At 46.0% G+C, this 72,089-nt stretch overlaps 3 protein-coding genes across 3 annotated transcripts; all 3 read right to left on the reverse strand.

The window, feature by feature from the left end:
* Positions 1-19,594: 19,594 nt before the first annotated feature.
* LOC123406376 (BTB/POZ and MATH domain-containing protein 1-like) lies at positions 19,595-20,762 on the reverse strand. Its single transcript, XM_045099885.1, has one exon. The coding sequence runs from the start codon at positions 20,760-20,762 to the stop codon at positions 19,692-19,694; it is 1,071 nt and encodes a 356-aa protein (XP_044955820.1). The 3' UTR covers positions 19,595-19,691.
* Positions 20,763-26,220: 5,458 nt separating this feature from the next.
* LOC123405825 (BTB/POZ and MATH domain-containing protein 2-like) lies at positions 26,221-27,306 on the reverse strand. Its single transcript, XM_045099367.1, has one exon. The coding sequence runs from the start codon at positions 27,304-27,306 to the stop codon at positions 26,221-26,223; it is 1,086 nt and encodes a 361-aa protein (XP_044955302.1).
* A 4,080-nt stretch (positions 27,307-31,386) lies between these two features.
* LOC123404312 (calcineurin subunit B-like) lies at positions 31,387-34,187 on the reverse strand. Its single transcript, XM_045098239.1, has 6 exons — positions 33,939-34,187; positions 33,685-33,809; positions 32,764-32,860; positions 32,515-32,624; positions 31,937-32,011; positions 31,387-31,713 (listed from the first exon to the last, which is right to left on the reverse strand). Exons 1-6 carry the CDS (start codon positions 34,006-34,008, stop codon positions 31,663-31,665), a joined length of 528 nt encoding a protein of 175 aa, XP_044954174.1. The 5' UTR covers positions 34,009-34,187; the 3' UTR covers positions 31,387-31,662.
* Between the last annotated feature and the right edge of the window lie 37,902 nt (positions 34,188-72,089).

A 72,089-nucleotide genomic window follows, 5' to 3' on the forward strand; every position in this document is an offset into this window, starting at 1 on the left:
GGAGCATTTACCTGTGATGTGTGCCCATGTATTGGTAGAGACGAGTCATGTCGTGGAAGTGTCGGCATAGTATTACGACCCTCTGCCCACCGCATGGACGACGACGGCGCCCCACTCGGTCTAGCTGACCTCGGTTCCGGAATGTTGTACGCTGCAGTGACAACGTCGTTCTCTGTACCGCATCTCGTAATCCTTGTGCTCACGAATTCGCTAATTTTTTTAAACCACGACCTGCGTTTAGGATCAATTCCCTCGGCTCGCATTCCTTCACTCGCCATCGCTTGTACTTGGGTGCAAATATCAATCTGAAAAAAATCGTTGTTCGTTGGTTAAATTGTTCATGAAATGATGGACCTGAATAGCAAGATGTTGATTATTACCGCGGAGTCACGATAGTAAGCTGATGATGTGTCCATCCGTCTCTGCAACTGTTCCATATGCGTTGGATGTGCTGGCATCGTAGGTGGTTCACTCGTCAGTCTAGTACGCGTGCTCATGCGATACCAATTATAGTACGCTTCTGTCGTAGTTGCATCGTACGTTCTGCATAAATAAATTAACATTACTAAATTGACATCACATTCTGTATTTTATAAGCACATAATTAAATTAACATTAGTAAAATTACCGTTGCTGAGGCACTATATTTTGTAGAGCTTCATTATTCCACTGATTTATCCATTCAATGTTTTCTGTATTCCAGTCCACACCAGATCTGCCCATATTGCTCATCCTGTAATTATAGATAACAAAAAAAAATTCAAGAATAGTTGATGGAATATCTATTTAGCTAGGTCACATCTTACTTACTTATGAGTTTCTTCGTCGATACATCTTGGAACCGGTGGTGGAATATCTTGATATAGACCGAACTGTCTCATGACACGGTCAGGATTATACGGTTCCACAAACCATAGATAGAGTAAATTGCAGCGAGTCATCCAAAAGGCACTATCTCTCACGCATTCCACTGGCATGTGTTGCGAACCAAATACCATATCAATGTGCGCCTCAGTCCACGGGTTCCATGTTATTAGTGAGTCGTTAAGAAGCTCGAACTGATCATGGTATATGGGGTAACAATTTTTTGCAATTTTAGTAGACCAGTTTTTTCGACCCAGCATCCACCGAGTGGACATAGTTACAACACCCTCATCATAGTTGTACGGGGTTGCGGGTTCTACTATCTGCGGTCGTCCTACAGGTAAGTATTCCCAGGACCACAACTGTAGAAACTCGTAGGAGACACAAAGTAATGGAGCTTTAGATGTGAATGCCGTTTTTTGAGTGGCATCACACAACCCTCGGTATGTGTGAGAAAGCAAAGCAGAACCAAAGCTATATGGTGGATTTTGGGGTAAAGGTTCGTCTACTATCTTTGCGGCAAAATAGATGAGACCAGGCAAAACTACATCCCCGTGAGAATAAGGAAACATCACACCGAAGAGCCACAACAAATATGCAAACAAGTGTCTCTTCGTTGTCTCAGGATCAGCATGGGTAGATAAAATTTCGAAGTTAATACGAAGCCAGCTGTGTGGGACACCTTGAGGCGGACCAGAACGATCTGATATGGGCATTTCGAGCCTCAGACGGGCAGAGACATCTGCTGGCCAATTAGGAGAAACTCGTGGATGTACCACTGGCACACCTCTAATTGATAAAGCTGTGATCATTGACACATCTTTTAGAGTAGGTGCAAGCTCTCCACATCGAAAGTGAAATGTGTGGGTCTCCGGTCTCCATCTATCAACGAGGGATGTCAAAAGGGATGGGTCGGCAGTAAAACTACCTCGACGAGCTGCGATGTTCGCAAAATGTAGGAGTCCATAAGCCTCAAGGTGTTCAAGGAACCGATTCTCTATTGACCAGGGCGTCTTTACAGTTCGAAGCCGGAAGGTCTGAGGAGGATTTTCATGATTTGGATTTATGAAAAGCTGGCAACGGTGGTGGTTGTCGTGATAACCATTCAAAAGCTGGGGCATTTCAGCCATAACCTGCAATCACGATGAAAAAAATTAAATATTCCGAATATTACATCACGATTAAATTAAAATACATGTTCCGAATATTACATCACGATTAAATTAAAATACATGTTCCGAATATTACATCACGATTAAATTAAAATACATGTTCCGAATATTACATCACGATTAAATTAAAATACATGTTCCGAATATTACATCACGATTAAATTAAAATACATGTTCCGAATATTACATCACGATTAAATTATGAATACATAGCATGATTACATATCACGCAGTGTTGTTGTTACGATACGGACAGTCCCTACGCGGGTGACCAGCACACCTACATACGCGGCATCGCCTTGGTTCTCCCAACTGGCTGTGGTCCATGTCATTGCGATGACGCCTAGACTGACGCCGTCCCTTGCTGGTTCGCATCAATGCGGGATCTGGAACCCATGTGGTGCCTTCTGGCCATAATTGCTTGTAGTTCGTATCAATGCCCCATGCCCAAAACTCACCGTTTCAAGTGTTGTACAAATTGTGCATGTTGAAGTATGGTGATACGTACGGCTCGACACTAATTTGTTGATCTGCAGTTGCCCGCAATACGTGACTACAAGGATATCCCAGAAGCTTGGGCTTGTTGCAAGTGCACTCACACGAGGTTGCGCCAAGCGTCACAGCTTGTTTTTTTGCTCCCCTGTGGTGACCCTTCATAAACTTTGCTCGCACACTAACTTCCCATTTATTCCTAAGTGCATCTACCTGCCTGCACCCATGTCTTTGCGACTTCTTTGCTTTGTCATCAAGATGTCTTTGCATCTTCTCACACCAGGTCTTGTTCAAATCAACTAGCGCCTTGGCAACGGTGACTCTATCTGCAAAGTATGACACAGTCCGGTTCCAAGTTTCATCAATTAGTGCTGTGATAGGTAGTGCCCTCACCCCTTTAAGAACACCATTGTACACCTCGGACATGTTGCTTGTCATTATACCGTATCTAGCGCCAGTGTCATGAGACTGCGCCCACTTGTACAAATTGAGACAATTCTCATTAATCCACTGGCTCAAATTTATTGCTCTTCGACGACCCCTCCGGTCTTCTCTCGCCTGGAGGGATGCGCGCTCGATCTGACCATTGATACCTGCCCAGATAGCACTCATTTTTGCTGTAGTTTTCTGCATGCACATCCTCTTGAATAGCTTGAACCAATCTTTGTTTTTGAATTTCGAATAAAAATTAGCTGCCAAATGCCTCATGCACCACCTTGTCTCCAGATCGGGCCACCCCCAATCTGGATCTTATGAAGCCTTAATTATCTCAAGCGCGCTTAATAGTCCGGTGTTGCGATCAGAGATGATGCAAACCCCTTCCCGGTCTTTGATGACACCCATCTTCAGGCAACACAGGAACCATAGCCAACTATGTTTGTTTTCGCTCTCCACTAGTGCATAGGCAATAGGAAGAAGTTGATTGTTTGCATCAGCTGCCATCGCCACTAAGAGTGTGCCCTTGTACTTTCCTGTGAGAAATGTACCATCAATTGATACAACCGGACGACAATGCTTGAATGCTTGTATAGTCTGGGCGAATGCCCAGAATAAGCAATCCAGGATTTGCTCGTCCGGGTTCAATGGATTTGGACGTTCTTTCCGGAAAACTTGAGTCCCCCTATTAGCAACTGAAATCTGATGCAGCATTCTAGGGGCAAAAGAGTACGCCTCCTCATAGGTTCCATACAACCTCTGAAATATATTTTCCTTTGCATGACGAGCCTTGCTATAGCTGACAGGGAAACCAATCAGATCAGATGCAGTTGCACGCAAAGCCCTAATACTAATATTAAGACTTTGCTGCACAATGGTTTGCATCACCTGTGACACATATTCTGCAGTCACGTTGCGGTGCTCTGAAAGAGTGCCGGTTTGCTCACAACCATGTTGCTCTATTTTTGTGACATGCCATGGCTGACATACCCCAGGCTTCTGGCGAGCAATAACTCTTCCGCGGCAACCCGCTTCGCGATGGATGCATATGAGCTTCAACTCCTTTTTATCAGACTGCTTCACTCTATGTTGCCTGTGTATAGCAATTGCATAGCTATGTATTGCTTGTTTAGCAGATTTCTTATCTGGGAAAATCTGTCCAACGGCCAGACTCCCCGCGTCTAGGCCAGCAACAGAGTGAAATTCATTGGTGATGCTCATAACCTGTAAAAACTCTGGGTTGATTGCTGCAGCGACCGCATTCTCAGGAGGAACAACTTCATCATCATCTGATTCCGAAGACGCAGAAGAATGACCATCATCGTCATCATCTAGCGCCTCCGGCAATCCCTCGACATGTTCGCTCATGTCAACGACCGCAGACCAATATCCCGTGTCATACACTTGATGGCCACCTGTTGGTTCCGTTGGGCCGGCGTCGGGGGCTACAGTTATGGCCATATGTTCGCCACCGCTTGGTTCCGATGGGCCGGCGTCGGGGGCTACAGTTGCGGCCAACTCGGCCTCACCGGCACCGCTATTGCACTCGGCGACATCACTGACAGAAATGAACTCCACATAAACCATGGGTTGTCCATACATGGAGTTATTGGGATTGCTTGCAAAACCCATGTACGACGCCCATGCTCTTTCACCGGTAACCCGTCGCAAAACCCAACGATTTCCTCCCTTAACCACGAAAGCCTCCAGGGTCATTTTTTTTCCATTCATCGCTGAACCAAACACCGATCGGATGCACCTTCTAACTGCCACATACTCTACATTAACCATGTCTTTCACTACAACCGTAGTCATCCCGCACCTAGACACATCCACACCAGAAGGACCCTCACGTACGATGTGCCCATAAAACACTAACAAATTTTCCATAGTACCTAACGAGCAGCCATATTTACATCGTTAGTCCATTAAAAATCATATTTTTAGATTTACATTGTAATAACAACATCCATTACTTATCTTTTTTACATTGTAATCACCCTATGCGACGACGACCAGCTGGCCTTGCCCGACGACCGGAGGGTGACAATCGATCAGGGGGTCTATGTTCACGAAGACCACGACCGTACTGTCCCTCGTGTTCCTGTGTCTGCGACTCATGCATAGGTGGTGGAGTCTGAAATCCATATTGAGATGATGATTCTAAATTGTAGGTGAATGGTTGTGACTCAGAATTGATGTAAGATGGACCAATAACGTCCTGCCCGAAAAAATCATTTATCATTCCTCGGAGCGTGCATTGAGTATCATGGGTTTCTGTGAGTATTTCTTTCTGTACGCCACGCTGGGTATGTTCATCTCCCCATGATGGATCATTAATTTCCTGGTCTACGAAAAAATGTTTTTAAAATAAATTGTGTGTAGCAAAAAGATGTGTAAATAGAAGTTATGTAATTGCTTATTATAATTGTACATACCTGACCGCTGTTGTAGCTTTGTGCTCCCTCGCTTGTCTCAGCCCAACGATTCTCCTCGGGCATCCTAATCCCTCGTGTGGGCAGATATGGCTAAGATCCTTGAATGTGTGCGCCATATGTTGTATATGCATCCTGCTCCACGAAATGAGTCTGTTCGGGTGTCGATCCTACATCTGGAGCATTTACCTGTGATGTGTGCCCATGTATTGGTAGAGACGAGTCATGTCGTGGAAGTGTCGGCATAGTATTACGACCCTCTGCCCACCGCATGGACGACGACGGCGCCCCACTCGGTCTAGCTGACCTCGGTTCCGGAATGTTGTACGCTGCAGTGACAACGTCGTTCTCTGTACCGCATCTCGTAATCCTTGTGCTCACGAATTCGCTAATTTTTTTAAACCACGACCTGCGTTTAGGATCAATTCCCTCGGCTCGCATTCCTTCACTCGCCATCGCTTGTACTTGGGTGCAAATATCAATCTGAAAAAAATCGTTGTTCGTTGGTTAAATTGTTCATGAAATGATGGACCTGAATAGCAAGATGTTGATTATTACCGCGGAGTCACGATAGTAAGCTGATGATGTGTCCATCCGTCTCTGCAACTGTTCCATATGCGTTGGATGTGCTGGCATCGTAGGTGGTTCACTCGTCAGTCTAGTACGCGTGCTCATGCGATACCAATTATAGTACGCTTCTGTCGTAGTTGCATCGTACGTTCTGCATAAATAAATTAACATTACTAAATTGACATCACATTCTGTATTTTATAAGCACATAATTAAATTAACATTAGTAAAATTACCGTTGCTGAGGCACTATATTTTGTAGAGCTTCATTATTCCACTGATTTATCCATTCAATGTTTTCTGTATTCCAGTCCACACCAGATCTGCCCATATTGCTCATCCTGTAATTATAGATAACAAAAAAAAATTCAAGAATAGTTGATGGAATATCTATTTAGCTAGGTCACATCTTACTTACTTATGAGTTTCTTCGTCGATACATCTTGGAACCGGTGGTGGAATATCTTGATATAGACCGAACTGTCTCATGACACGGTCAGGATTATACGGTTCCACAAACCATAGATAGAGTAAATTGCAGCGAGTCATCCAAAAGGCACTATCTCTCACGCATTCCACTGGCATGTGTTGCGAACCAAATACCATATCAATGTGCGCCTCAGTCCACGGGTTCCATGTTATTAGTGAGTCGTTAAGAAGCTCGAACTGATCATGGTATATGGGGTAACAATTTTTTGCAATTTTAGTAGACCAGTTTTTTCGACCCAGCATCCACCGAGTGGACATAGTTACAACACCCTCATCATAGTTGTACGGGGTTGCGGGTTCTACTATCTGCGGTCGTCCTACAGGTAAGTATTCCCAGGACCACAACTGTAGAAACTCGTAGGAGACACAAAGTAATGGAGCTTTAGATGTGAATGCCGTTTTTTGAGTGGCATCACACAACCCTCGGTATGTGTGAGAAAGCAAAGCAGAACCAAAGCTATATGGTGGATTTTGGGGTAAAGGTTCGTCTACTATCTTTGCGGCAAAATAGATGAGACCAGGCAAAACTACATCCCCGTGAGAATAAGGAAACATCACACCGAAGAGCCACAACAAATATGCAAACAAGTGTCTCTTCGTTGTCTCAGGATCAGCATGGGTAGATAAAATTTCGAAGTTAATACGAAGCCAGCTGTGTGGGACACCTTGAGGCGGACCAGAACGATCTGATATGGGCATTTCGAGCCTCAGACGGGCAGAGACATCTGCTGGCCAATTAGGAGAAACTCGTGGATGTACCACTGGCACACCTCTAATTGATAAAGCTGTGATCATTGACACATCTTTTAGAGTAGGTGCAAGCTCTCCACATCGAAAGTGAAATGTGTGGGTCTCCGGTCTCCATCTATCAACGAGGGATGTCAAAAGGGATGGGTCGGCAGTAAAACTACCTCGACGAGCTGCGATGTTCGCAAAATGTAGGAGTCCATAAGCCTCAAGGTGTTCAAGGAACCGATTCTCTATTGACCAGGGCGTCTTTACAGTTCGAAGCCGGAAGGTCTGAGGAGGATTTTCATGATTTGGATTTATGAAAAGCTGGCAACGGTGGTGGTTGTCGTGATAACCATTCAAAAGCTGGGGCATTTCAGCCATAACCTGCAATCACGATGAAAAAAATTAAATATTCCGAATATTACATCACGATTAAATTAAAATACATGTTCCGAATATTACATCACGATTAAATTAAAATACATGTTCCGAATATTACATCACGATTAAATTAAAATACATGTTCCGAATATTACATCACGATTAAATTAAAATACATGTTCCGAATATTACATCACGATTAAATTAAAATACATGTTCCGAATATTACATCACGATTAAATTATGAATACATAGCATGATTACATATCACGCAGTGTTGTTGTTACGATACGGACAGTCCCTACGCGGGTGACCAGCACACCTACATACGCGGCATCGCCTTGGTTCTCCCAACTGGCTGTGGTCCATGTCATTGCGATGACGCCTAGACTGACGCCGTCCCTTGCTGGTTCGCATCAATGCGGGATCTGGAACCCATGTGGTGCCTTCTGGCCATAATTGCTTGTAGTTCGTATCAATGCCCCATGCCCAAAACTCACCGTTTCAAGTGTTGTACAAATTGTGCATGTTGAAGTATGGTGATACGTACGGCTCGACACTAATTTGTTGATCTGCAGTTGCCCGCAATACGTGACTACAAGGATATCCCAGAAGCTTGGGCTTGTTGCAAGTGCACTCACACGAGGTTGCGCCAAGCGTCACAGCTTGTTTTTTTGCTCCCCTGTGGTGACCCTTCACAAACTTTGCTCGCACACTAACTTCCCATTTATTCCTAAGTGCATCTACCTGCCTGCACCCATGTCTTTGCGACTTCTTTGCTTTGTCATCAAGATGTCTTTGCATCTTCTCACACCAGGTCTTGTTCAAATCAACTAGCGCCTTGGCAACGGTGACTCTATCTGCAAAGTATGACACAGTCCGGTTCCAAGTTTCATCAATTAGTGCTGTGATAGGTAGTGCCCTCACCCCTTTAAGAACACCATTGTACACCTCGGACATGTTGCTTGTCATTATACCGTATCTAGCGCCAGTGTCATGAGACTGCGCCCACTTGTACAAATTGAGACAATTCTCATTAATCCACTGGCTCAAATTTATTGCTCTTCGACGACCCCTCCGGTCTTCTCTCGCCTGGAGGGATGCGCGCTCGATCTGACCATTGATACCTGCCCAGATAGCACTCATTTTTGCTGTAGTTTTCTGCATGCACATCCTCTTGAATAGCTTGAACCAATCTTTGTTTTTGAATTTCGAATAAAAATTAGCTGCCAAATGCCTCATGCACCACCTTGTCTCCAGATCGGGCCACCCCCAATCTGGATCTTATGAAGCCTTAATTATCTCAAGCGCGCTTAATAGTCCGGTGTTGCGATCAGAGATGATGCAAACCCCTTCCCGGTCTTTGATGACACCCATCTTCAGGCAACACAGGAACCATAGCCAACTATGTTTGTTTTCGCTCTCCACTAGTGCATAGGCAATAGGAAGAAGTTGATTGTTTGCATCAGCTGCCATCGCCACTAAGAGTGTGCCCTTGTACTTTCCTGTGAGAAATGTACCATCAATTGATACAACCGGACGACAATGCTTGAATGCTTGTATAGTCTGGGCGAATGCCCAGAATAAGCAATCCAGGATTTGCTCGTCCGGGTTCAATGGATTTGGACGTTCTTTCCGGAAAACTTGAGTCCCCCTATTAGCAACTGAAATCTGATGCAGCATTCTAGGGGCAAAAGAGTACGCCTCCTCATAGGTTCCATACAACCTCTGAAATATATTTTCCTTTGCATGACGAGCCTTGCTATAGCTGACAGGGAAACCAATCAGATCAGATGCAGTTGCACGCAAAGCCCTAATACTAATATTAAGACTTTGCTGCACAATGGTTTGCATCACCTGTGACACATATTCTGCAGTCACGTTGCGGTGCTCTGAAAGAGTGCCGGTTTGCTCACAACCATGTTGCTCTATTTTTGTGACATGCCATGGCTGACATACCCCAGGCTTCTGGCGAGCAATAACTCTTCCGCGGCAACCCGCTTCGCGATGGATGCATATGAGCTTCAACTCCTTTTTATCAGACTGCTTCACTCTATGTTGCCTGTGTATAGCAATTGCATAGCTATGTATTGCTTGTTTAGCAGATTTCTTATCTGGGAAAATCTGTCCAACGGCCAGACTCCCCGCGTCTAGGCCAGCAACAGAGTGAAATTCATTGGTGATGCTCATAACCTGTAAAAACTCTGGGTTGATTGCTGCAGCGACCGCATTCTCAGGAGGAACAACTTCATCATCATCTGATTCCGAAGACGCAGAAGAATGACCATCATCGTCATCATCTAGCGCCTCCGGCAATCCCTCGACATGTTCGCTCATGTCAACGACCGCAGACCAATATCCCGTGTCATACACTTGATGGCCACCTGTTGGTTCCGTTGGGCCGGCGTCGGGGGCTACAGTTATGGCCATATGTTCGCCACCGCTTGGTTCCGATGGGCCGGCGTCGGGGGCTACAGTTGCGGCCAACTCGGCCTCACCGGCACCGCTATTGCACTCGGCGACATCACTGACAGAAATGAACTCCACATAAACCATGGGTTGTCCATACATGGAGTTATTGGGATTGCTTGCAAAACCCATGTACGACGCCCATGCTCTTTCACCGGTAACCCGTCGCAAAACCCAACGATTTCCTCCCTTAACCACGAAAGCCTCCAGGGTCATTTTTTTTCCATTCATCGCTGAACCAAACACCGATCGGATGCACCTTCTAACTGCCACATACTCTACATTAACCATGTCTTTCACTACAACCGTAGTCATCCCGCACCTAGACACATCCACACCAGAAGGACCCTCACGTACGATGTGCCCATAAAACACTAACAAATTTTCCATAGTACCTAACGAGCAGCCATATTTACATCGTTAGTCCATTAAAAATCATATTTTTAGATTTACATTGTAATAACAACATCCATTACTTATCTTTTTTACATTGTAATCACCCTATGCGACGACGACCAGCTGGCCTTGCCCGACGACCGGAGGGTGACAATCGATCAGGGGGTCTATGTTCACGAAGACCACGACCGTACTGTCCCTCGTGTTCCTGTGTCTGCGACTCATGCATAGGTGGTGGAGTCTGAAATCCATATTGAGATGATGATTCTAAATTGTAGGTGAATGGTTGTGACTCAGAATTGATGTAAGATGGACCAATAACGTCCTGCCCGAAAAAATCATTTATCATTCCTCGGAGCGTGCATTGAGTATCATGGGTTTCTGTGAGTATTTCTTTCTGTACGCCACGCTGGGTATGTTCATCTCCCCATGATGGATCATTAATTTCCTGGTCTACGAAAAAATGTTTTTAAAATAAATTGTGTGTAGCAAAAAGATGTGTAAATAGAAGTTATGTAATTGCTTATTATAATTGTACATACCTGACCGCTGTTGTAGCTTTGTGCTCCCTCGCTTGTCTCAGCCCAACGATTCTCCTCGGGCATCCTAATCCCTCGTGTGGGCAGATATGGCTAAGATCCTTGAATGTGTGCGCCATATGTTGTATATGCATCCTGCTCCACGAAATGAGTCTGTTCGGGTGTCGATCCTACATCTGGAGCATTTACCTGTGATGTGTGCCCATGTATTGGTAGAGACGAGTCATGTCGTGGAAGTGTCGGCATAGTATTACGACCCTCTGCCCACCGCATGGACGACGACGGCGCCCCACTCGGTCTAGCTGACCTCGGTTCCGGAATGTTGTACGCTGCAGTGACAACGTCGTTCTCTGTACCGCATCTCGTAATCCTTGTGCTCACGAATTCGCTAATTTTTTTAAACCACGACCTGCGTTTAGGATCAATTCCCTCGGCTCGCATTCCTTCACTCGCCATCGCTTGTACTTGGGTGCAAATATCAATCTGAAAAAAATCGTTGTTCGTTGGTTAAATTGTTCATGAAATGATGGACCTGAATAGCAAGATGTTGATTATTACCGCGGAGTCACGATAGTAAGCTGATGATGTGTCCATCCGTCTCTGCAACTGTTCCATATGCGTTGGATGTGCTGGCATCGTAGGTGGTTCACTCGTCAGTCTAGTACGCGTGCTCATGCGATACCAATTATAGTACGCTTCTGTCGTAGTTGCATCGTACGTTCTGCATAAATAAATTAACATTACTAAATTGACATCACATTCTGTATTTTATAAGCACATAATTAAATTAACATTAGTAAAATTACCGTTGCTGAGGCACTATATTTTGTAGAGCTTCATTATTCCACTGATTTATCCATTCAATGTTTTCTGTATTCCAGTCCACACCAGATCTGCCCATATTGCTCATCCTGTAATTATAGATAACAAAAAAAAATTCAAGAATAGTTGATGGAATATCTATTTAGCTAGGTCACATCTTACTTACTTATGAGTTTCTTCGTCGATACATCTTGGAACCGGTGGTGGAATATCTTGATATAGACCGAACTGTCTCATGACACGGTCAGGATTATACGGTTCCACAAACCATAGATAGAGTAAATTGCAGCGAGTCATCCAAAAGGCACTATCTCTCACGCATTCCACTGGCATGTGTTGCGAACCAAATACCATATCAATGTGCGCCTCAGTCCACGGGTTCCATGTTATTAGTGAGTCGTTAAGAAGCTCGAACTGATCATGGTATATGGGGTAACAATTTTTTGCAATTTTAGTAGACCAGTTTTTTCGACCCAGCATCCACCGAGTGGACATAGTTACAACACCCTCATCATAGTTGTACGGGGTTGCGGGTTCTACTATCTGCGGTCGTCCTACAGGTAAGTATTCCCAGGACCACAACTGTAGAAACTCGTAGGAGACACAAAGTAATGGAGCTTTAGATGTGAATGCCGTTTTTTGAGTGGCATCACACAACCCTCGGTATGTGTGAGAAAGCAAAGCAGAACCAAAGCTATATGGTGGATTTTGGGGTAAAGGTTCGTCTACTATCTTTGCGGCAAAATAGATGAGACCAGGCAAAACTACATCCCCGTGAGAATAAGGAAACATCACACCGAAGAGCCACAACAAATATGCAAACAAGTGTCTCTTCGTTGTCTCAGGATCAGCATGGGTAGATAAAATTTCGAAGTTAATACGAAGCCAGCTGTGTGGGACACCTTGAGGCGGACCAGAACGATCTGATATGGGCATTTCGAGCCTCAGACGGGCAGAGACATCTGCTGGCCAATTAGGAGAAACTCGTGGATGTACCACTGGCACACCTCTAATTGATAAAGCTGTGATCATTGACACATCTTTTAGAGTAGGTGCAAGCTCTCCACATCGAAAGTGAAATGTGTGGGTCTCCGGTCTCCATCTATCAACGAGGGATGTCAAAAGGGATGGGTCGGCAGTAAAACTACCTCGACGAGCTGCGATGTTCGCAAAATGTAGGAGTCCATAAGCCTCAAGGTGTTCAAGGAACCGATTCTCTATTGACCAGGGCGTCTTTACAGTTCGAAGCCGGAAGGTCTGAGGAGGATTTTCATGATTTGGATTTATGAAAAGCTGGCAACGGTGGTGGTTGTCGTGATAACCATTCAAAAGCTGGGGCATTTCAGCCATAACCTGCAATCACGATGAAAAAAATTAAATATTCCGAATATTACATCACGATTAAATTAAAATACATGTTCCGAATATTACATCACGATTAAATTAAAATACATGTTCCGAATATTACATCACGATTAAATTAAAATACATGTTCCGAATATTACATCACGATTAAATTAAAATACATGTTCCGAATATTACATCACGATTAAATTAAAATACATGTTCCGAATATTACATCACGATTAAATTATGAATACATAGCATGATTACATATCACGCAGTGTTGTTGTTACGATACGGACAGTCCCTACGCGGGTGACCAGCACACCTACATACGCGGCATCGCCTTGGTTCTCCCAACTGGCTGTGGTCCATGTCATTGCGATGACGCCTAGACTGACGCCGTCCCTTGCTGGTTCGCATCAATGCGGGATCTGGAACCCATGTGGTGCCTTCTGGCCATAATTGCTTGTAGTTCGTATCAATGGAGCTAACATATTATTACATGTTTTTTTACAAAAATGCTAGTTACATATGCATTTCTTCGGCTCCTTTCTAAATACCAGTTGCATGCAAACACGAACAAATCATCGGTAATATATGAACATAGTCGACCTATTATCACATGAACACAAATATGAACAAAGTCTCATACCTTGATCTTCAACTTAGTAGTTCATATCGCATGACAAAATAGTTCCACAAAAGTGATAATACGCTCCCTAAGACAAAAGAAAACACATACTTAGAAACTAATCAAACAAAATAAAAACATCATGCATGCAAACACGACCAACAGAAATGGAAAGCTCTTACCTTGATCTATCTTTTCTTCAACTACAACGTCTTCAAAATAGTTCCACAAAAGTGATAATACGCTCCCTAAGACAAAAGAAAACACATACTTAGAAACTAATCAAGCAAAATAAAAACATCATGCATGCAAACACGACCAACAGAAATGGAAAGCTCTTACCTTGATCTATCTTTTCTTCAACAACAACGTCTTCAAAATAGTTCCACAAAAGTGATAATACGCTCTCTAAGACAAAAGAAAACACATACTTAGAAACTAATCAAACAAAATAAATACATCATGCATGCAAACACAACCAACAGATATGGAAAGCTCTTACCTTGATCTATCTTTTCTTCAACTACAACGTCTTCAAAATCTCACTTTAATCCGTCCTAAATCGCCACATAAACATTCATACGGAGTGAGAAAGAGAAGAGAGTGAGAAAGAGGAGTGACACGGGAGGCAATGACAGGAGAAGAGAGTGAGAGAGGAGGTAGCGACGCGGTTCGCTTATAAAGGAGTAAATTTCGCACTGTTTCGTCGGTGGAGAGCGGGAAAAAATCCCACAGTTCTGCCCGGCCGCGCGGGAAAAATTCGAGCGGGAAAGGAGCCTCGGAATCAGCGCAATCAATCATCAACAGTGCCGGCGCGCGGAAAAAAGGGCACCTGGCCGCCTGCTCCCGAGGCGGCAGGGCCCACCCGGCCTTGTCCGTTACGGACAGAACGAATCGGGAACGGATCCCGCGCTGGCCGCCAGGGGCGGTGGCGGCAGGCCCCGGCCGCCAGGGGCTGGTGCGGTAGGCCCCACGGCCGCCTCCTGCGGTGGCGGCAGGTGCCACGTGCCGCCTGGCGCGCCTGCCGCCACCCGGGGTGGGGGTCTTTTTTGACGTTTGCACTCGCATGTGGTCTCTTTTGACAATCCCACTCGACAGGGGGTCCTTTTTGACAATCTTGTGGCAAACCGTTTGGGCCTATGGTCCCGGGTTGAGCCACCAACCGGGAGTAATGAGGTATACCAACGGTTGCCACCACTATGGCAGGCCACGTGTTAGGCCTTTAGTCCCGGGTTGAGCCACCAACCGGGACTAAAGGGGGATACGAACGGTTGCCACCACCACTGCCCGCCGCGTAGCCCTTTAGTCCCGGTTTGGGACACGAACCGGGACTAAAGGCTCCTTACGGGCTGGGACTAAAGCCTCGATGGAGGCATTGAGAATTGGGGCGACGTGGCCGGGCCTTTAGTCCCGGCCCAGAGGCAGGCCGGGACTAAAGGGTCCCGGCCAAAGGCCCATTTTCCACTAGTGGAAGGCAACAAGCCACCACGCCGGCAAAGCCACTCTGATCAATGCCTACGACTCGTGCCACAACTAGCAGGATCGGCAAACGTTGTCGAGCAGGAACAACTGAAGAAACCGGCAAACCGACCACGCCAAAGCCGTGACCACCACTCACCCGTCCCAAAGGCGGCGTCTTCAGGAAGAAAGCGACACCAAGACGCCGTCGCTACCCAATCCGAGGGGATTTGAGTTTTCACCCAGGGCAAGGAGATGGGGGATGAGCTAGGACTTGATACCGACTCCAAGAAGTAGAACGGCAACGGAGTGCCGCCGGCATCGTGGCTGCCGTAGCCCTCCAAGGGTTTACCCCATCCGTAGCCCACCCTTGACCAACCAGTAAACCAGCCACACGAGGTCACCGGCTACCGGGTCGACGTGGGCGGCGAGAAAACGCAGAGGTCGCCGTCTTCATATCTAACCATGGGCACACGAGGCCGTCCATGACCGAGATCAGTGCACGTCGCCGACTCGACACCCACAGGCCAAGTCCAACGCCTGAACCCATCGGCACCACCTCCCCCCGTCGCGAAGGAGGGGTACCCTCGCCGAAGGAGGTCGTCGCCACCACAACTGCGCCACCAGAACAGGAGGCCCCACCACCACGCCACCTGCCCCACGAGTCGTTGGCCATGGCAGGGAAGGCCGCACGCAGCCCCCGCCATCTGCCAGGCCGCCGGCGCCACATCTGTTCGGATCCGACAGGTGCGGCATCACCACAGACCTGCAGCCGCCGCGCCGCAAGAGCTTGTCCGGGGCACCACGCCGCTAACCAAACGCACAATGCCGCCCAGACCATCCGCCTCCACATCGCTACGCCCCGCGCGAGCGCAGTGCCTTCGCACGCCCGGGCTGTTCCGCGCGAGCCGGGTGAGGGCGAGAGGAGGGGAACGAGGCCCTGCCACCGAAGAGGCCAGTCGGGCTTCGCCCGCTGCCTTTGCTGGCGGCTGTGAGGGGGTGAGGAGGGAGGAAGGGGACGGAGAGGTGGCCGCTAGAGTTTCCCCCCGTCGCTCGCGGGAGCGACGCGGGGGAGGGGGGTTACATCGATTTGATGTATATTTGACCACGGGTCACAAGTGATCTAATACTATATATTTTTTTAGAAACTTCACATGATGTGTCTTGCCTAGAAAACATTTTTTTTGTCAAAAAAGAGATACCTAAATATGAACCCAGTATGACATTACGATTTTCCGTGTGGTGAAGGACCTCTTGATTTGAGTGGCATATTTATCAAATCTTGTGTAGGCGAGTGAATTACATGAAATCATCACATCGAAGCGTGGGGTTGCAGAAAAGAGTCTCTACTAGAGATTGTTGTAGCGAACACTGATTATGGGCTATTCCTAGGATTGGATGAGCAACAAGCTATATATATGGGCCGTCCAATATTAGTTTCGGGACGTACTAAGTTTGACATCACGTGCATAATCTTTTCGGGACGTCCTCGTCCGTCCCGCCTGCACAAACGTCGCTGACGAACACGACCACGCGCGCTACAGATCGAAAACATGGACCGGAGTGCGGCGACGCAGGCGGAGGCGGAGGCGGAGGCGGTGTCGACGCTCCCGGAGGACGCCGTCCGCGAGATCCTTCTCCGCGTCCAAGGCACGGCCGCTCTCTTCCGCTGCGCCGTGATGTGCAAGCGCTGGAGCCACCTCGTCGCCGACGCCTCCTTCCTTCGCCGTCGCTGGCCGGACGGTCATGGGGCCAGCGCGAGCCGCTTCGTCGCCGGCTTCTTCGCCCCGAAACGCCTCGACCGTACGGACCCCGACTTCCGGACAGGGGACCCCATCCCCATGTTTGCGACGTTTTTCGTCCCGACGCCGCGGTCGGCGTTCGGCCCCCGCCGGCGCTCCCTCGCCTCCTTCTTCCGCGACGCCGACGCGCGCCTCCTGGACGGCGCGGTGCCGCTCACAGCGCGCCGCGGCCTCCTCCTCGTGCACCTCTCCCCGGAAGTCGCTTCTGCTGGCTATCAGCACGGCAAGCCCGTCGTTCGTCTGGCTGTGTGCAATCTGCTCGCCGGCGTGTGCGACGTGCTTCCCCCGCTATACGGACACTTGAACTTCTCCGAAAGCGGCTACGCAGTCCTAACTGGTGCAGACTGCTCCTCCAGCAGTGCAGAGCAACAGCCTTTGCAACCGGGCTACTCGACCTTCTTTAAAGTGCTGATCATCGCCACGATGTATGTCGGCCCGCCCAGCCTCTACACATTCTCATCCAGCGAGTCAATGTGGAGTAAGCCTGTAAACCTAACCTTTGACAACGTTGGGGGGATCCGTGGCTGCAAGCATTCCGACGCCATTGTGTCCCGTGGTAGGGTGCATTGGAGCGTCCGGAACTGGTACCCCGACTACTCTCTTGACATGGATATGGGCACGTTTCACATCTCTCAGACAATGATCATGGACAGGACAACTTACATGGAAACCAACGAAGACCCACAACTTGCGGTCGCTTCAAACGGAACGCCCTTGGTGTTGCTTCTGTCAAGACCAGGCCTCGAGCTAAAGATCTGCACGCAGGAAGACGGAAAAAAGAGCGACGATGGTGTTGTTGCCGAGGCGAGGTGGCTCACCACTCGCACTGTCGAGTTGAAACCACCTAGGCAGATTACAAGAAGGCCAACGAAAATATACTTGAGATTGTTAGGCGAGAAGAGTGGCACGATGCTACTCAAGGATAGCCAGAGGCAGATTTACATCGCCGACGTTGAGACGGGAGTGATGGAGCAGTTTGAGTTGCCCGATGGTTTCGATGGGCTTAACCGTCAGAAGGTTGTTTTGTTTGAGATGGACTGGCTGGCACTATTCGTTTCCCGGCTTGGGAAGTGGTAGATGCATGCATGTAAGTCGAGTTTAGGCACAAAAATGATGGCCCGGATTGTTTTTTTTTTATTATTTCATATTTTAGAATTGGGTGGATCATGAGCATCATTGTTAAGTCAAGTCATGCTTGTTACTTCTTTTGCCCAACATGAACTTCAATCTCCGGTCTTTGTATAAACGTGTGGACGAATCAGGCTCGGTGACACTGACAAATAACAAATGTTGAGGAAATTCTCAATCTAAACAAAAGGACTTGTGAAGCTAAACTAGGATGTGAGCAAGTTAATTTTCAAAGTTTCATAATAATATCGTGTGACGGCGCCAGTAACAAACCCCGCGTCACTAACGTGTTCTATTGCGTGTGACCTCAAGCATGGCGCAACCATACTTGATCAGATGGTGCGGGACGGCTTTGCGTGATACAACGGAACTTTGGATGTTCGATGGTCCACATAGTTCTCCAATAAAGGGAAATATAATTGAGCTTCACGTCCTGAACCTATTTCTATCGAGTGGCGCTGGTGCCCTCCATGTCCTGAATATGTACTTAACATTGCCAAATAAACATGTACTTAATTAACAGATTACCGACAACGGCAATCCTAGAAGCAAACTGGTGTTCATGATTTGATGAGAATTTCCATGATGCCCCCTGTTCCCAAATCACAAAATCCTCAGGACAGTGTGGGTACTGATTGTTATACTGAATTTGACACACAAAGACAACTCAAAAGGGAGAAATTTACACCACTAGTGTAGATAAAATGATCAAGCTACATGATAACAATGAATAACATGCAAAATACTCCCTCCGTTCCTAAATACAAGTCTTTTAAGAGATTTCACTAAGGGTCTACATATGGAACAAAATGAGTGAATTAACATTTTAAAGTGTATCTATACATCCGTATGTAGTACTCTAGTAAAACCTCTAAAAAGACTTGTATTTAGGAACGGAGAGAGTAGATAATAGATTATTTACTCATCCTGAATGTACTTTTTGATTAACAAATGCACTTGTTGCTCCTGGAGAAAGAGCAAGCACAAGTGTTCTGTACTACTCATCCTGAATGCACGGAAAATAATATAACGGGACAACTAACATCAACATGCCCAATTCAGCCTCAGTTGACACGGCTACCTGAAACATAATCATACATGATCGATTGGCAAGGGTTTGACACTGGTTATATGAAATCGTGTACCACAAGAATTAAATGATCAAACATATAAGTCAACAAAGTACAGAAACCATGGAGCTCCAATGCTAAAACAAACGCAATATCTAATGACAAGGGCATGAAACCATGATGTTCAGAAACCATGGAGCACCCGATGTTAAAACAAACAAAATTTTCTAATGAAAAAGACCTGAAACCACAAGTTTACATTGCCGAAAAAAATCTGGGCACTCTATGCCCTCTGATGAATGCTCTTCCCGACTAATTCAGACAGTTGAAGAGATGCAATGAACTGACAAAACAGGGGGGAAATGTAGCAACATTTTGCATCTTGGTAGTAATTTAGGATAGATGCAGAGATGTACCGATCCTAAGACTGCTCATTACTACTGGGCGTCGATCACTCAGCTAATGCTCCAAGGACATAGCCATGAGCTCAGCCAAAAGACACGGGCAGCTCGCGCTCAGATGTCGCAAGCCGTCGTTGGACATGGCGGCCCTCAGATTGGTCGGATTGGCCAGAAAATCGAAGCACGCCTTCTTCAGCGCCTCACAGCGGTGCTGCTCGGCCAGCGTAAGGATGATCGCCACGGTGCCAACGTCGATGTACCCGCGCAGCTTCTCCTCACACATCAACTTCAGCCGCCCCATGTCGAACCTGTCAGCCGCGACGAGCAGATGCTGGCAGGTGACATCCTCCTCTTCCTTGAGCATCGTCTCAGGCAATGTGCCGGTGTACGCGAAACGGAGCAGCGCCTTGAACACCTCCGCCTCCATGTCTTCCACACGCACGATGCCGCAGCCATCGGCCTTGCCCTCCTTCATTGGCCCGAAGAGCTCAGCCGCGAACACCGAGGAGCGGGCCGCGAGCACGCACCGGTGCGCGGCGACGGTCTCGCCGTCGACCTCGAACACCACGTCGGCGCCTTTCTCGGTCTCAAGGAGCTTGCCGAGGTCCGTCCCGAGGTCGCACGCGGGCACGGGGACGAAGGCCTCCTGGGCGCGGTAACCATGGACGACGACGATATCACACCGGACGGTGAAGGAGTCGTTCTTTAGATTCTCGGACTTCAACAGGTCCTTCCTTGTGATGAAGGTCGAGTAGCGGTTGAAGAAGCAACACCCCCTTGACGAGTACGTGACCACCGGCGCCGACTTCAGCCGCCGCGCTGCTTCTTGCCTTTGCTCCTGCTCCCCGGCGAAGCAGAAGCTGTGCTTGGCCTTCACCGCCGCCGTGGCATCTTCGGCGAGGACCAGGGAGAGGGACACGTAATCCGCGATCCCCGAGTTTGTGCCGTTAGGGTAGTAGTCGATGCGCCAGCGGTGGCCGCCGACTTGGAAGGGCGCTGAACTGATCTTCTGTCCGGTGGGAACGTTGGTGCAGGAGTAGCCGTGGATGGTTAGGAGGTGGTGCCCGCTCGTGGTGTCGGCCACGATGGCGGACCTCGACGGCTCGCCGCCGGCTGCGGGGGACGCCATTGCCGACCTGCTCCGCGGAGGCGGGCGCTCATAGGGCTTAGCGCGGCGGCGGAAGGGGAGGAGCGGAGGAAGGAGATGGAGCAGATCGCTCAAACCATCCGTGACGGCTGAAACGAATTTTCCGATAGGCTCCATCTGGGGCGCGTCTCGATCCGCATGCACCGCGGGTAGGTGCATGTGTAAAGTGACAACTGAGCTCCGGCCTCTGAGATAACTCGGTGGTACTTATCCGTGCACGATTTTCGGCGGTTACAACTGAAAACAGTACTTATCGTTTTGGGGTTTTGCTATTTCTCAGGTACCAAAAATTTCTTGTTGCTCCAGTCACCTTGTAGAATTTTTTTTTCAGGGAAACCTCCTAGAATAATTAGGGCATGTAAAATGGTTAATAAAATGGCATTATTTTAAAATTTGCATGTAATTTAGAGATAAAAAATGTCTTACAATGAATCACCTCTTAATCTTATCTTCAATAACTAGTTATTTCTAAAAATATGGTAAGACATATTGTGCTAAGAGATCACCTCTTGTTCTCTCTTAAATAAGAGAAGGCAAACTTCTTTTATGAGTTCTGTCTCCTCCACCTAATCATTTATCCTACATGACACTCTTAAGATAGCATCATTGTACATGCCCTTAGTACCATTATCTGGAAGGCACACCTCACTATCTGTCTTAGCAGGAAGCCACAGGCCCATTATCTATCTTAGAGGGAGGGGTGCAGGTATCGTTAGAATTCTCCGTTGGTGGTGTGAGGCTTAGAGGTATGGTCGCGGCGGCGGCCAACAATGACGATGAGGGAAGGTCGAGGGGAGGGGAGGGCGGTGAGGCGGCGCGATAGCACCCGCCGGCCTGGGGGGGGGGGGGGGGGGGGGGAGGAGGAGGAGGGGGAGGGTAGGCTGCCGGCAGAAGTGTGGATTAGATCGGGATGAAGAAAGAAGAAGATGATCTGTGAGCCGTTAGATGCTGATTGGACGGATAGAAAACAAAGTCACGACTAAACATTTTCTTAGCCAACTCTTAAATAGAGGGTCCCATCTTTTTTTCTTGCGGGATGTTCTTGTCACACGTGTATTTTTTTTTTGAAAACCCATCCATATATTGATTAATTAACAAGGCCCGTACAATCTTTCATTACGGTGCTAAAACACATCATCCAACTTATATCGAAACTAAATTTAGCAATCCCATACGTCGCCTTATTAGTGAGCCTAGCCACTTTAATAATCTTAATATCCTTCATAAATTTGGAGGCGTCAATCGCTTCCTTGTTTAGATCCACAAGAGCCGACCTGTCTAGGGTTCCTTTTGTTAGGAAAGATGCAACATAGGAACTGTCAGTTTCCAAAATTATTGATTTGTGAAGAGTAATCCCAATGTAATGCCCGGCAAGGCACGTACGAAGTTCCGCTTCATCCACTCCGAAACATGAACGGAGATAATTTCATGAAGAAACCAGGACCTCTCCCAAATGATTCCTGACGAGAACCCCCACACTAGCAGATCTCATGCACCCCACAAAACTTGCAATAACATTTAACTTAGTATAATTCGGATCCGAAGGTTTCCATACATGCATCACATGAATTTGTAGGTGAACAAAAGCACTTGTCATTACCTATCTCCCATTTACCTTTGTTGTTTTGATCCACCTTCACACAAGCACCCGCACTCGTGAATGTTTTTCAATAATTTTCCACATAGGACACCGATGCATTCACAAATTCTTTTCCTTTTTCAAAAATCAAATTGTTCCTAAGATGTCGGCTCTCCAGAAGATGAACAAAACTTGATCGCGTGTAGTAGACCCCAGTTGATCTAACAGAATGAGGAACCAATCCGGCCCCGTAAATCTGAACATCTCCTTTCCTAGAATGTTTCATAATTCTCACAAGGCGAAACGCAAAGCATGTGCCTTAGGACAAATTACAAGATGATGGTGTCTCTCTCTTAAATATGTGTGCCCAGTAAATAATAATTGTGACAAACTAAACATAAAAGTTAACAAAAGCAAATGAGTCTTGGCGATAACTGACATGTGACAAATAAAATCACCTTTGTCAAAATATATAATATCCTATATGACAGCATTTTTGTGGTTAGTTAAGGGCATACATGTCTCTCTTGCATGTATAGCTCCACAGCCGCCGCCTTGATATGTATAAATATGTGAAAGCGTCACGGGGAGATCTGGACCGAGCGCCACAGCTCTCCCTCCTCCGAAATTAGGATGATATACGGTTTAATACTGAATTGTTGTAGCAATCATATATCCGAACTAATCAGTTTTGGGTCTTTGTCTTGGGGCTATATGTCTGAGAAAACAGTGTAAAATCCTCAAGTACACCACCTAGACGGAGTCCTAATTTACTTTTTGCCACCATTTAACATAGGAATACTAAGGGTTATGTAAATCAGTACCTCTCTCGGCTGCAAAACTCTGCACAAAACCTAGGGGGCCACCACAGGCTGCACATCAACAATAAAATGCACAAATTCACCTACACGACAAATATGCACACTATACAACCCCCTTCTCTCGTGATGAACTTTAAAGACAGCTTCAACCAACAAGTAAGCAGCGAAATAATACAAACAACATGCACATGTGACACAGAATTTGACGTGAAAAAACCTCCTCAAGTTGAGGAGTAAAAAAACATGGGTGTGGACCGCACAACTTCGCTATGAGAATGATGAGTACAAAGTCTTTTCTAGAATCTCTAGAGAGATTACAACACACTCTCCACATTACCAACTGGCAACAACAACAACAACCACAAGAGGCAAGATTCCGGCAAAGCAGAGTACACACAGCTTTTGTCCCCTTCATTATATTGCAAACTGTTTTTAAACCGTTGAACCAAACAACAACAAATTTGGCAGACAAGTAGACACATGAGTTCCTAAGATCCCCTCATTTTTCAGCTCAATGGGACACCGTTTGCCTATCCAAGCTGTTCGTCTCCCAAAACTACTCCGTTCCGAAACTGCAGGTGTCGGAGCTGAGAAAACCACTCTCAAATCTGATGCTTCACCGACCCAATCCTCAAACCAGCTAACCAGATTGAAGTACTCAAAGTAAGGAACGAGCTCACCAAGCTTGGGATCGATCCAAGTACATTTGAGCCTTCAATCACTAGCTTGAACACTGTCTAATCAGATGCATCAAATCTGGACAGAACATCCACTTTTTCTCCTTTCTCTCTCGTACAGGTTGTGTTTTCTTTTATGTGCTCTCTCTCACTCTCAGAATGACAGCCATCACGGGCAGGGGTGGAGTGGCTAGGCCTTTTCTTGCTTCCTTTCTCTTGAAAGCATTCTCAACCGTTGAATACAACGAGAATACACGGTTCACATGTGTTAAACTTACGAACTGATGTTGGGCTGTCAACACATCTTCACGTGGAAGGACTTAGCCTAATCCAAGGACGATACATAAAACCAAGATCACCATTGGCATGTGCAGTCGATCGTACAAAAAGGAGGAAAGCAGCCAAAACTCTGCAGACCTGGGAGAACGGGTTGGCGGAGAAACTCGGGGATGGAGAGGAACCCCTTAGCGCTGCGGTCGAGCTGGCAGAACCGCTCGTACCTGGCTACCTGCTGCGAGACTTTAGGTCAAATGGAAAAAAACAGCAACACCACATCAATTAATTCTGGTAATCGTAGAACAAAGTGTTGTGTTCCTGTTGACACTACCTATCACCAACACAACACACTTGTGCTGCTTTCGATATAAGATAGGAAATGACTTTGCTGCTCCCTGAAGATCAACTTACAATTTCACAGGCAACCTGGACCGCATCGAAAACAAGAAAAGAAAATGTTCGATGTTCTAATTTCTGAGAAGAGATAGTATCCCATGACCCCCATGCAAATTTCTTGTAATGCGACTGGATACCTCTTCTGATCAACATAATCAAATTGTTGTGCTAAACATGTACTTGAAACATACCAACAAAGGCAATTCTAGAGGCAAACTGGTTTTCATGATTTGACAGAGAATTTTCATGATACCCTTGTGACCAAGTCACCAAATTCTCAAGGGTATGGGTACTGATTGTCATACCTGCAGAATTCCTGGTAACAAATCTCTTCTTTTTCTTCATTTCCATCTAGTGTCAAGTGTCAACCATGTTTTTCTTACGCATAAGGAGAAGGAAAAGGGGAGAAAATAACAGGACCAGCAAAGATGCAATGATCAAGATATCTGATAAGAAAGCAGTGTTTGATTAACAGGCAGAGAGTAGATAAGAGAATGTGTTGACATCTCCATAAGAAATACTAATATAACCAGATAACTAACAGTTGCCCAGTGAAGGTTCAATCAGCACAGGTGTTTTTCATTACTTGTCCAAAGCATTTCCATGTATGCATAGGAAATAATATAACCGGATAACTAATAGTTGCCCAGTGGAGGTTCAATCAGCACATCTACCTGAAAAATAGTCATCCACTATAAATTGGCAAGGGTGTCCATTACTGAAACAGTCTGATACTGCTCTGCATCTCCTTAGAAAGATAGGAGATGAAATCATGTACCACAAAAACCAAGTGATAATAGTCCTCCCTCCAATCCATATTAGTTGTGGCTCAAACTGATGTAATATGGATATATCCGTATGAGCGACAAGTAATATGGATCGGAGAGAGTATAATTAAGTAAATAAAGTTCAGAAAGCATGAAGCACTCCCATGCTAAACCACACGAGCTATCATTGCCTAAAAAACCTTCTGATTCCAACGCAATTCCTGGTTAGGCCCTGTTTGTAATCATAATAGATTATGATAATTTGGATTATGAAGATAGATTATATAATCTGGTTTATAAAAATAATCTACGTGGGCATGTTTGGAGGCTAGATTATATAAACTATAATCCAGATTTTACATTGCATAATGACATGTCCGCCCTCTGGGTTTTTTTAAAAGAGGAGGGTGGCAGTGGTAGAAATGTAATTATCTTTAACTTTACAAGGATAATGGGTCATTAGCAATCCATAATCTGATTTTAGCTGGTGTAGAGTAGATTATGAGTTTTTAATAATCTGTTCATCTAGTTTTTATAATCTACATCATAATCTGTCCTGTTTGAAGACATAATAGATTATAAAAACTGGATTATATAACCTGGATGGTTTCAAACAGGGCCTTAATAGCATAGTTGGAGAGATGCAATGAACCGACAAAAGAGGGCAAAATGAGGCTAATTTCGCATATCGGTTGACAACTCGGGTAGATGCATCGAAACACAAAGACGGCTACCCGATTACTACTCCCTCCGTTCCTAAATATAAGTCTGTTAAGCGATTTAACTATGAGACTACATACAGAACAAAATAAGTGAATCTACGCTCTAAAGTATGTCTATATACATCCGTATGTAGTCCTCTAGTGAAATATCTAAAAAGACTTGTATTATGGAACAGAGGGAAGAGTGGAACACCGATAAGCATCATGCATCACTCAGCAAATGCACGGGGGACATGGCCACGAGCTTGACCATAAGAGAAGGGCAGCTCACGCTCAGATGCTGGATTCCGTCGGTGGCTGCCACGGCCGTCAAATTTCCAGGAGCAGCGAGGAAATCGAAGCACGCCTTCTTCAGCCCCTCACAGCGGTGTTGCTCAGCCAGTGCCAGGATGGTCGCCGCCGTGCCAACGTCGATGTACTCGCACAGCTTCTCCTCGCAGATGAGCTTCAGCCGGCCCATGTCGAACCTGTCTGCAGCGACGAGCAGATGCTGGCAGGTGACGTCTTCATCTTCCTTGCGCATCTCCGGCAACGAGCCAGTGTATGCGAAGCAGAGCAGCGCCTTGAACACCTCCGCCTCCATGTCTTCCACACGCACGACACTGCCATCGGCCTTGCCCTCCTTCATTGGTCCGAAGAGTTGGGCGGCGAAGACCGACGAGCGAGCAGCGAGCACGCACCGGTGCGCGGCTACGGTCTCACCGCCGACCTCAAACACCACGTCAGCGCCTCTCTCGGTCCTGAGGAGCTCGCCGAGGTCCCGGCGCAGGTCGCACGAGGGCACGGAGACGAAGCCCGCAGCGCCGTCCGCCGCGTGGTAACCGTGGACGACCATGACGTCGCACCGGACAGTAAACGAGTCGTTCTCTAGATTCTTGGAGCTCTGCAGCACCGATCTTTTGATGAACGCCGTGAACCAGTTGAAGGTGCCGCCTTTCCTGGAAGTGAATGTGTTCAGAAACGCCGACGACAGCCCCGCCGCTTGCCTTTTCTCGGCCTCCCCGGTGAGGCAGAAGCTGTACTTCGCCTTCACCGCCGCCGGGACATCTTCGTCGAGGATTAGGCAGAAGGATACGTAATCTGCGACCGCCAGGTCTATGCCGTTTGGGTAGTAGTCGATGCGCCAGCGGTGGCCGCCGACTGTGAACGGCCGGGAACTGATCTTCTCCCCGGTGAGAAGGTCCTTGGTGCAGGAGTACTCATGGATCGTGAGGAAGTGGTGCCCGCTCGCCGTGTCGGCCCCGATGGCGGACCTCGACGACCTCCCGCCGGCTCCGGAGGACGGCATTGCGAGGGTTTACCGCCGCGGCGGCGAAAGGGGGCGGAACGGAGGAAGGAGACGAGACTGATGGCTTGCCGAAAGGCCAAGGCCCAAATCCCCACCGGTCTGAGTCCCACACGTCATCCTCTTAATGGCTGGGATTAATTTTACCCTAAATAATACTACATGCGTTTTATCTTCAATTCCACGCCCATGCATCTATTTGAGGCTTCAAAAGAAATTAAAATCCATAACTTTTAACTATAGCGTCGAATTTTAAATCTATTTTCACCATTGTGTTTGTCACGACGAGTATTTCAAAACTAAATCCAATATGGATAGGTTTTGATAAACTTTTTTTAAACAACTTTGGGGTGATATTGAGCAACTTTAATGCTAAAAAAACAAATTCTTATTAGTGTACGTAGTATGATCGTCTATCAACAAAAATTCTTTTCGAGTTATCTATCATGACTAGAAGGTTAACTAACTTCACCTTCTAGCAACCACATGGCAGATGTCCTCAGCTATTTCCAAACTAAAATAGTTAATTTGCGCGTTGGATGTGCATAGTTGGCTTGTCATATGTTGGATGTGCATTAATTTCTGTATGGAAAAAAAATCAAAAAGATAAATCGTGTGCCGGAATTATGATATGTTTTAATCGTTGGGTTCCTCGTGACGAACTCTTCAAAACGAAATCCCATACGAATATGTTTTGAATTTTTTTTTCAAAGGCAACTTCGATGTTAGATGAGGCAACCTTAGTGCTAAGCAAAAGCAACTTTGATGCTAGACGAATTATATCGTGTGTATACACATGAGTAGCTTGTTGAATACACTGAAGTTGTGCAAAAACACACCAAAAGTTGCTAATTTTTTTTGTGATACTCGAGTGCAATTATGACCCATTTGGTTCTTCTTTCTCGTTGTTGATACCGGCAAGACCCAGCCAGATGATGATGTCTGCTGGTTGGTAGTGAGAGGACTCTTAGTACCCGCAAAAAAGGGCGGGATTCCACATTCATAGGCTATTAGGCAGGTTTGGATTCTCCTGGCAAAGGCAGATATTTCTATGCATTCCTCTGCCAAGTCCAGTTCCTCTCAGTCTCTCGATTGCATCGGCCATGTTCTTTCCAATGACAAACAGGAAGTCAGGTTGAAAATGTCATTCCGTGTTGGTAACTTAAATTATTTACAAATAGCAAGCAACTTGGCATCAATGGTATGCAACTGAACATCAACCGTTGGCAAATGATTATCAGTAATAGGCAACTGAGCATCAAAATTAAGCAATTTCACGGTATTTGTAGTCAGTTGAGCATCAACAATAGGCAAGTGATCACCATTAATAGGCAACTAGGCATCAATGTTTGACAATTTCATAGTATTCTAGCGCAACCGTTGCATCTTTGTGGGTTCCTCCTTTAGCTTGCCATCTTGCTTCTGTAAGGCTTTAATTAAATTTTTCCTCCGTCTCGTGGAGCCGCGTAGGTGGAAAAAATGTGTATCCCGATCGCCCACTGACAACCACTCTACACGGGACCTTTGACGCCACATTAGTTCCTCGCTAAGATAAAGCTCAATTAAGCGGTCGTTCATTTTGATCTGAGCATGAGTCGGCCCAACCCTAAGAAGATCGTTCGTGAGTCTCTCCAATTCTTGCTTGAGCTTTCTGATCTCGGACTTGACACTTCCAAAAGTAGCTTTGCTCGAGTCCCCCCAAATTATGTGACACTAATGATAGGTTTGCTCTCAATTCCGCTATCGTTCGATTAGGACGATTTACTTCCCAAGCAGCTTGGAAGGCTGGGATGAGTTCTGGGTGAGTGTCCCACATGCACTCGTATTTGAAAGATTTCCCCTTCTTAGCCACCCCAGCCGGGGGGCTGAGCCTCAGCAAGATCAGAGAGTGGTCAGATGCTGCTGCTGTGAGATGTTCCACCGTCGCCAGGGGGGACTGAGCGCACCACTCCGCCGATCCAAGTGCCATGTCCAATCTTGCTCTTCTGAAAGATCCCCTGTAACTTTCTTCTTGAAAGTCCACTTACGACCCTGGAATCCAAGATCAATGAGACCACAAACATCAACTGCATCTCTAAATCCTTGGATTTGAACTTGGTTTCTCTGACCAATTCCATCATGTTCATCGTATCACAATACCTCGTTAAAGTCTCCAATGCAATCCCACGACATGTTATGGAGTGCAACCAGGTTTTACATTGTGTCCCACATCCTCTGACAGAGGTGTGTTTCGGCTTCCCCATAAAAACACGGCAACCTCCACGGATCACCACCAAGTTCTGAGATTTTGGCATCAATATGATACTGTGAATAGCCTAAATTCTCAACCTTTATTTCATTATTCTAGTACATCACTAGCCCACCACTTCTACCAGTGGGGTCAACAACAAAAGAACAATCAAAACCAATTGTGCTAGCAAATTTTTCAGCTCCTCCCCTTCCAATTTGGGTCTCTACAATGCATAGCACTTTTGGGACATACTTTAGCGCAATCTCGCGCAGCTCTTGAACTATCGGGGCGTTGCCTAATCCCCGACAGTTCCATCTTACAAGATTCATTGCGAGCGGCGGTCCTCCCCCTGGGAGGCCGCCGATCTTGCTGATGTGTTTTTGAGAATGCCAACACTCTTTTCCCAACTCAACAGTGTCACGCTCCTTCTGCTGTGACAACCTCGTCCTCTTCGGATCCTAATTGGGTGGGGGACTTGGAGGGACGACCGAGCCCCCTCCTTTACCGTCAGCTACCACGAGCTCAAGGCCCTAAGAAACCATGACACCCTTGCCGACAGGATCGTCAGACGGGTGCTTCCTGCTGGCATCGCCCTCCATGTCTGAAGCTTCATGTGTTGCCTCTCCATCACTAGAAGGCTCATGGGGTTTATTCTTCTGTTTATTAGAGCGGCGTTTCTTACCCCATGCAGTGGTCGCAGGTGCGCGCAGATTCTTGAAAACCAACGCCGAAGGGGGTGCACATCATCTCCGTGTTCTTTGAACTCATGTCCCATCATTCCACAAACTTGACACCAATCAGGCAGTCTTTCATACTTGACAGCAGAATTTTCTCTCTCTCTTCCATCGATTATTGATGTAGCTTTCTTGAGTTGGTTTCACACATCAAGTCGAATTCGGACCCTGTAGAAGTTCCCTTCAAAGTCAAAGGAAGAGGGTTCAGATTCCACGAACTCTCCCAGTCTTGATGCTAGAGCTTTAACCTATCCGTGATAAGCTATAGGCAGGTCAATGATCCTTGTCCCGATTTGAAACTTAAATAGCTCAATGGACGTCGGCTTCGTGTAGCCATCATATGGGACAATGATCACAGGATTTCCCCTTAAGTGCCAAGGACCTCCCTGGGTTACACGCTCCCAATCCCCCAGGTAAACAAATTGCATGATGAACAGGTTATCCTCTAGGGTTTTGATTTTGACCTCCCTTGCTAGATCCCAGGCGGACCACATATTCCGGAAGAACCAGTAATTGCTGAAGCCTTTATCAATATGAACCCAAACAAGCACCATCCATCAGAGTTCCGCCGCCGGCGGGGCATCATCCTCCCCCTCATTGAGGGCCAGCTCCTTCATGGGATCCTCGATCTTGCCCTTGCCCTTCTTTTTCGCTACCGCGGAATCCCTACGATTTGCCATCGAACCAAGTCGCCGCAGAACGGTCCTCTGGTTCCAGATCGCCCCGTGTTAAAGGACGACAATGACCCGCTCAAACCGAGATCGAGTCCAATTGCCAAGGCTGGGAAGTCGTGCGAGACCACCCTGTAATCAGCTCGAGCAACATGAGTAGGAGGAGGAAGAAACTATCTCAACGTCACCGCCAGCAGCGAGAGGGGTCAAACCCTAGCGAGAGGGGAATACCGGTACTGCAGGCGGAGTACTATACTAGGCACAGCCTGCAAAACGATCATGCAGTTTTTACAAATATCAAATGTTATGTGCTGCGATGTATGATTTTTCTCACAGATTTTAAATTCAGACATGAATTTTCCACATGAACCCAAGATGAGATCATGATTTTCCGTACAAATACTGGCCTCCTATGGTGTAGTCGACAGCTGAAATCACAAATAAACAATTTTAAGTTTGGAACGTTTTCATGGTCTGGAAACTGTAACAAGAATCACTCTACATTGACACTGCATTAATCAATCCCCTCAAAACAGAAAAAAATATATGACTCTAAACGTAAGATTCAGGCATGTATGCGGACAGGTACAGAAGAGCTCAAAACAGTGAGCTCCCATTCTATTCTGTCACACAATCTATTGGCTATGGACACTTGTTTGTTTCCAGAAGACAGAGAGGGCTCCTTGCATCCTCATCTCTGCTGAAATCCACATTCGCCGTTCACTTAGTCGATGGGCACTTCCACCTCCATCTTCAGGCCGGGGTGGTCGATGATCTGAAACCACGTCATACAACATAGTTTACTTTCGCTTCTGGTCGAGCAGTACAGAACAAGAGCAATACAGAGTGAAGAAATGCTACAGAAACTGTAAATTCAGTTTAAGATGAGTACTACTAGTAGCCACAGATAATGGTACAACCACATGAGCTATGCTTTCCTTATTCAGATGAATATGCCACAGCATGATACGAATGGTAAGCAAGGTTTGGCCATGTACCGTCACAAAATCTTCTATTGCTAGGGTGGAATCCTGTGTGTACCCGGCTTCTTCCAACACCTTTGTTAGTACTTGCTGAAATGCATCAACTCAAATAGTGTTAGTACTTGTAGATGAGATTATAGATAGTGCTGTAAATAAGCTTGAAAAGAGCATATTATGCATCAAGTTCAAAACGGTACTAAGACTATTCACTACAAATGGTCAGAAATGGCACTAATTACAGGCCATGTCTTGTGGATTTACAAAAATCATGAAATCTGGATACTGAGCTCTTAGAGACACAAGCATTGGTTCCACACAAGCTATATTTTCTAGCTAAGAGTAATATCAACATAGGAATTTGCACTGTGAAGCATGCTACTCTGAACATTTACTGCAATGAAGAAACCTACAACTTAGTGTCATGGTCCCCTTCACTTTGGAAACAAGTTATGCACACTTGATGTGTTTATGAGGAAACTAATAATTTGAAGATGAAACAAGGAAGGAATCACACTTGTTCTTGTTCATTTAGTAAGTGTACTCGCCAGTGAATGTACTATGCAATAAAATACATGATTAAATCAAATGAGAACCTCTCTTTGTTTCTCTGACATGGATGAGCCAGTTAGATCCCGTAAAACCTCTACCAGGTCCTTGAAGGATACTTTCCCCTTGCCATCAACGTCATACACCTTAAATATCACTGCTCAATGAAACACAAACCAAATGAACATCGGACCAGCAAATTAGTCATCATAAGGATCAGAAGACCCAAACCAACATATATTCCTTCCAAAATAGATAGACAGCAAAAAGTGGAAAAGAAACATGATGAGCATTACACTCAATCTTTTGCTGAAGGCTGGCCCTTGCGCTGAAGGTAGAGAGAAAAGAAACAAATTCCTTGAAGTTCAATCCATCAACCATGCGTAGCAACCTCTGCAAATAGAAGAAATGGAAGCTCAAAATCAGTCTTACGTCTATAGTTGACACTGCTGAAACTCCTGAATATAGGTAAAACAGTCAAACTGAGTAAAGAAAGTCAACATACTATTTGACATTATATATACAGCTAAAACAGTCAAATTGAGTATTTGCAGGAGAGGTTGTGTTTTGCTAGAAAAACTACATTATATATACAAATCAGACACAGTGAGCCATAGAGGAGAGGGGGAATAAACTGCAGTAGAAATTATATATGTGCGATTTCTGTAGTCTATGATAAGTGTTACATATTTGGCAAAAGCATTATACCAGTCTTTGAACTTTGACAAGTCTTTGTTTAATGAAAAATATGATTCCGTTGGTATCCAATCAAAGATGGAAAGAGCTTTTTTTCCAACCAGATGAGGAAGATGCTTGGTTTCATAGAGACATTCAGGTTTCGATTGTGTGAAACCGTGGTGAAACTCCCTACGCGGATCCATTGCGTACAGGTTCTGTGAGGCAATCGGCATAAAATTTTCAGACACACCCAGCTCCTTGATTGAGTGGGGGGTCCCGATTGTTATGCAAATCACAGGCAGAGCTGTATACAGTATCACTGGGAAAATACTAGTATCGCAGGCAAGTGCTGTATATAATCCAAGGACGGCACATAAAAACAAGAAGGATCTGCTCCGTCGGCACGCACTATTACTACAGTCAGTCAGTCATCTGGAGCCGGCACGATAACAATCCATTGACTATAAAGCGAGCAGGAGAAGATAATTCAGTAATTCGCCGTGTCGGCGACGAGAGGAGGAGGAGGAGGTGAGACGGACCTGGGAGAGCGGGTTGGTGGAGAACTCGGGGATGGAGAGGAACTCGTCCTCGGAGACGAACCCCTTGGCGCTGCGGTCGAGCTGGCAGAATCGCTCGTACAGCGACACGATCTCCTGCTGCGAGACTTCGATTCGATCCGTTCGATTTCAGGGGGAAGGAAAAACACAGCTCAGACGCGTCAGGAATGGAATCGATCAATTCACCACCAAATCGAAGGAAGGGGAAATTGACGGAGAATCGCGCGCGCGCTCACATAGGTAGCTGCAGTGCTCCTGCACCTCCTCGATGTCGTACTGCGTCAGCATCGACGACGCGTTCCCCATCGCCCCGGCCGATCCGCTCTCCGGCTCCGACGACGGCTCGCCCTCGCCGGCCTGGTTGGGGTGAGGACTGGTTGCTTTGGGGTTCGGGAGGGAGACGTGCGGAGGAGGGAGTACATATCGGCCGCATATTTATTTGCGTCACCGGTGGATGGACCTTGTTTCCGGTGATCTCGTCAAGATCGCCAGGCAGCGCCGCCCGATGACGACCCGGATCGGGACCGGGACCGGGACCGCCGCCCATTTACGAGCTTCGGTGCCCATCGCGGCCGTTGTCAGTTTCCGGCCCTCGTGGTGGTCGCGCCGGCGCGGGTTTCCGTCTCCGTCGGATCGGATCGGATCGGAGGCCCACTGTTGCGCTGCACGGCACGCCAGTTGGGACCCGGCCCCCGTCCGGTGCGGCGCGGCCAAGGCAAAGTGGGTGGGCGGTTCCCAGTCGCGCGTCACGCAACCAACCCTGACTGACTTGTGGTCGCTCCGCCTTACGCCCCGCGACCTTTTCACTCCCTCTCCCCCGGTACCTTTTTGTTGAGAAATAAAACATGTGATCAATTATATGGAAGGCATGCTTTTTAAAATGTGTCTGTTGGTGAAAGATCAGTACTGGACGTCGGCGCGCCGGTGCGAGCGCTCGCATCGGTCGCAGCGGTACCGTCAGATCTACGAGGGGGACCGTTAGATCTATCCATGCAACATTTTTCTTCGATACAGCAAATTTTTAATGAACGTAGCAAAAAGACGAAGCTAATGATGCGTGGTAGTAAAAGCCAAACGTCGGTTGTAGCAAATATCTACGTGAACGTGTATGAATTTTTTTCTAGTGAACGGTTGCAGCAAAAAATGATGCCGGTTGTAGCAAAAATTAACACGGTTGTAGCAAAAGTCAAACGCCGGTTATAGTAAAAATCCAACGAAGTCGAGTTGCAACCAACCGTGGATGCAACTTTTTAAAGGGATAAAAATATAGCAAAATGACAAACGTTTGAAGGAAAATTAAATGTGGTTGCAGCAAATCGGATAAAAACAATGTTGCATGGCTGCCAGCGAGGCGCGCGGCCGGCGCGCCGGATGGAAGCATTTCCTTTGGGGAAAAGGTGTCTCCCCAACACACCCCTTCATCTTATAAATAAGTGGGTCTCCCACATTGCAATGGATCTAGTAAAACTTTGAACTCTTTATTTGTCTCTTTGCTTTCATAATTCAATACGTTATCAGCACTTGGCTCTCCGCTGTGTCAGTTAGGCATGCCTGGAGCGGCCCGCAAGCATCATTCGTTTAGGATCAGATGTAACGACGCTTCTTCGAAACTAATCGTTGGATTGAAGTGGCGCTCTTCGACGCACAACACAATGGCTACGCCTACAGCCACGGGGACGCATCATTGCGTCTACGGCAAAGAGAAGCATGCATAGGCATGCACGTTCATTGAGGAAATCGATCAGGAGAAGGCCAATTTGATTTTTATTTTGTGATTAGCATCAGCGACTCACTGATCATGTGTCTCTAGAACGGAGAGCAATTTCCTTTTTGCCTCACAGAAAATCCATCAGGATCAGTGGCGGAGCACCCAGGTGGGCAAGGTGTGGCAGCCGCCACACCTTGATTTGCTCCAAATTCTGTTTATACATACGGTCATTCACCCACATTGTAGGAATACATTGACAGGATTAAAGAAATAAATGTAACCTGTGATGGCGATTCATCCAATGCAAGGAATAACTAAGGTTATGTTTGCTACCTGATGTTTGGATGGAATGTGAGCTACTCGCAGAGCATGTGCGTTTGTCTTTTTCATTATGGAAGATTCGCGTGATTCAGTCGTGTCATGGGAAGAAAATCTACCGAGTCAGGATTAAGGAGCTAGCTAGCTAGGTAGTCAGTAAGACATTTATGTGTTTGCTGTGTGTTTGTTGCGAGCAAGCGGGGCGAACCAGTGAGGGTAGATGTGGGTATCGAGCAAGCGGCGGGCGGCTTGGCCGTTGGAAGCGGTACACCTAGCGGGCGGCGGCAACGAGTGATGACGAAACTGCGTGGACTCCGGCAAAGGGTCTGTCTTGAGGTTTCGCCCCACCTTAAATTTTTTTCGTCCTCCGCCACTGATCAGGATAATGCTAGTTTATTTGTCTTCTTGCGATTAAACACCCTAACCTCATAATTTGATGGGTTTTCATACTGATGAAGCAAAAAGATTTCTTCGACGAATCAGGAACACGCAAAGAAGAACCGATGGTTTGGGCGCAACCACGGCAAAAGCATGGATTCATCCGCTTGCATGCATATGTATAATAAATTGATTAGGAGAAAATTGCTCAAACAATTAACATATGGCATCGTCCTCCGGCCACGGTGCTCCTCATCCACCTCCTCATCCGCCTCTGGCGGCCATGGACGAAGGTGTGGTCACACCGAAAGCTACGACATCCAACATGTTCGATGATATGTCGCAAAGATAAAAAGATATGCAATTCTTTGTTGTTTCAATTGTCGATTCCAATAGAACGTGTACTTGATTGCGTTTACGTGCATTTGTAGTCTTGATGATGAAGCTTTCATGCGCATCGCAAATGTGGCAAACGATGATTACTCACATGATGAGTATGCGTCACAAGAATATGAAACTCCACAATAGGATGATGACAATCTTGGCATGTATGATGAGGGCTTCGTTCTGAAGGGAAGAACGACAAATTATACGAACAACGAAGATGTCTTGATTTGCACCACTTCGAAGAAAGTCTCTCAAGATGCAACCGTTGGGACCGATCAATCGACCATCACATATTGGCAACACATCAAGGAATACTTCGATGCTCGCAACACTAGCAGGCACAATTTCCTAAGTGACTCCATTCGCCGGCCGCAGATGAACAACAGCCGAACAGCTGTCGCGCGCTGGCCGTGTTGGGGAACGTTGCATGGGAAACAAAAAAAATTCTATGCACACGCAAGACCTATCCATGGTAATGATTATCTATGAGAGGTGAGATCGGATCCACATACTCTTGTAGATCGCTAAGCAGGAAGCGTTAATAAATGTGGTTGATGAAGTCGAACGTCTTCACGATCCACATCACAAGCCGTCCCACGAACTCCGTCCCGATCTAGCGCCGAACGGACGACACATCCACGTTCAGCACACGTAAAGCTTGATGACGATCTCCGCCTTCTTGATCCAGCAAGAGGGGCAAAGAGGTAGATGAGTTCTCCGGCAGCATGACGGCGTGGTGGTGGTGGTGGTGAACTAATCTAGCAGGGCTTCGCCAAGCTAAGCCGAACTAATCTATACGAGGGAGACGATCTATGGAGGAGAGGGCATCACGTTGCTTTTTCTGTTGTTAATTGCCCTCAAAACCTCCACTATATATAGGAGGAATACGAGGGAGGGCTGCCTTGCCTCCTACTCCAAGGAGGAGGCTTCGACCAAGCCAAGGGAGGAGAGTCCACCTCCAATTCGGTTTGGTGGAGGACTCCCTTCCAACTTGACCACCTCCTTCATTCTCTTTTTTTCCCTTTTCCTTTCCTTTTGCACTTGGCCGAAATTGGCCTTCTTGCGCTGGCCGCACCAGCCCACCAAGGGATGGTGCACCACCTTTAGGCCTATTAGGTTCTCTCCCGGGTGGGTGGCCCCTCCTGGTAAAACCCCGGAACCCATTAGTCACTCCCGGTGCTTTATCGATAATGCCCGAAAACTTTCCGGAAGCCAAATGCAACTTTCCTATATATAAATCTTTACCTTCGGACCATTCCGGAGCTCCTCGTGATGTCCAATATCTCATCTGGGACTCCAAACAACTTTCAGTCACCAACATACATAACTCAATAATACTGAAACGTCACTGAACCTTAAGTCTGCACACCCTACGGGTTCGAGAACTTTGTAGACATGACCTGAGACACTCTCCGGTCAATAACCAATAGCAGGACCTGGATGCCCATATTGGCTCCTACCACTAGTAGAAAATAGGGCTTTGGTTCGGGCCTGGCCAGCCCATTAGTCCCGGTTCTTCACGAACCGGGACCCATGGGGGGCATTAGTCCCGGTTCATGAGCCCAGGGGGCCGGCCGGGGCCTCGTGGGCATTGGTCCCGGTTCGTGTGGACCCATTTGTCCCGGTTCTAGGCACAAACCGGGACCAATGGGCCGCGCTCCTGGCCCACATCCATTGGTACCGGTTCATGCCTTGAACCGGTTTAGAAGGGGGCGCTTTAGCCCCGGTTTATGCCACGAACTGGGACAAATAATTTGCCTATATATACCCATCGCCGCGGCAGAGCACTCTGTTTTTTCTGGCCGGCGAGGAGAGGGCATTTGGATGCTCTAGCTTACCTCCTATGCACATGAGGTGTTCGATGAAATGCCCGAGCCACACTAGTTAAGCTTTCTCCTCTCGAAGCTCGACCTCGGAGCTCCACTTTTTCCGAGATTTGACTAGATTTAGCGGTCCGTCACGCCCCGTCCCCGTTTTCACCGCTGGGGCACGTCCATGTGTACGTCTGCAATGTCGTGTGCAAGCTCCTCCGCAGACAGTGAGGTAAGTCGATTTGGATTTTCGGTTGACATTGGATTTGGGGATTTCTCATCTAAGGTTTCGCGGGATGGGTCATAATATGCGCCTTTCTGGCTCGTAGGTGGATGGCTGCGGGATTGTGCAGTTGCAATCCGATTTTTTCATTCCCAATCCAAGTTTCTACGGCCTTGAGGAGCGCTTGAATCACCGTTGCCCGGGGCATGGGCTAATTCCTGCTCGCCGTGTTTCTTGGGGTGGAGCAAGCACGGGAAGAAGGTTTTTGGGTTGTCCACTCGATGTAATTCCTCAAAACATCATTTGATACTCTGTTTTCATCGATTTATTGCAAAGTTATGAATTTCACCTAATTATGTGAACTCTGATTTAACAACTTTCTGATGTGTGTGATTGGATTGTTTGGATTGACCCCCCTCCCACTGAGCTAGTGGGGCAAGCTTTTGAGGAGCTCCATGGTGGCCTTGAACGTAGTTGGATCAAAGCTATTAGGATGGAGAAGAAGGTTATGGATCTGAACAATGAAAACAAGAAAATGCAATTGAAGTTGCAGAAAAGGAATGAGCTCATGGAAACAATGGGTTTTCTCTTTATTCTTGGCATCATCATTGTGTCTAGTTTAGTTTATATTTGATCTAAGCAAACCAATTAAGTGGCAATGTGTGTGTTATGTTTCTTCTAGTGTGTTGTGCCCAAGATGTAATTCTATCATTTGTGCACTGTTGTAAACTTGAACAAATGTAATGTTGTGCCCTAGATGTAATGGATATCATGTGTTGTGTTAAAATTGTCACCACTGCCAACTTGGAACCTTTTAAGAGTTCATTTCAAATGCTTTTCAATTTTATGCTCTTATAGCTCAAAATAATCAGTAAATGCATGAAAAATAGCAAATGATGTCAGAAAGGGTTGTAGATTGTTGATGTGGCTTTGAATGGTGCATTTTGAACACAGAAAAACTATGGAGTTTAAATAAGTTCAAAAAAATGAAATTCCTTTGTAACAAACGAGTTTCCGTATGAAACCGTGATACTTCGAAAGAGATTGTCCGTTTTGTACACGAAGTGCATCCAGTTTTTGCCGTAACCCTCTCAACTTTCTCGCACATGTTATGTGGGTGAAATGATGATACCATGCCAACTTGGAACCTTTTCAGAGTTCATTTCAAATGCTTTTCAATTTCATGGTCTTATAGCTCAAAATAATCAGTAAATGCATGAAAAATAACAAATGAAGTCAGAAAGGGTTGTAAATTGATGATGTGGCTTTCAATGGTGCATTTTGAACACAAAAACTATGGAGTTCAAATAAGTTAAAAAAATAAAATCCCTTTGTAAGAGACGAGTTTCCATATGAAACCGTGATACTTCGAAAGAGATTGTCCGTTTTGTACACGAAGTGCATCCAGTTTTTGCCGTAACAGTCTCAACATTCTCGCACATGCTATGTGGGTGAAATGATGATACCATGCCAACTTGGAACCTTTTCAGAGTTCATTTCAAATGCTTTTCAATTTCATGGTCTTATAGCTCAAAATAATCAGTAAATGCATGAAAAATAACAAATGAAGTTAGAAAGGGTTGTAAATTGATGATGTGGCTTTCAATGGTGCATTTTGAGCCCACAAAAACTATGGAGTTCAAATAAGTTCAAAAAAATGAAATCCCTTTGTAACAGACGAGTTTCTGTATGAAACCCTGATACTTCGAAAGAGATTGTCCGTTTTGTACACAAAGTGCATCCAGTTTTTGCGGTAACCCTCTCAACTTTCTCGCACATGCTATGTGGGTGAAATGATGGTACCATGCCAACTTGGAACCTTTTCAGAGTTCACTTCAAATGCTTTTCAATTTCATGGTCTTATAGCTCAAAATAATCAGTAAATGCATGAAAAATAACAAATGAAGTCAGAAAGGGTTGTAAATTGATGATGTGGCTTTGAATGGTGCATTTTGAACACAAAAAAACTATGGAGTTCAAATAAGTTCAAAAAAATGAAATCCATTTGTAACAGACGAGTTTTCGTACGAAACCGTGATACTTCGAAAGAGATTGTCCCTTTTGAACACGAAGTTCATCCAGTTTTTGCCGTAACCCTCTCAACTTTCTCGCACATGCTATGTGGATGAAATGATGATACCATGCCAACTTGGAACCTTTTCAGAGTTCATTTCAAATGCTTTTCAATTTCATGGTCTTATAGCTCAAAATAATCAGTAAATGCATGAAAAATAACAAATGAAGTTAGAAAGGGTTGTAAATTGATGATGTGGCTTTGAATGGTGCATTTTCAACACAGAAAAACTATGGAGTTCAAATAAGTTCAAAAAAATGAAATCCCTTTATAACAGACGAGTTTCCGTATGAAACCGTGATACTTCGAAAGAGATTGTCCGTTTTGTACACGAAGTGCATCTAGTTTTTGCCGTAACCCTCTCAACTTTCTCGCACATGCTATGTGGGTGAGATGATGATACCATGTCAACTTGGAACCTTTTGAGAGTTTATTTCAAATGCTTTTCAATTTCATGGTCTTATAGCTCAAAATAATCAGTAAATGCATGAAAAATAACAAATGAAGTTAAAAAGGGTTGTAAATTGATGATGTGGCTTTCAATGGTGCATTTTGAACACAGAAAAACTATGGAGTTCAAATAAGTTTAAAAAATGAAATCCCTTTGTAATAGACGAGTTTCCGTATGAAACCCTGATACTTCCAAAAAGATTATCCGTTTTGTACACGAAGTGCATCCAGTTTTTGCCGTAACCCTCTCAACTTTCTTGCATATGCTATGTGGATGAAATGATGATAACATGCCAAAATAAAAGAGAGGTGCAATGCTCACCTGCACGTTGCTTAGCTTCAGGCCAACGTGCAAGTGAGCACCACGCTTCTCCCTTCATCGTCTCTACACTCACGGCTTATAAACCGCTGCGAGTGCCTCTCGCTTGGCGAGGTGGGACTAAAAAACAGTTGCAGAAAGAATCAACTAAAAAACTATTTTACCGGTTCATGCCACGAATCGGTACTAAAAGGTGCTCGTGGGGCCCCAGCCTTAAAACCTGTACCAAATAAAATGCCTTAGAACTGGTACTAAAGGAATCAACTAAAAAGCTTTTATAAACCTCTAGTATTATTGAAACTAAAATTATATAGAATTTTGTTACAAACTTTAATAGCAAAAAGAATTATCATAAAATAAAATAAATAAGTAATTAGAATGTTGTTCAAAACATTAAAAGCAAAAAAGAATTATCATAAAAGAAAATAAATAAGTAATTAGAATTTTGTTACAAACTTTAATAGCAAAAAGAATTATCGTAAAAGAAAATAAATAAGTAATTAGAAACAAAAAAGAAAGCAAAAAACAGGAATTTTTTTAAAAAAAAGTGCCACCTACAAGGCCACCACAGCCTACATACGACTAGAAACCCATTACTAGGGCCAGGATGCAGGCCCGCAGTAGGCCCAATAGGCCCACAAGCACACAGAGTGATTTTAGGCCCGTAAGCCTGCAGTAGAGAGGAGCTCGAAGTAGTTGGTTCGGCAGGGCTTATAAACCACTCTGAGCCCCTCTCGGCTAGCGAGGTGGGACTAAACATAGCACCGCACCGCGCAAGGCCTTTGGTCCCGGTTGGTGGCACCAACCGGTACTAACGGGAGGCATTGGTACCGGTTGGTGGCACCAACCATGACCAAAGGCCTCTGCTTCCCGCCCTTTGGGCTGCTGAAAAGAGACCTTTGGTCCCGGTTTGTGCCACCAACCGGTACCAATGCCTCTGCTTCCCGCCCGTCGGGCTGTTGAAAAGAGACCTTTGGTCCCGGTTGGTGCCACCAACCGGGACTAAAGGTGGGGCTATATAAGCGACGGTTTAGAAATTTTGATCTCTCCCCCTCTCTCCATTCGATCCCGACGCCGCCAGGCTGCCCCGCCGTCGCCGTCGTCGCCCCACGCCGTCTCCGTCTCCGCCTCGCCGTCGCCGTCGTCGCCCCACGCCGTCCCGCGCCGCCCCGACGCCGTCGCCGCCCCCGCCCCGCGCCCCATGCCCCGCGACGCCGCTGGTCCCTGCCCGTCGCCGCCCTGCCCTGGCCCGCGCCGCACCTCACCGTCGACCGTCGCCGCGCCGCCCCGCGCCGCACCTCGCCGTCGCCGTCGCCGTCCCCGACACCGTCGCCGTGAGCAAAGATTTTTTTTTCTGTTAAAAGATTTTTTTGGTGATATTATTGTTGAATATGCATGTTTGTATGTTCGTATATATGCAAAGATCGAATATGTCAAAAGGAGAAAATAAGAAGAGAAAGTGTTTAATATAACTAGTTAGAAAAATAATAGAACTATAGTTAAACTAGTTTATTTTTAGTAAGTACTACTTTATTTTATTTATAGTAAGTGCTTCATATATAGTTGTACTAGCTAGTTGATTTAATAAACTACTTTATTTTACTATATATAGAAGTAGTTTGTTTTTAGTAAGTACTACTTTATTTATTTATAGTAAGTGCTTAGTAGTTGAACTAGTTGATTTAATTAATAAAACTACTTTATTTAACTATATATAGAAGTAGTTCCTATATCGCGTCGACTTGTTGTTATATATAATCGTGACACACTTTAGTTAACTATGTATGATGATGATTAGTTAGTAGGACTTGTTGTTATATATGATGATGCATGATGCGAGCATGAAGAGTTATTATATATAGATGTTCAATTCTTTCGATATATATAGCGTGTCATGATTATATTGTTGTTTACACACATTTACCACACTAAAACAGGAAATGTCTCATGATGGATATTGCGAGTGTGAATATTGCGGCGACTTTCGGGGTATGTGCGACATGCCTCATCTGCGAGACGATAGGTTCTTCAGCATGAAGCTTGACGAGAACGGCGATATGTACCTCCCTTGCCATGCAAGAAGATATGTGTTGGAGAGGATCGGTTTTGAAGACCACGAGAGAATTGAGACGAGGAGCGCTAAGCTGAGGACTATACATGGTCACACATTTGTTATCCAAGTATTTAATTCAGTTTTTCAAACAGAATTTGGGTTCCCAAAGTGGGAAGATCTTTGTAAGGCATATGGATTTCAAAAGGGAATGGAAATCACCTTCGATCTTCGTCTTGAAGATGATATGCCAGACAACATCGATATTTGGGTGGTTGTCGATGATATGCTTCCTGTTTTACCTCCATGTGAGTTTCTCAACCATATTTGTTAAATAATTTGCATTTATATTTATAAATAGTTGGTGTAGTCAGCCTGTTTTCCTCTTGCAATTTACATGTCATGCGGTGTTCATCGTCTATTAAAACTTTGGCCACACGTTGCAGGTTCCTAGTTATTGGGCCATAGTTATAATTATATCATGTTACATGTTGTACAAACAACAACAACAACCCAAATTGTCCTTTGAATGATCGTAGCACATGTGGTCGTTTTGAATGGTTTATATAATGCCCACATCTTGTGGACAATTACAAAATTTCTAAGTATTTTTGAAACATTAAATTATTACAAAATTTGGCTGGTTGTCGATGAAATGCTTCCTGTTTTACCTCCATGTGAAGTAATTTGCATTTATATTTAGAAATAGTTGGTGTTCATCTATATACTAAATTTGTTAAATTATAATTTACAGCTTATTTCGTTGCTTCGACTGAATTGCGAAAATTAATTGACACGACACACTACACGTATGGATCACATCTAACTTGGGAGGAGAAGGATGATCTTCTCCACTTTCTTGTTGCTGGTGTTCTGGCTTCTAGGGATTCCTTCCCGTATCATTTTGGAATTGGCCAAAATTATTCATTTTACATGCCACTAGTGCATAGGTTGAGTCCAGATGACATTCGTCGAAATGTCTTGGTAAGAGTTTCCTAATTAAGTACGCTTCACTATGGCATAAATGGTGTTGATTACATTGCTAACTAGGTTATTATTATGTTCTTCAACAACAACTGCCACATGATGTAGTGCCTCCGTTAATGGACTCAGAAGGTCAAATGAGAATTAGAAGCCCGCTGAGGGCTGAGTTCTATGCTCAATACTTGATTAACTTCAAATCAAGATAAAAAAGACTCCAAATTGAAGCATGGAGAGAAATAAAGAAGGTTCGCAAGCCACAAGCTGGAGACCGTTGGATCTCTGTGATTCATCATGGAGCCATAGGTCTTATTCTGTTTTATGACATTTTATCTAAGAGCGAGAACTAGGTCTTATGAGAGACAAGTTATTCTAGTTTATATTATTACTTGACATGATCGATTAATTAGGATGCATGATGCATATGATGACTATATATATATTATGATGTTTCTCTGTTTTATTTTATGTGTATCATATGATAACTTGGTATATGATTAAGTTGATGATGAGTTGTTAGATGATCGATTAGAATACTATTGCCATTCGACGAAAATGATATGAAATGATATAGTGTAAAAAAGATGCATATATGTGCATGTAACTCGTGTCTACATTTTGTAAATATGTTCGACAAAGCACGACGGATGACCAAGCACGGAGATATATAAGAGAGGACACTTTTCTCTATTAGCTAGCTAATAACAACCTAAATTAACCCCTAAACCAGCCCCTTTAAAAAAACTCAGCTCCAGCCAGGTGCTGACGCGTGGATGCCTTTTGGTCCCGGTTGGTGTCATCAACCGGGACTAAAGGCCCCCCTGCCTGGCCTGGCCGCAGCGGCCACGTGGAGGCCCATCTGTCCCGGTTCGTGTAAGAACCGAGACTAAAGGCAAAGGGCATTAGTAACGACCTTTTTGTCCCGGTTCCAAAACCGGGACAAAAGGCCCTTTTTCTACTAGTGTACATATTCTGCGAAGATCTTCATCGGTTGAACCTCTATGTCAAGAATTCAGTGAATCCCGTATAACATTCCCTTTGTCCTTCGGTATGTTACTTGCCCAAGGTTCGATCGTCAATATCAATATAACTATTTCAATCTCGTTACCGGCAAGTCTATTTACTCGCTCCGTAATACAAAATCCCGTGGCTAACTCTTTAGTCACATTGCTTGCAAGGCTTGTTTGTGATGTTGTATTATCGAGTGGGCCCCGAGATACCTCTTCGTCATATGGAGTGAAAAATACCAGTCTTGATCCATGCTAACTCAACGAACACCTCCGGAGATACCAGTAGAGCACCTTTATAGTCCCTCAGTTATGTTGTGACGTTTGATACAAACAAGACATTCCTCTGGTGTCAGTGAGTTACATGATCTCATGGTCATAGGAATGTATACTTGACATGGAGAAAACATTAGCAATAAAATAACACGATCACATGCTACGTTCATAGTTTGGATCTTGTCCATCACATCATTCTCCTAATGATGTGATCCCGTTATCAAGTGACAACACTTGTCTATGGCTAAGAAACCTTAACCATCCTTGATCAATGAGCTAGTCAATAAAGGCTTACTAGGGACAGTGTTTTGTCTATGTATCCACACATGTATTTGTGTTTCCATTCAATTCAATTTGTAGAATGAATAATAAATGATTATCTTGAAACAGGAAAGACAACAATAACTATTTTATTATTGCCTCTAGGACCGGTATTGCATCTCGACTTTACATCATGTGTTGGAGTTGTACTTATATATCTTCGTATTGTAGCATCTGTTGAAGTTGGCTCTTTTTTAAAGATGTAAAAACCTCCTTTTGATGTTGTAAATTATACAACATCTACTTTTATATCTTCAAATTCACATCATCTATTAGAGATGCTTTGATGATGGAACCCATCCTCCTCTCTCCGTTGCGCCCTCGTTGAAAAATGGCACATCGATTTACGAGATCCGCAACCACTGCCACGACGCTTCTTGGCACCCGCTCCAACCCCTCCCTCCTCCTTACTGGCACTGTCCCGTCTTCGGGGAAGCCTTGTAGGCCTCCATCACTATCCTCCACTAACTCCTCGTCCCGCCGCCGGCAAAAAATTGAGGGGATCTGTGGTGCTTTCGTTGTCCCCGGATTTAGCGTTTCCGTCCGCCGACGGACGCGCCTTGCCATGGATTGGCCGAGTAGCGTCCCACACAGCCCCCAGCACCGCATGCAGGTACGAAATCTTCCTCTAGCCACTCTAATCGCTCCTCTCGTTGGTTCGCCTACAAATGCATGGCCGACCGTTGCCTGGGCTCGGCGCTCGTACAACGGCTCCCCAGCTCACAGCTGCCGGACATACAGTGCGACGACCATGGCAAGGGGTGCGCCGAGTTTCTACCACGCCACAACATCCCGGATGGGTGTTCTTGAAATGCACAACTGATGGGGTATGTGCTTGTTTTGATTCGGTTTTTCACCGGATTCAGTTCAATTTCGGTAACCCATTGATGGTCATTTATGTGTTTAGATGATGGATGGTCGTTTTAGTATTGGGAAGAAGATTACATCAATCTATTAATAGCACAAAAATTAATAGATGCGTGTGCACTCGTTGCTAGAATTGAGGCTAAACATGAGACTAGCTGTGAGATTAGAGAAGAAATTAGATGGGAAGAAACGTCTACTTTTTAGAATCAAAGAAGAAGAATGAAGTATGCAAGATCGGAAATCTTCATGTCAACAATGAAGGCATCGAAAATATATTAATCCAATTAGTGCGAGGAGTTATGGAAGTTGAATATCTTCTAAAATGTCTAATTGTGATTCTTGTTTTTTTATGTCTTGCTCTTCTAGCAAAAAATTAGTGAATTATTATGTAATCCAGTGTCATTGAATGAAAAGAAGCAAAGAAATTTGTTTTGGTGACCAAAATTGAAATGCAAATGAAAAAATAAATTACTCTGATAAGTTTGCGGGATCGGCTAGATCCGGCCAAAACTTCGTGAAGTATATATACTCCACTAAGCCTTGTACTCCTTTAACTTATTGGGGATCGGTTAGAGTTACCCTTATACTCGACAAAACAGCAAACTTCTACTACTTTTGTAAGGAGCTTCGAGTGTTTTACTCGCCAAAACACCAAAGATAGACTATATATAAGGACAAACTAAACGAGATTCTTTGATTTTCTAGTGTATCTGCCAACAAGTTTTGCTCGCCGATGCGTATGTGAAACAATCCACGGCTAGTGACTGGTTCACTACAAAAATATGACTTTTTCAACTTCGTTGCAATAGTAGAGAAATATACGTCTTACTGCAATTTACGACGTTTACGTGATGGAAGCCTGTTCTTCACCTTTTCCACGTAATATTACATGTTTAGTGAAGTTTCTATTCTTTTTCGCCCTAATTTTTTTGCTGCAATCACTGTTTACGAAACTAACAAAGAAGACACCATGTTTGGAGACACTGATTTAAAACATGTCTCTAATGACATATCAGAGACGGGTTTACATCAGACGAGTCTCTAATGTATTTATCCGGTCTTCAATCAATCTCTCCCTAATAATAAAGCAAATAGGGTTTCTGGTCGTCCGTCATGGCATTTTTGCAAAGAGTCCCTTCCGTTTTCGGTTAATAAACCCGCAGTCCTTTCTTTAGTGAGGAAAATGTTTCACTTTTGCAAAAAACACCCCCTATCCGATCATCCCCTTCCTCTTATCCACTCACAGAGGCTACGACGCGGCGAGGTGAAGCAGGGGCAGACTCTGGCAGGTCGGGGACGAGGGCTTGGCGGGGTCGGGTGCAGGTCGTTGACGTCTGGCGCTCCGCTGGCGGGGTCGAGGCAGAAGGGAGCCGGTGCTCCGGTGGCCAGAGGCGGGTCGCGGCTGCGCGGAGCCTCCAATGGACGCCGTAGATGGCCGGAGGGAGGAGGCTCGATGGGCTCTAGCACGGCATCGCTGCGCTCGTAGGAGGCAGGCGCGGCTGGTTGAACCGTCCGCTTTGGCTGCCTTGGCTAACATCGCCGCCACCCCGTTGTCGCTTGCTACTCCAGTGGCTTGTCTCCTCCACCTGCGCGCAAGCTACGCCCAAACAAGGCGTCGGAGCAAAGGAAAAGAGGGCGCACCGGTCGGAGCACGGCATGCGCTCGGCCGACACCGGAGCGAAGCGTGTTTAAGGAGGAGCGAGAGAAATGACATTGGATCTCGGCACGGCCCCCCTTCGCACACAACCCAGCCCGCCCTGCTTTACCGCTTGGGATGGAGCATGGGCGCGTCGGTTTGTGTGACTGGAGAGGAGAAGAAGGGGAGCACTAGGGACGGGGCGGCGGCAAGCCATGCATGGGCGGATGTTGATAGAGAGAAGATGAAGGAGCACCGCTGCTAGAGGAATGGCGATGTGGATAAGGGTTTCTATCCTTGAGTGGGAGATTGCTCTCGGTGGGGAGATTGCTTTTTTAAATGGCTGCACCTACGAGAAGTTGCTGGAGTGCTAGCATGTTTACAATATATTTTTTAAGTGAGCATCCATTACAATTACTTGCTTTTGTTTGTTGTTATTGTCATATAACATTATCAGATACGATATTACACATAAATATTTTTTTAAGGAAAATGATATTTGAAGCCCATCGGGACATCTTGACAAGTTAAATATTACTCAACTATGTATGTCACCGATATCGCTGGCGAGACAAGGAGGAGAGAGGGAGGGAAGAAGAGTAAAGAGAATGTGACAACAGTGCATCTTGCCCGCGTCGTGTTTAGCCCCGCACGCCAGCTGGGGGACCACTCCCCTTTGTTTTACGATCTTTCCCGCAACTCTGCTCTAATCATAATCTCAACGAATCCAGATGATGATGTTCAGGAAAATGCTCATCTTGACGAGGGGTTGTGCTCCTACTGCTAGCGGCAACTTGTCAAAAAAAGCACGTCAAACATTGTAAACTCTTTATCTCCATGCCATCATATTTCTGAAGTGAGAATGTATAAATATACATACCTACTAATAAAAAAAATATTCTTAGTCCGCCATGCTATTTTATGGAAAACCCCCTCATGTTTCTAACGTTAAACCCGCAGTACATATTAAATATTTTTAAAAATACTCATATCTTCTAAACCGTAACCCTAAATTTAACATGTTATATATGAATTTTGATTAGAAGAATATATAGAATCTGAATATGATGTTATTTTATCTCTTAACACTTTAATTTTTTTATCTAGAATGCAATCTTAATCAATAATGCATTACTCGTCTTTCTTTCATACCGGTACTGATTTGAATTATGAAAGAACATCTCAGCAAAATCAGGATTAGACACGAAATTGAAGATCAATTGACCATTTCTTTGTACGTATTAAATCTACATACAAGCCGTATTTAAATAGAAAACCTGTGAAATCTTGAACTGCATTTTTTAGGTTAAAATCATCTTTGTTTGGGTCGTAGCTACACATACTCAAATTATAAACCACTTTTTGTAAATTAAGAGTGTGTGGTATTCTTTTTTTCCGTTACAACATACGGGCCCTTTTACTAGTATGGTCTAATTGCAGACGCGGCTGAGCAGGACGAGTCTGCAATAACCAGACCGATGAAGTGACGGCAAGGTAGGCTGGGCTTCAGCTGGCGCATAGGAGAAGGGGTTTCTGATCTCTCGTAGGTGATGATCAAATCAATCTTTTCCCTTCCCTATCCTTCTGCTTTTTCATCAATTTCAGTTAGTATTCGTCGGTCCATTGGGTAGTCGACACTGTACATCTGATTGCTTTCAGCCTGTGCAGTTGAAGATCGATCACGGTTTGGCGGGTTCTAAGTTCTAACTACTAACTGCCGTATCTGACGAGCCTATGAATACACAAGTTGTAGCAGATCTCAATACCTTTCGAACGAATATTTATTGGTAATTTTTTCACTGTGTATTCTTAGAGGTATGCCCTTCTGAAACTTACTTTCACATAGGGCCAAAGGCCAATACATGTACATGTGAGGTAAATGTAGGAAACCCCTTAAACAATAAAGATATACCAAAAAGGAGGCTATACACATCTAACATCCCCTCAAACTCATGATGGATCAACAACACTCACTTTGGAGAGAAAAAACCCATGCTGCGTTCGAGTCTGTGTCTTCGTGAATAAGTCTACCAAATGTAACTGAAAGGGCACATAGTGAAGAGCGAGAGTGTGTGATCCTACACAGTAGCACGCACAAAATGAGCATCCACACCGATGTGCTTTTTGAGCTCACGCTTCACTGCGTCACGCGCGATACTGAGGGCACCTGTGTTGTCTGATAGTAAGGGAGTCGATATAGTAGCACACACACCAAAATCCTCAAGTAACCATCGTAACTAGATCACCTCAGCCGTCAGCATATCCATCGCTCGTAACTCAGGCTCGGTACTCGAGCGAGAAACTGCAGTCTGTTTCTTGGTGTTCCACGCAATAAGAGAGCCACCAAGAAAGACACAGTAAGCAGACAACGAGCGGCGATCAGAGGGATCACTAGCACATGTAGCATCATAGTAGGCCTGGAGCTCGAAAGAGCTGGAGCGGGGAAAGAAAAGGCGATGAGAGATCATGCCACGAAGATATTGTAGAACACGGAGGAGGTGACTATAATGGACATAGGTGAGTGCTCAAACAAACTGAGGGAGAATGTGGACAGGATAGGAGATGTCAAGACGCATAGCAGCAAGATAGAAAGGCTCCCAATGAGGTGGCAATAGCGAGTGGGATTACGAAGAGGATCACCGTCAAAAGCACGAAGCTGAACGTTAAACTCCATAGGAGTCACAACAGTGCGAGCGAGCAAGAAGATCCTGATTATATTTTTCCTGGGAGATGAAGAAGCCATCAGGGCTCGAATAAATCTCAATCCCAAGAAAATAGCAAAGTGGACCAAGATCAGACATGAGGAACTGGTCGCGAAGGCGGGCCTTAACAAAGGCGATGTAGTCGGAGTCGTAACCAGTGGTGATCATGTCATCAACATATAGACGGAGAAGAGTCCGACCACGAGGAGACATGTGAACAAACAACGCGGCGTCATGATCACTGGGAGAGAAGCCACCGACAGTCACCACAGTGGTGATCAAACGCTCAAACCAGGCACAAGGGGCGTGCTTAAGACCATAGAGGGAGCGTCAAAGTCGGCAGACTATACCATCAGGAGCATGGTACCCCGATGGTGGCTGCATATAAACCTCTCCACGCAACTCACCATTTAGAAAAGCGTTCTGGACGTCAAGTTGAGACACAGACCAATGACGAACAAAAGCCATGACAAGGAGAGTGCAGACAATGGTCATGTGGGGCACAAGAGCGAATGTGTCATCATAATCGCGTCCTCACTCCTGTTGAAAACCACGAGCCACAAGATGAGCTTTGTAGCACTCAAGAGAACCATCAGAGCGAGTCTTAATCTTATAGACCCACTTGCAGGTGATGGGACGAACACCGTATGGAAGGGAAACCAGATCCCATGTGCCAGAGCGCTCAAGGGCGGCAAGCTCCTCGGCCATTGCAAGCTGCCGTTCAGGCTGAGTCATGGCAACCTGATAGGAAGTGGGCTTAGCCACAACAGAGAGACATAACAGTCAGGAGAATAGCGATAAGGTGGGGGCGAGGCCGAGCACGGAGGTTATGAACCAGGGGAGGCGTGAAAGGAGGCGCTCCAGAAGTGGAAGGCGCGTCAATACAATCATCTTCAATATGAGGGCGACGAGTGTAGTGGAGAAGAAAAGGAGATATGGATGAGGAGGGTGGGGAGGAGGATGGAGGGGAAGGTGGTGTCCGTGGTGGGTGAGGAAGAGTGACATGTGTTGGAGGAAGGGAGAAGACATGAGGCACATAGGAAGGTGTATCGGAAAGAAGAAGAAAAGAAATATCATCCATAGAAAAGCGCTAGGAGGAAGGGCGGGGGTAGTAAGAACGAGACTCATCGAAAGTCATATCACGTGAAATGCGCAACCGGCGACCAACACGATCCCAACATCGATAGCCCTTATGCTCATCACTGTAGCCAAGAAAAACACACTCAATCGAATGAGGAGTCAGATTGGTGCATTCTCGCGAGGCAAGAAGAACATAGCACACACATCCAAACATACAAAGAGCTGAGTAGTCACAAGAACGATCAATGAGACACTGCATAGGAATGCCACCCTGCAAGGTAGTCGATGGCTGAATTTTGATGAGATAGGTTGATGCAGAAACGACCTCAGCCCAAAAGTGGGGTGGAAAGGAAGCAGTGATCATCAGCTCACGAACCGTCTCACGTAGATGACAATGCTTACATTCCGGAATGCCATACTGAGCATGGGCACCAGGACATGAGAATTGGGCAAGAGTACCTTGTTCCGCGAGAAAAACACCCAACATCTGGGAGATATACTCTCGAGCGGAGTCAACACGAAAAGTACGAATAGGCGTGGAAAACTGGTGTGAACCATGGGAGCAAATCATTTGTATATAGAGAGAACCTCGCTATGAGATTTCATAAATTATAGCCAAGTGTAGCGAGAGAAATCATCAATAAATAGAACATAGTAGCGATGACCACCTTTCGAATCAAGGGGAGCAGGACCCCATACATCAGAATGAACTAAGTCAAAAGGACGCTGAGATACCGACTCACTAATAGGATAAGGTAATTGAGTTTTTTTTCCAAGTCTACAACCATCACAATGTAAAGAAACATCTCCAGAGATAGACCCTAAGACACTATGATGCACCAACGACGACAAGCAAGAACCACATATGTGACCAACTCGATGATGCCATTGTTGGAAGGACGCAGAAGAGGAGGCAACAAGAGCATTGGAACTGGCAGAAGTGGTGGCAGCGGAAGGAACATGAAGCCACTCAACCTACCAAAGGCCCTCCTACTCACGACACCAAGGGCCAGCACCAACCAGAGCCTTGGTACGAAGATCCTAAACAGAGCAAGATTCGGAATCAAGAATTACACGACAAGCAGAATTAGCAAGTTGGGCAGTGGAGAAGAGATTCATGGTCAGACACGGAACATGAAAAACACTAGAAACAAAAAAAGACGGAGTAGAAAGAGTGCCACGACTAGCAACATGAAGGGTGTGCCATCGGTAGTGATAGCATTAACAGGAGAATCAAGAGGTTGAAGTGAAGACAACACAGAAGAATCAGAAGACATATGAAAAGAAGCTCCAGAATCTAGAACCCACGAAGATGTACATGACTTTGTAGGTGCCGGCGGTGATGAAGGGGTGGGATCAGTCACAACGGCAGTGGAACCCATCGATGAAGAGCAAGAGGAAGCCAGGAGGCGCTTGAGCCGCACAATGTCCTAGTCAGTGAGTGACGGGGTCAAGGAAGACGCATGAGTCCCACTGGAAGAAGAGTGCCTCTGGTTGTTGGGTAAAGTAGTAATAATTCAATATTTTCCTACGGGTCACCAAGATCAATCTAGGAGATGCAAGCAACGAGAGAGAGAGAGAGAGAGAGAGGGAGAGAGAGAGTGCATCTACATACTGTTGAAGATCTCTAAGTGGAAGCGTTGCAAAGAACGAGGTTCAAGGAGTCGTACTAGCGGCGATTCAAATCACGGAAGATCCGATCCAAGCACCGAATGAACGGCGCCTCCGCGTTCGACACACGTACATCCCGGGGACGTCTCCTCCTTCTTGATCCAATAAGGGGAAGGAGAAGTTGAGGGAGAGCTCCGACAACACGACAACGTGGTGGTGGTGGAGCTCGTGGTTCTCCGCTAGAGCTTCGCCAAGCTCAACACAGGAGGAGGAGGTGTAGGTGGGTAGGGCTACGCCAGGGGGAGAGGGTTCAGGTGTCCGCAACCCTCTCACCCCTCCTCTATTTATAGGGGGAAGGGAAGAGGGGGCCAGCCACCCTAGATCCCTCTAGAGGGGGCGGCGGTCGCCAAGGGGGGGTGGCTTGCCTCCCAAGTCGGTGGGAGGATCCCCCACGCCCTAGGGTTCCCAGCCCTAGGCGCCTTCGGCCCTTGGGTGGTGCACACCAGCCGACCAGGGAGCTGGTTCCCACCCACTTTCAGCCCACGTGGTTCACCGGGGCAAGTGGCCCCTCCCGGTGGACCCCTAGAACCTTTTCGGTGGTCCACGTACAATACCGATAAACCCCGAAACCTTCCCGGTGACTCAAACTGGACTTCCCATATATAAATATTCACCTCTCGACTATTCCAGAACTCCTCGTGACGTCCGAGATCTCATCCGGGACTCTGAACAACTTACGGTAACCACATACAATTCACATTACATCTCTAGCGTCATCGAACCTTAAGTGTGTAGGCCCTACGGGTTCGGGAACCATGCAGACATGACTGAGACACCTCTCTGGCCAATAACCAATAACGGGATCTAGAAACCCATATTGGCTCCCACATGTTTCACGATGATCTCATCGGATGAACCACGATGTCGGGGATTCGATTAATCACGTATACAATTCCCTTTGTCCATCGGTATGTTACTTACCTGAGATTCGATCGTTGGTATCCCTATACCTTGTCCAATCTCATTACCGGCAAGTCTCTTTACTCATTCCATAACACATGATCCCGTGGCTAACTTCTTAGTCACATTGAACTCATTATGATGATGTATTACCGAGTGGGCCCTGATACGTCCCAAACGTATCTATAATTTCTGCTTGCTCCATGCATGTTTTGGGTGATATTGCTATATGTTTTGTACACTTTCATACCCTTTTCAACATATTTGCACTAACCTACTAAATCAGTGCACCGAGTGCCAGTTTTTGTCTGCTGATGTTTGTGAATTGCAGGCTTATACCCATATTTACAGTGCCCAAAAAATTTCACAAAAAATATAAAAAAAATCAGTGTTCCAGAAGACTCCAGACGGCCAAAAGAGGGCCAGAGGGGGGCCACCACGCCTCCAGGCGCCCTGGTGGCACGGCCTGCCCCTGGCCGCGCAAGGAGGCCGCCTGGGTGGGGCCCATCCCCTCTGGTGCCCTATGTTGGCTCCTATTTTTACCCTCGTGGAGGAAACCCTGATTCCGGAACCCTTTTCTCCAGAAGCAATTCCGATCTACGCCGCCATCGCCAACAAGTTTCAGGGGACCAGAATTCTTGTGCCGGCACCCTGCAGGAACGGGGAAGTGCCCCCGGATTCGTCTCCATCGACGTTGCTTCCTCCCTCCATGGAGTGGGAGTAGTTCCTCCTCGGGGCTGAGGTCTTCTACAGTAGCTATGTGATTAATTCTCTTTCCCATGATGTGATCTTGATTGTGATCATAGGCTATGTTAACCTAGGGTGATCCCATGATGTTTCCCCTTCTTCTATGTATTGGATTGATGTACTCACTTGATCTTATCTATTATAATCCATGAGACCATGGTGACAACGGTCTATTGGACGTTGATTAGAAGAATATTTTCATGAGTGATTTCCTGTTTTGTGAATTGATTGAAGATTGAGAGTCTCTTGGTGCTTGCCTTTGACTATCCTTGAGATACGTTGTGGTAATTGTGGTACTCTCTTTGGATGGACGCGGTGACATTGGGAAATGCATAGATGAGAACTACGAACTTTGAGGTGTGCTTTTGTAGCCCTACATAATTCTCGTCCTCTCTTGATCACAAAGGAATGACCTCCGAGTACGTCACCATTGCATGTTTTAGTGGAAATATCATGTGATTAGACTATGTTAATGTTGTTGGGAGTTGCCACTAGTAAAAGTATGAAGCCTAGGCCTTGTTTCTCACCATTGTTACACCGTTTATGCTCACTTTTGTCACTTGCTACCCTGCTGTAATTTTTATCACAAATTTATATTACCTTGATTTGCCACACCTATCACCCATATTTTACCATCTCTTCGCTGAACAAGTGCATCTATACAATTTACCATTGTATTAGGTGTGTTGGGGACACGAGAGACTTCTTGTTTCTTAATTGCAGGGTTGCTTGAGAGAGACCATCTTCAACCTCTACTTCCCTGAGTTCGATAAACCTTAGGTCATCCACTTGAGGGAAATTGTTGTTGTCCTACAAACCTCTGCGCTTGGAGGCCCAACATAGTATACAAGAATAGAAGCGTGCGTAGACATCAGGCCCAGAGATACCTCTCTATCATACGGAGTGACAAATCCCGGTCTCGATTCGTACCAACCCAACATATACTTTTGGAGATACCTGTAGTGCACCTTTATAGTCGCGCAGTTTCTTGTCACGTTTGATACACTCAAAGCATTCCTACGGTGTCCGGGAGTTGTACAATATCATGGCCTAAGGAAATGATACTTGAGATTATAAAAGCTCTAGCAAACGAACTACACGATCTTGTGCTATGCTTACGATTGGGTCTTGTCCATCACATCATTCTCCTAATGATGTGATCCCGTTATCAACGACATCCAATGTCCATGGTCAGGAAACCACGATCATCTATTGATCAACGAGCTAGTCAACTAGAGGCTCACTAGGGACATGGTGCGGTCTATGTGTTCACACATGTATTACGGTTTCCGGTTAATATAATTATAGCATGAACAATAGACAATTATCATGAACAAGGAAATATAATAATAACCATTGTATTATTGCCTCTAGGACATATTTCCAACAGTCCCCCACTTGCACTAGAGTAAATAATCTAGTTACATTGTGATGAATTGAACACCTATAGAGTTCTGGTGCTGATCATGTTTCGCTCGTGGAAGAGGTTTAGTCAACGGATCTGCGACATTCGGATCTGTATGTACTTTACAAATATCTATATCTCAATCCTGAATGTAACCACGAATGGAGTTGAAGCGGCGCTTGATGTGCTTGGTCTTCTTGTGAAACCTGGGCTCCTTGGCAATGGCAATAGCTCCACTGTTGTCAATCTCTTTCGAAGTATCAGGATTTCGAACGGAAACTCATCTGTTACAAAGGAATTTCATTTTTTTGAACTTATTTGAACTCCAGACTTTTTGTGTGTTCAAAATGCACCATTCAAAGGCACATCATCAATTTTCAACAATTTCAAACTTCATTTGGTATTTACCATGCATTTACTTATTTTTTGAGCTAATTGACCCTAAAATAGAAAAGCACTACAAATCAACTCTGAAAAGGTTGAAAGTTGGCATGGTATCATCATTTCACCCACATAGCATGTGCTAAAAAGTTGAGCGGGTTACGACAAAAATTGAATGCACTTTGTGTACAAAACGGACAATCTCTTTCAAAGTTTAATACATTAGTACACATCACATAAAGTTTAATACATTACATAGATTTATATTTCGATCACTTGCCTATGATCGCTTTATCCGCAACCATGGAGCATCTTCATTATTTAACGGGATGCTTGGGTCAATTCTCAGTATGAAGGGCGGAATTTCATCAAACTTATTATAATCTGCTGACATGTGTGTCTTGTCCTCGATTCCCACGATGTTTCTTTTCCCTGAAAGAAATATGTGACGCTTTGGCTCATCGTCTGATGTATTCATTTAATTTTTTTCTTTTTTTCGGTCTGGAGGACATGTCTTTCACGTAGAAAACCTGAGCCACATCATTGGCTAGGACGAATGGCTCGCCTCTGTAACCAAGATTCTTGAGGTCAACTGTTGTCATTTCGTACAACCGGTCTACCTTTACCCCTTCTCCATTCATGTTCACCCAACTACACCAAAATAAAGGGACCTTAAAAGTAGGTCCATAGTCAAGTTCCCATATCTCCTCTATGTAACCATAGTATGTGTCCTTTTTCCAATTCTCGTGTGTTGCATCATAGCGGACACCACTGTTTTGGTTGGTGCTCTTTTTATCTTGGGCGGTCGTGTAACATGTATTGCCGTTTATCTCGTACCCTTGGAAATGTAATAGATTCAAAGAAGGTGACGCGACCAACAAGTAGAGTTGATCTCCAACAGTGTTGTCATTCATGAGACGTGCTCGCAACCAATTGCCGAAAGTATCCATGTGTTTTTCTTCAATCCAGGAGATAGCCTTCCCCGGGAACTCGGAGCGTACAAAATTCTTGTGTTCCTCGATATACGAATCCACAAAGATGGAACTTTTTAGAAATCTGTAGTGTGCTTGAGTGAAAGATTGCCCGTCCCTACATATCACTGCTTTCTTTCCTAGCGTGCCTTTTTCACTCAATATCCCCTCATGCCGCAATTCAAGAACACCAATCGGCTTACGGTGAGGAAGAAAGTCTACACATAACCCAATGACCTCCTCTGTTCCATAGCCCTTGGAGATGGTTCCTTCTGGCCTAGCACGGTTATGAACATCTTGCTTTAAGACTCCCATTAACCTCTCGAAGGGGAACATATTGTGTAGAAATACATGACCGAGAATGGAAATCTCGTCGACTAGGTGAACCAGGAGATGCGTCATAATATTGAATAAGGACGGGGGGAACACCAAGTCAAAATTGACAAGACATTGGACCACATCCTTCTGTAGCCTTTCGAGACGTTCTCGATCGATTACCTTATAAGATATTGCATTGAGGAATGCACATATCTTCACAATGGGTAATCGAACATTTTCCGGTAGAAGCCTCCTCAATGCAACCGGAAGCAACTGCATCATAATCACGTGACAATCATGAGACTTCAGGTTCTGGAATTTTTTCTTTGCCATATTTATTATTCCCTTTATATTAGACGAGAAGCCGGGGACCTTCATACTGCTCAGGCATTCAAAAAAGATTTCCTTCTCTGCTTTGGTAAGACCATAGCTGCTTAAGTATTGACGCCCTTTATGAGTCTTCTTGTCGTATGGGTCTTTCATATGTTGTTGCTCCTCCCGTGCTTCTGTTGTATCTTTTGTATTCTCATACACGCCCAGGAAGACTAGCATGTTCACGCAAAGATTCTTTGTCACGTGCATCATGTCGATTGAAGACCGGACCTCTAGGTGTTTTCAATAGGGTAGCTCCCAAAATAATGATTTTTTTTCACATGGGCACGTGTCCGGTAACGTCGTCTTTCGAATACGATTGACCGCCAGAACCCATGGACAAGGCATAAAATTATCTACTTTGTTTACCTGAGCCACATTAATAAATTTATACAGGCCTGCAATAAATTCGGAACCGCGTCGTTCGCTGTATATCCATCGCTTCCGTGCATCGATCTGCATCATACATGAATAGTGAAATGACCACCGTACATGGACACATGCAATATTTTTGTAACAATTACAGATGAAAAGGATAAGGTTGCTAACCTCGATCGAGGATACCATTTTATGTGAACATAAGTGTGACTCGGGCATTAGTCTCGGTTAGTAATGTACTCTGAAGTGCGTCGGTCACCATACATCCATTGACGTTCATCTGCATTATGAAATTAAGTATATCAAAAACCATTGCAGAACATCATGAATAGAAAAATGACCAAATTAATACAAGTTCATCATCACATTAAAACCAAAGTACAGTAGTGATCAAATGTTACTATTGCAAAAATAAATACATAAAGTTCTCTCATAAAACAACATACAACTATGTAGAACATTTAAATGCAACAATAAATGCGATCAAAATCGTAACTAAGGTAACAATTGACCCAACAACATAATGATACCAAGCCTCTTTATCAATGACATATTCTCTAATATTCCTAATCTTCAAGCGCATTGCATCCATCTTTATCTTGTGATCATAGACGACATCAACAACATGCAAATCCAGTTCCATATTATTCTCTTAATTATTTTCAATTTTTCTTCAAGTAATTGTTTTATTTTTCAACCAAATTGAACTTCTCGACAAGAATTTATATGTCGGTTGGAATTTTCGGTTCACATACCTCCTATATTAAAAAATCTATGTCACGTTGGTGGTCATAATTGTCATAAACACTAAATAAAAAAATAGTTATAAAAGATAATATATACCACATCCCAATCATAGACATGACGAGGGCCGACGGAGGCGGATACCAAAACCATCGCACTATATAATAACAAAAAATAGTAAAATAAGTAATTTATACAAGTATCTATCTAAATCATATAAGTAAGAAAAAAAATATTTTAAGAAGAAGATAAGAACAAGAGGCTCGCCATGGTGGTGTTGGCGACGAGATCGGCGCGGGCGATCGACAACGGTGAGGACGGGCACGGACGACACCCTACACATGTGCAGACTCTAAGAAGTTAATTTGAGCTCAAATTTTGCATCTAAATCAAAAGACCTCCCACATACACTTCTACACTAAAACCCACAAACCAATCTACTTTTAGAGCATTTGAAATGAGCTAAACTAGCAGTGAGAGATGAAAGGATGAAGTAGCTAACCATTAGAAGACTTGTGTAGTCGATGCACCGTCAAACCTAGACAAATCTTGAGGAAAATGGAGCTTGGATATGTCGAATGTAACGACTAAGATGCGGTCCTTTCCGATTTAGGGAACGAGGCCCCAAAATACAAAGAAGCGCATCTAAGCGTTTCGCAAGCACGATAACATAACACATACATAAATAATAGAACGACAAATAGGGATTCATCTGCCATCTCATAAATAGTATCAGAGTTTACATCACACATTTATTCACACAAGGTAGTTCCGCTACAGACTACAAAACATGAGAAATGGCTATGCTACCCTGCATGCTTGCCCACGATCATGACCACGCCTCAGTCTTCTGGATAGTTCACGTATAGGCGATCGTTCTCCTCATCGCACTACCACGCCAGTTGCGTGTCCTCGGGATCACTTGTGTCGGGCGTACATGTACCTGTTGGTGTGTTGAAGTAATCTGTGAGCCACGGTGTTGGGGATGTTATCTATTGATAACCCGCCCTAGTTGGGCCGGGTCACCAAATCTGGCGATTCATCTAAGCATGGTTCGAGCCTTGGCCTGGCAAGACCGAAGGTTGTATGGCGGTTTACAACTTTTGGAAGGTTTCCAAGCTTTGGAAAGATGGCGACTTAGAGATCGTAAGAGTCACAGTTTGTAGAAAGGAAAGTACTCTTGTAAACCCTAGGGACTCAACCTGTATATAAAGGCGAGTCCCAGGGAAGAAGAGGGCAGGTTAGAAATCATCGAGTGCTAGGTCTAGCGAGTTACGCCCTCCTTGTAATCGAGACTCCATCAATACAACTCAAAGCAGGACGTAGGCTTTTACCTCCTCACGAGGGGCCGAACCTGGGTAAATCGCTGTCTCACTCCCGTCAACCCCTTTGAGTCGCCACCAAAGTGCGATGGCTCCAATACTAAGTCATTTCACGAGGACATCTGCCGTGACAAAACCACGACAGTTGGCGCCCACCGTGGGGCCTGCGCACGGTGGAGTTGAGTTCTCAAAGGGAGCCCTACCAGGGTTTGGGAGCTACGCGACGGGGCGCATGACTCGGAGCCGCCGTGGGAAGCACTACATCAACAACCTGCTATGGGGGCCCGAGGCGGATTCGATCGAATCTGGTTACAGGGTCCCCTTCGGCAAGATCAACATCTTCATCGACATGATTGGATCATCTGTGCCTGAGCCGGACATCTCCACCGACATCGTCGAGCCGGCCAAGCACGTCCGCCCAGTAATGACGCCAAATCTAAGTCGCCCGGTCTTTGTTGGGTTCACGCAGGGATCGGAGGAACCTGAACACTCAGCGACCCAGGAAACCAGACCGATCAGCACTGATGACGAATCATCCATGGGCGATTCAGATTCAATCTGGTCTCTACATGGGGATTGTCTTGGGGGCTTGTCGCTGGCCATGGACCCCGAAGTCCTTGACCGAACCCGCCGTCAGATCGCCATTTACATGGCTGGGGCGACTCAACCCTCGCCAAACCCGGCAGGCGGGGATGGAACTGGCGAGACATCTAGAAGCCCGGCCGTTGTCTTGGTGGAATTAGCAGCGGAAATTACAAGGCTTATGGCGACCCCCATCACACCGGAAAACCAGGAGGCAGTAAACACGGAATTGGCGAAACTAACAGAAGCAGTGGCAAAGGTTCATCAGGATGCCGAGGTGTAGTCTGCCAGGATCGAGACCCGGCAAGCTCAAATTACCATCGAGATAACTCGCTTAAATACTGACAACTGGCGGCTCGAAAGACACCAGTGCGCATCTGACGCCGTCCATCAACAGAGGCACCAGGGTCGCCTGCCCCCTGATCTCAACCCGACCCGCCTGTTCGATACTCCGCGAACTCCTGGGGCGGGAGCCGCCCTAGGGGGAGGACCGGACCAACCGCCTAACCCACCGGTTCAACCAATTGTGGATCGCATTCCCCGATTCCGAACACCGCAAGGTCACTTTTCCAACCCAGTGGACAACGTCCTTGCTGCAACTCACCATTTGGAATCAATTCCGATTCACGGCAATACTCCTGCCGAGATAGAAGCAAGGAACGCCATTGAGATATTGAAGACGAGGTGGTTCAAAACGCCCAATTCTCACATAGCCTAGATAGGCTGCATTCCACTCCCCAGGCGAGTCACACCAGGAGTCGGCCAGAGGACCAGCCCGCTGTAAACAGCGGACCGTGACTCATCCCCCAGGACAACCCGCCTGATCATCAAAACCCGCCGGGCCGGGATCTCCCGGACATCCAAGTCGCCCGAGCCCCTCTCGTCGGGAGCGGTGGACGAGTGGGGGTGCCGTGCTTGGCCCCCGCCCTTCGCAACGAATGAATGCCCAAGGATTTTAAAGGACCAAGAAAGGTGCCTAACTACACCTCGGACCTTGAGCCGGCGTCGTGGGTCGAGAATTATGAAATCGCCATGGACATGCTCGACGTAAACGAAGCAGTTTGCGCCAGATACTTCATGATGATGCTCGAAGGGACAGCGCGTACTTGGTTAAAAAACTTACCCCCCAACTCCGTCTAGACCTGGGCTGAATTGAAAGAGCGCTTCATAAAAAACTTCCGAGGAACCTGCAAACGTCCAATGACGATTGTCGATCTGCAGCACTGCGTTCAACGCCCCGATGAGTCGGCCCACCACTGGTCACGGCGGGTCGCGGAAATTATTCATTCATCAGACGGTATTACGGCGGCTCAGGCTGTGTTGATCCTCGAGCAGAATTGCCACTATGAACCTCTGGTGCAGAAGTTGGGGCGACTCAAGCGAAAGGTCCAAGACATGGGGGAGCTAATGGATACCCTCACTAGATACGTTGAAGCGGACGACACCAAAGATCCCGGTGAGGACGGTAAAGCTAACTCGCCAAGGAAAGGCGAGTCATCCAAAAATCATACCCGGTTCCAAGAACGTAACCGCCACAATCAGGGAGCCAATGCCAAGAGAAGGCAGCAGGAGGAATCTTCGGATTTAGTCGCCAATATCAACACCAACAATGGCAACCAACGCCAGAAGAAAAACAGGGGATACCGTGGTAAAAAGCCGCGTAACTATGAAGAATTACTCAAGGGCCCTTGCCCGCACCATGCCATGGCAGACGTACCGGCGACTCATTCCTGTGAGAACTGTTACGTGATGCGGGAGTTTCGGGCGGAGGCGATCAAAAAAGGGCAAAATGGTGACCCGGACCAACGGCAGGAGCAGTTGCTGCACCCAACCAATGTCAAAACCCCTTTGGCGGTTTTCCCGAGCCGGGGGCTCAGGGGGGCTCGCAGCCGAGCAGCGGCCAGTATCCGGTGCATCACCAGCAGCGGTATAACCCGCCCGGAGTTGTTCAGCAACCACCCCCACAGGGGGCTTCGCAGGGCCAAGATGACAACGGCGGCTTTCGCAACAACCCCAAACAGTTAAGCAATGGGCAGTACCACGTTTTCACCACCAATGCTTGCAGGCGTGATAAAAAGGTGAGTCACCGGGCGTATAGTGTGTCTGAGCCGGCACTCCCCAGGTACCTCCACTGGTCCGAGCAGACCATATCATGGAGTAGGGAGGATCATCCACCAAGAGTTGACAATCCTGGCGACTTAGGATTGGTCGTAGCTCCCCAAGTTGGGGGGTATACCCTGTCGAAAGTACTAATGGATGGTGGCAGCAGCATTAATATTTTGTATTTTGACACTTTCCAAAGGATGAACCTATTGGAGAAGGATTTGATGCCTTCAACCACGGTATTCCACGGAATCGTCCCGGGCAAGTCGGCGTACCCCATAGGACGAGTCAAACTCACAGTTGCATTTGGAACAACATATAACTACAGGAGTGAGTCGCTGATGTTTGAGGTGGTCAAATTGAAAAGCCCCTACCATGCGCTGTTTGGGCGGCCGGCTTACGCCCGGTTCATGGCTCGCCCATGCTATGTTTACCTTAAACTCAAGATGCCTGGTCCTAAGGGACCCATCACGGTTGACGGTGATAGAAGGATTGCAAAGGAATGTGAAGAAGGGGATGCGGCTTATGCGGAAGTCGCCTGCACTGCAGAGGAGCTCAAATATCATCGGGCCAATGTTGATCCGGCTGACATGTCGCCCTTAAAAAAGGCAACGACAGATGCTGAGCCACCCCTCAAGTTCAAACCAACGGATGACACTAAAACGGTTGATTTCGTTCCTGGTGATTCATCCAAATAGTTCACCATTGGGACGGGTCTGGATCCCAAATAGGAAAGCGCGCTCATCGAATTCATCAGTGAGAATCGGGACATCTTCGCATGGAAGCCTTCTAACATGCCTGGTGTGCCGAGAGAATTCGCTGAGCACCATCTTAATGTTGACCCAAAGGCAAAACCTGTCCAGCAGTATCTTCGCAGGTTTAACGAGGAACGGCGCAAGGCAATCGGGGAAGAGGTTGCTCGTCTCTTAGCCGCCGGATTCATCGTAGAAGTTTTTCACCCCAAATGGTTGGCTAACCCGGTCTTGGTACTCAAAAAGAATGGTACTTTCCGTATGTGCATTGATTACACGGACCTCAACAGAGCTTGTCCAAAAGATCCTTTCGCTCTTCCTCGCATCGACCAGATTATTGACTCAGTGGCGGGATGCGAACGTTTGTGCTTTTTGGACGCCTACTCTGGATATCACCAAATCAAGATGGTCGTGGAGGATCAAGAGAAAATAGCTTTTATAACCCCCTTTGGGGCTTTTTGCTATGTGTCCATGCCATTTGGACTCAAGAGTGCAGGGGCGACTTATCAGCGCTGCATCCAGAATTGCCTCCGTAGCCAAATCGGACGTAACGTCCACGCCTATGTCGATGACATTGTGATTAAAACCTGTCGGGGGGAGACGCTACTGGAGGATCTCAAGGAAACTTTCGATAATCTGAGGGTGTATCAGATGAAGCTGAACCCCACCAAGTGTGTTTTTGGTGTTCCTGCAGGGAAATTATTGGGCTTCCTGGTGTCTGAGCGTGGCATTGAAGCTAACCCGGACAAAATCGAAGCAGTTACGTCCCTTGGAAAACCAGCAAATGTTAACCAAGTCCAACAAATGGCGGGTCGCATTGCGGATTTAAGTCGCTTCATAAGCCGCCTGGGAGAACAGGTGATTCCCCTTTATCAATTGCTAAAGAAATCTGACCATTTTGTTTGGAAAGATGAAGCAGATGAAGCTTTCGAAGCCTTGAAACGGCAACTGGTCAACCCGCCGGTCTTGGTCGCCCCGGCTGAGAAAGAACCCATACTTTTGTATATTGCGGCAAACTCTAAAGCAGTAAGTGTGGCGGTGGTCGTTGAAAGGAAGGAGGAAGGAAAGGAATACATAGTGCAGCGCCCGGTGTATTTTGTCAGCGAAGTGCTAACTCTTTCCAAGCAGCATACCCACATTGGCAGAAGTTAGTGTATGGGGTGTTTATGGCGAGTCGGAAGCTTAAGCATTATTTTCAAGAACATCCCATCATGGTGGTTAGTTCCGCCCCCCTCGGGGACATCATCCAGAATCGGGAGGCAACAGGGCAGATTGCCAAGAGGGCGATTGAACTTGGGCCGCATCACGTACGATACACCCCTCGCACAGCCATCAAATCGCAAGCCTTAGTTGATTTCGTCAATGATTGGACGGAGTTGCAGGCCTCGGAAGACAGGCCTGATCTTACATACTGGACTATTTATTTTGATGGATCTAGACAGCTGGAAGGTTCGGGGGCTGGTGTGGTACTGGTGTCCCCTCAAGGAGATAAATTCTGTTATGTGCTCCGACTCATGTTTTCGTGCACTAACAATGTTGTGGAATATGAAGCTTTGCTTCACAGCTTGCGACTCGCCAAGGAGATGAACCTTACGCGGGTCAGATGTTTTGGTGACTCTGATCTGGTGGCGCAGCAAGTTTCAGGCACTTGGGATTCTCGAGACCCCGTGATGGCGGCTTACAGAAGAGCTGTGTCCGATGTGGCGGGTCATTTCCATGGCTATCAGGTTGATCACATTGACCGGCGCCTTAACGAGGCAGCTGACGCCCTTTCACGTCTTGGTTCCCAGCGAAAGCCGGTTCCCCCCAATGTTTTTCTGGATATTTTGCATAATCCCTTCGTAAGTTTGCCGTCGGAGGAGGAGTTGGCGATACCAGATCCTGAGTCTCAATTCGTGGCGGCTCTCCATGTCACGCCGGATTGGGTTCTTCCTTATCTGGCCTATCTCGCCCGGGGCGAGTTACCAACAGACGAAGTTTCGGCCCGCCAAATTGTTCGGCGAAGCAAATCCATGGTGATCATCAATGGCGAATTATATAAGGGGAGTGCCTCTGGGGTTTTTCAACGATGTGTTTCCTCCGAAGAAGGATGCATAATTCTAAATGACATTCATTCCGAAGATTGTGGGCATCACGCCGGGTCACGCTCTTTGGTTTCAAAGGCATTCCGTCATGGTTTCTTTTGGTTGACGGCTCATGCAGATGCAGAAGAGATAGTTCGTCGATGCGAGGGATGTAAGCGTTATGGACGACAGGCTCATGTGCCGGCTCCAGAACTAAGAATGATTCCCATCACTTGGCCTTTCGTGGTCTGGGGGTTAGACATGGTTGGCCCCTTTAAAATGTCATCCAACAAGAAAACCCATTTGCTGGTGGCGGTTGATAAGTTCACCAAGTGGGTTGAGGCAGAGCCTGTTGGAACTTGCGATGCGGAGACGGCGGTCAAATTCTTGAAAAAGCTGATTTTCCGGTTTGGATATCCACACAGTATCATTACTGATAATGGCACTAATCTGTCTCAAGGGGTGATGCAGGAGTTTTGCCGTCGAGAGCATATCCGGCTTGATGTTTCAGTGGTCGCTCACCCACAATCTAATGGGCAGGCGGAACGGGCGAATCAGGAAGTTTTACGGGGAATCAAGCCCCGACTCATGGTTCCCTTGGAAAAAACCCCGGGATGTTGGGTTGAGGAGTTGCCTTCCGTGCTATGGAGCATCCGGACCACCGCGAATCGGTCCACGGGTTTTACCCCTTTCTTTCTGGTCTACGGAGAAGAAGTTGTTCTTCCCACTGACATAAGGCATGACTCGCCTAGAGTCGCCGCTTATGTGAAACATGACAACGAACTGGCGCGTCAAGACTCTTTGTACGCCTTAGAGGAGGCGCGTGACTTGGCTGCGGCCCGATCGGCCATTTATCAGCAGGATTTACGGCGTTATCACAACCGCTGGGTCAAGAGCTGAACCTTTCAGGAAGGCGACTTAGTGCTTTGGCTGATACAGGATCGTGTTGGCATGCATAAGTTATCACCACCATGGGAAGAACCGTTCGTCGTCAGCAAAAATCTTCACAATGGCTCTTACTATCTGGTGGATCTTCGGCCTAACCGGCCAACCACGGAGGCTGAGTCGACTCGCCCTGGAATATTGCCCACTTGCGGTCTTACTACACTTGAGCTTTTAAGCTCTGCATTTTGTAAGTTTTTCAGTTATTATCATAAAGCAATAAAATTAAAACGCCTCCCGACTTGGGGGCTTCCTCTCATTGAGATCCATTTTATTATCCATTTGGCCTATGAAATTATTGTCTTGGGTGGCGCTTGAGCTTGTTTGACTCGCCCTATCCTGTCGCGACCTTATGAGCCGATGTAATCATTACCTTGGGTGGCGCTTGAGCTTGTTTGACTCGCCCTATCCTGTCGCAACCTTATGAGCCGACGAAATCATTATCTTGGGTGGCGCTTGAGCTTGTTTGACTCGCCCTATCCTGTCGCAGCCTTATGAGCCGACGAAATCATTATCTTGGGTGGCACTTGAGCTTGTTTGACTCGCCCTATCCTGTCGCGACCTTATGAGTCGACGAAATCATTATCTTGGGTGGCGCTTGAGCTTGTTTGACTCGCCCTATCCTGTCGCGACCTTATGAGCCGACAAAATCATTATCTTGGGTGGCGCTTGAGCTTGTTTGACTCGCCCTATCCTGTCGCGACCTTATGAGCCGACGAAATCATTATTCTAGGTGGTGCTTGAGTTTGTTTGACTCGCCCTTTTCTGTCGCGACCCTATGAGCCGACAAAGTTGCTATTTTTACCTCCTTGGCACTGCTATAAGGTTTTTCAGACTTTTTTCTGACTCGTCTCAAAATATTTTGGGGCGACTGCTATTTGTTATCACTTATTATTCATTGAGATGGTTTCATGTATGTTTTTCAAGCTTAGAACATGTTGATGATCAAAATCCCTCTATCCATGGCGGATTCAGCATCATAAAAAGGCTTCAATGGCGGGTCAAGTATTGTGATAAAAAAGCCTCAAACGGCAGATCAAGCATTTCAAAAAACGCCTTAATGGCGACATAAGGATTTTTTAAGGTGCCACAAAAGCAGTGTCGATTCCTAAAGGAGATCTATATTACATGGCTCTCATGGCCGAATCAATGAGGTTTTATTCTGCTGATGCCCTTGGATCAGCCTGCTGCGAGCTTTGGCCAACCTCAATCTGCAAGTCGCCCAGTACCCAGTAACACTTGGATAGAGCGGCAAATTCATCTTCATCGGTCAGGATTGATGAGAGGTCCGTGTCCAAGTCAAAAGGATTCTTGGGTCGACGCGGAGTTAAGCTGGTTGTCACAAAGGTTGGCGGGTTGACCTTCTTGTTCTTATTGTCATAGGCGGCTTGATATTTTGATAAGTCCAGGCTTGCAGCGAGTTGAGTCGCCGCCAGACGGGAGTCCTTGACAACACGCTGGTAGTCCTCTTCGGCGAATTCTGACACATCATCCTTGAGTTGAGGAAAGCCCGCCGCTACTTCTTCTGGGTTTATTTCTGGAGCGTATGCTAAGCATCGACTTAGTGTAGTCAGCACTCCTTTCTGGGCGGCTGACCGAGTTAACTCGCCAATTTGGGGAGGAAGAGTGGATAGGTAGCCAAGCATCTTATTTTATTGATGTTATAGGCTCCTTGGCGCCCATTACCGCTTTCACGGTCAGTACACTGTCGGTATATAGCTGCTCCGTCAGTGTGTAAATCGCCTTCAGCGTCAGGACGCAATCATCTTGAAGGTTGGCGGCTCTCGGACCTGTATAAAGGGTAATGATAATCAGCGACTCAGATAAAAGTTATTTGTTTACAAAGTTCAGGAGTTAGTCTTTTACCAAAGACGGCTTGCGCCATGTTTGAGATATGTCGTTTTAAGCCGGACAACTCTTGTTGCACAGTAACCAACTTGGCTTCAGCCTTTTCTGCTCGCTTTGTTAAAACATCTTGGTCAGCTTGAGCCCTTTTTAAATCGGCTTTTAGCTTTTCCATCTCAGCTAAGACCAGTTGATACTTCTCCTCTGATTTGGCCCGGGCATCCTGCTGATCAGATAGGCTTTTCTTCAAGTCGCCAAGTGTTGATTCAGTCTGGATAAGAGATTCCTGTTCAAGCATATGGTTAAGGAGCAAGTCTCAGAACTATTGCAAGCAACATCCCTGACACTTGGGGGCTAATGTATAATATTTTCAGACAAAATTGTACAGCATCAAGACCCGGCTCATCTTTTTACTGATGACATGGCCCTTGGGGGTTACTGGTCGAAAAATTTTAAGTCATCAAGACCCGGCTCATCTTTTTACTGATGACCCGGCCCTTGGGGGTTACTGGTCAAAAGTTTTTCAAGTCATCAAGACCCGGCTCATCTTTTTACTGATGACCCGGCCCTTGGGGGTTACTGGTCGAAATTTTTTCAAGTCATCAAGACCCGGCTCATCTTTTTACTGATGACCCGGCCCTTGGGGGTTAATGGGGATAATATAGTATACAACAAAACGTACCTCATGTTTGTTTTTCAGCATCCGAAGCAGGCTTTTCTCCATATCATAACTCGCCTCCAGGCGACTTGCAAAACCATAGCAAAGTTCTTTGAATTCCAGATGTTCATATTGAGAGAGCTTAGCCTTGGAGAGTTCATACTCAGGAACAGTTTGAGCTGATGATGATACATGCTTCGATAAAACCGTTGTGACCGGTTTAGAGAAGCTAGTACCAGTGATAATTACAACATCCGGGTCTTCTGCTGTTGTTAATGGACTTGGCGGCTTGGGGGCATCCATTGTTTCCTTGGGAGAGCTAGGGAGATCCACTTGATCTTCAGGTTTGTCTTGGTCCGGGTTATCTTGGATCGGCGCCGACTTTTCGGTAGGCTCCGAGATTATGATGGGAGTTGAGCCGCCAGTTTTTATTTTCTTCGTCTGTGCCCTGAAAAGAGAAGGGGGTTAGGTTAAAGGACTGAAAAATTATCACCATCAGATTAAAAGTAAATATTATCAAAGACTTACCCAGGGACACGATCATCGGCGGAAGTGCCGACATTACTGAGTCGCCAGATGTAGGAGGAGAACTCTGCAAGAATTGTACTTTGAAGATATAAGCAGGTTACAAACACGATCCAAAAAGGCATGAAGAAGTGTTGTTAAAGGATACCTCATTTGGCCTTTTCTTGTTCCTTGTTGGTAAACCGGACACCAGATCGCCGGAATGACTTCGGGTCTTCCGATTTGAAGTGTGTTGTGCTTTCTTCAGAAGAAAATTTGGGTCCAAACAAGCATTTGGGTGTGAGAAGGGAACTTTCCTACAAATTCGCCTGGCCGGCTTAGGTGGATAAGGAGATGAATCGGAGGAAAGAGAAATTACCTCTACGGAATCCTCTTGGCTTTCATTGTCTTCATTCTACTCAAGAGATTCAGAGGTATAAATACAAAAGTTATCAGTAATGGATGGCGAGTTAAGAAAGGATAGGTTTTTACCTCCGAAGGTGCGTCGCCGACTTGGGATTCATCGGCCTTGGATGGTTCGATCAGAGCAGCTTTTCCCTTGCCCTTGGATTTCTTCTTTGGAGGCGGCCTAGCTTGCTTCATGGCTGACTTTTTTGGCCTCTTGGACCAAAATTTATCACCTTTCTGAAATGGCATATTTTATAAGAGGCCATAGTTCGAATGAGACATAAGAAGGAAAAGACAAAAGGCGGGTTAAAATTGTTTACCTTAGGTGCCGGGTTAATCTTGCAGAAAGGTTTGAGACCTATTTGGCCGTATTTTCCCGCGGGCTCGCCGGTCAGCTTCTTGATGATGGTGACAATGTCATTTTCCGTTAGATCCGTGTGGAAGTAGCACTGAGGATGATCTAGAGTGTCGTCGAATTCACACATTAACCCGTCCAGGCGACTTAAAGGGAGGATGCGCCATTCGACCCAGCAGCGGATCAAGTCAACTCTAGTAAGGCCGTTGTTTGTCAAAGATCTTAAGTCGGACAATACTGGGATGAAATCTGACTCCTCCTCTTCGGTGAGCTTGTCTGGGAGTTTGAAATTCGTTGGAAGGCGATCTTCCCTATAACTGAGAAGTTTGTTTTCACCCACAGGTGAGGTCTCTTGACAATAGAACCAAGACTCGCCCC

Source organism: Hordeum vulgare, chromosome 6H, assembly GCF_904849725.1.
Source record: "Hordeum vulgare subsp. vulgare chromosome 6H, MorexV3_pseudomolecules_assembly, whole genome shotgun sequence".
Lineage (NCBI taxonomy): Eukaryota > Viridiplantae > Streptophyta > Magnoliopsida > Poales > Poaceae > Hordeum > Hordeum vulgare.

Coding starts and splice junctions, on each gene's coding strand:
- LOC123406376 (XM_045099885.1), bottom strand. CDS start 20,762: ATGGCGTCCCCCGCAGCCGGCGGCGAGCCGTCGAGGTCCGCCATCGTG.
- LOC123405825 (XM_045099367.1), bottom strand. CDS start 27,306: ATGCCGTCCTCCGGAGCCGGCGGGAGGTCGTCGAGGTCCGCCATCGGG.
- LOC123404312 (XM_045098239.1), bottom strand. CDS start 34,008: ATGGGGAACGCGTCGTCGATGCTGACGCAGTACGACATCGAGGAGGTG. Junction 32,625..32,763: donor CCTTCAGCAAAAGATTGAGT/GTAATGCTCATC, acceptor TTCATTGAGCAG/TGATATTTAAGGTGTATGAC. Junction 31,714..31,936: donor CAATAGAAGATTTTGTGACG/GTACATGGCCAA, acceptor ACGTGGTTTCAG/ATCATCGACCACCCCGGCCT.